The sequence below is a fragment of the Dipodomys spectabilis genome, unplaced genomic scaffold, assembly GCF_019054845.1.
Source record: "Dipodomys spectabilis isolate Male_0828 unplaced genomic scaffold, ASM1905484v1 ptg000030l, whole genome shotgun sequence".
NCBI lineage: Eukaryota > Metazoa > Chordata > Mammalia > Rodentia > Heteromyidae > Dipodomys > Dipodomys spectabilis.
Genome location: NW_024870707.1, coordinates 9,809,035 through 9,877,705, shown reverse-complemented (window position 1 = coordinate 9,877,705; position 68,671 = coordinate 9,809,035). Strand labels below are relative to the sequence as shown.

General features: G+C 54.1%; 2 protein-coding genes across 4 annotated transcripts; both read right to left on the bottom strand.

The window, feature by feature from the left end:
* Nucleotides 1–28,952: 28,952 nt before the first annotated feature.
* Rps6ka4 (ribosomal protein S6 kinase A4) lies at nt 28,953–40,986 on the bottom strand. Its single transcript, XM_042676158.1, has 17 exons — nt 40,855–40,986; nt 40,697–40,768; nt 39,403–39,621; nt 39,184–39,299; nt 38,027–38,134; nt 37,718–37,798; nt 37,530–37,633; nt 37,290–37,440; nt 35,076–35,240; nt 31,500–31,628; nt 31,194–31,327; nt 31,011–31,104; nt 30,542–30,715; nt 30,243–30,437; nt 29,907–30,066; nt 29,567–29,730; nt 28,953–29,285 (listed from the first exon to the last, which is right to left on the bottom strand). The coding sequence occupies exons 1-17, from the start codon at nt 40,907–40,909 to the stop codon at nt 29,088–29,090; spliced, it is 2,319 nt and encodes a 772-aa protein (XP_042532092.1). The 5' UTR covers nt 40,910–40,986; the 3' UTR covers nt 28,953–29,087.
* A 2,112-nt stretch (nt 40,987–43,098) lies between these two features.
* Nucleotides 43,099–61,014, bottom strand: Ccdc88b (coiled-coil domain containing 88B). 3 transcript variants are annotated; one of them, XM_042676523.1, is made up of 27 exons: nt 60,927–61,014; nt 60,559–60,707; nt 59,663–59,774; nt 59,512–59,581; nt 59,368–59,426; nt 59,191–59,274; nt 58,957–59,100; nt 58,619–58,767; nt 58,383–58,464; nt 58,133–58,291; nt 57,169–57,315; nt 56,906–57,014; nt 56,265–56,401; nt 55,038–56,183; nt 52,020–52,147; nt 51,835–51,952; nt 50,214–50,297; nt 49,995–50,135; nt 48,487–48,743; nt 48,040–48,183; nt 47,710–47,896; nt 47,469–47,614; nt 47,002–47,100; nt 46,767–46,791; nt 46,013–46,219; nt 45,813–45,881; nt 43,099–43,579 (listed from the first exon to the last, which is right to left on the bottom strand). In XM_042676523.1, exons 1-27 carry the CDS (start codon nt 60,984–60,986, stop codon nt 43,145–43,147), a joined length of 4,647 nt encoding a protein of 1,548 aa, XP_042532457.1. In that variant the 5' UTR covers nt 60,987–61,014; the 3' UTR covers nt 43,099–43,144. The 3 variants fall into 3 exon arrangements, with proteins under 3 accessions (XP_042532457.1, XP_042532458.1, XP_042532459.1); XM_042676524.1 differs by having other exon boundaries at nt 43,437–43,579; nt 46,625–46,791; XM_042676525.1 differs by lacking the exon at nt 46,767–46,791 and having other exon boundaries at nt 43,493–43,579.
* Nucleotides 61,015–68,671: the final 7,657 nt, after the last annotated feature.

The window sequence follows — 68,671 nt, the reverse complement described above, 5'->3', positions numbered from 1 at the left end:
AAAGTGGGGCTGTGGCTCAAGTAGTAGAGCGCTCACCTTGAGCTGCAGCGCTGAGGGACAGTGCCCAGGCCCAGCGTTTAAGCCCCACGACAAAAAAAAAAAAAAAATCCTCAGATCTCAGCCTCCTGAGTAGCTAGGGTTACAGGCATGAGCCACCCCCACCCAATGGTAAGTTACTTCTTAACCCTTCCTCAGGGCCAGCTGCCTTGAGCAACAGATTGCTAAGCAGGCAGCCAGAATGAGCTCATGCCAAGCCTGGCCCCTTGAGCCCAGAGCAGGACTCCAGATCCAGAAGGCTCTGTCCCAGCAACCAGCTTTAACTAGACTTTTGCCTCCACAATGACCACTACAGTGAGCACTTCTGACTAGACTAGAGGGGGAGCACTTCCTTCCTCTGGAGGCCCAGCAGAAAACCTGTTATTTGTGCCAGGCTACTCTGCTAAGATTGGTACAAACATAAGCCTTTATTTGCATGAGGTACTGTGCCAAGATTGTACAAAGATAGTTCTTTATTTGCATGAGGAATCGTGCCATGATTGGTGCAAACACAGTCCTTCGTTTGCATGAGGAACGCTGTCACAATTGGTGCGAACACAGTCCTTCATTTGTATGAGGGGTCTACCATGATTGGTACAACTATTGTTGTTCCTGCCCATTTCTAGCTACATAAGGAAACTTGTTCTCACCTCACTTTGTGAGCAGCCAGGAGACCTCTCCTTGCTGTTCCCCAGTGTTACAATAGCAAATCCAGTAAAGACTTCCCTCCAGTAGTCCTGCCTACCTTTGATTCTCATCATTAGTTGAGCTAGTGACATGGAGGGGAGGGGAGGGAAGGGGGAGGATTTTCAGCAAAGTGCCTGAGGTGGGGGAAGGGGTGGAGAACAGCAAGCAATCCCTATGGTAGTGGAAGCCAACAGAAAGTAGCATTTGGCCAACAGCAGGGCACCAGTGGCTCACACCTGTAATCCTAGCAAAAAGAAGTTCAAGGAGAGTTCCTAAGCCCCAGTTCAAGCTCCCAACCAAAAAAATAAAAAGAATAACAGTAAGTAAACCTAGCTCATTTAGGGATGGTACTAGCAACCAGGGGCAGAGGTAGGACTCACAAAGGTGAATGAAAGAGAATACAGTTAAGTCATTGATCTACATGTATGAAAATAAAACAGCTGGAGGGAAAAACTAGGAGAATGTGAGGGAAAGTGAAACACTGTCCAAAAAGAAATGGACTCTACCTGACTTATGTAACTAACCGCTTTGTATATCACCTTGATAATAACAGCTTTAAAAAATTAAGAAAATTCAACAATGGAACCTGTTGAAACTGGTTTAGAAGGGGAAGTGGTACAGGCCTGTCATCCTGGTTACTCCGGGGGGGCTGAGCTCTGAGGCTAGAAGCTGGAACCCATCCCGCCCAGACGGGAAATAATCTCCAGTTATTCACAGAAAAAGCTAATGTGGAAGAGTGCTAGCCTTGAGCAAAAGGAGCCCAGGCACAGCGCCCCAGCCCAGAGTTCAAGCCACAGGACTGGCAAAAAAAAAAAAGTTTAAGGCTAGTACCAATAGCTTATACCTGTAATCCAAGGTACTTAGACTGAGATCTAAGTATCCCAGTTCAAAGCCAGGCCATGTAGAAAAGTCCATGAAACTCTTATCCAATTAATCACCAAAAAGCCAGAAGTAGAACTGTGGCTCAAGAGGTAGAGTGCCAGCCTGGATCAAAAAAGCTAAGGACAGCCCTGAGCTCAAGCCCCAGGACACACACACACACACACACACACACACACACACACACACGCACGCACGCACGCACGCACACACACGCACACACACACACACACACACACACCCAGCAGGAGAGCTTGGCAGGGGCCCCAGAGTGGCCCCAGTTCTGCAGTCAACAGCAGGGGGCGCCATGGGTCTCAGGACTCCCTGCAGGCCGCGCTGTGAAGAGCAGATGCTGCGCCTGCTCACTCCCACTTCCATCTTTGAGGGGCTTTTGAGGTCAGGCCACAGCTCTGAGCACACAGTAAGCGCTCCTTGCGTGGTGGCTCTGCTGCCACAGGCGTTTCTTGTATCAGAGCTCTGAGTCATCATTGCCCTCTGGGTAAGACTGCTGGATTTCCTTCTGGGGAGTCAGGACTTGGAGCTGCAGACCCTCCACCCCAGGACCAGGCATGTCCTCAATCCTGATGTTCTCACAGAGGAAGGGCCAGGAAAGGAGCCCAGAGAAAAGAGGTTTGAGTCCATTTTCTGCAGCTTTAACACAATACCGCAGACTGGGTAAATTCTAAACAGAACTTACGGGAGCAATGTTCTGGAGGCTGGAAAGTCTGCAGTCAGGCCCCCCACATCCGGGAGGGGGCCTTCTGGCTATGAAGTCACATGGCCGAAGGGGAAGCCAGCACAGACAGGGAAAGGGAAACTGGCCCAGTAACTCACTCACTCCTGCAGGAGCTCTGACGATCAACCATGGCAGCAGAACCTTCCTGGCCTACATGCCTCCTCTTAATTCATTTACAGTTGTAATTAAAAAGCCAGGCATCTGTGGCTCACCCCAGTAACCCAAGCCACCCAAGAGGCTGAGATAAGAAGATCAACATTCAAAGCTAGCCCGGCAGAAAAGTCAGACACAAAGCTGAGAGGCTTATCGCTAATTAACCGGCAAAAGCTAGACATGAAGGGGTGGTCCGGTGGCTGAGAGCCAGCCATTGAACAAAAAAAGCTAAGAGACAGCGCCCACGCCCTGAGTTCAAGCCCCAGTCCTGGCACAAATAAAATAAAAATAAAAACCAAGTGCAATTAGATTTCGAGACAATGTTTAGGGGTGATATTCAAACCCTGCCAGATGTTCAATCCCTCAGAGCTCCTGGGAGGACAACTTTGAGAGCAGTCCAACCCCAAAACTTTATGTTCCTCATGGCCTGAAAACTTCAGGGAGAGGGGGGCTCTGTCTTGGAGAGGAAGACAGTCCCCAGGAAGGAAGAGGCACTCCCAACGGCTCTTCAAGCCCCTCAGGACTCATGGTGGGACCTGCCCAAGTGTCTGAGCTGGATGGCTTAAAAGGTGGCAGCATTTGGCTTTAGCAAGATAAAGAAAGGACTGTCCTCTGAGCCTCCTACCTTGTGGTTTCCTTGGAAACTGAATTCACTGTTCACCTTCCCAGCCAGTCCTCTCACCTGTCATCTCTCTCACTGGCCTTGACTTGGACCATGAGTCTAAGAGAGGCCAGGCCACTCCTCTGATGAAGGTGGGCTGTAATGCACAGGTGAGACTCCCACAACTTCTCTGTCTTTCTTTGGGGGATCCTATGCGGGCAACCCAGGAGCCCTAGTTGGTGAGAGGAAGAATTTCTGCTAATGAATGTGACAGGAGAGATGGAATTATTCAATCATTTTGTGGTTTCTAAGATATGTAATTGTGTCAGGCAATGCTTAAAATGTTTAAAGGGGCCGGGTGCCCGGCGGCTCATGCCTATAGTCCTAGCTAATCAGGAGGCTGAGGTCTGAGGATTGCGTTTCAAAACCAGCCCAGGCAGGAAAATCCGTGAGACTTTTATCTCCAATTAACCACCAGAAAACCGGAAGTGGTGCTGTGGCTCAAGTGGTAAAGTGCTTGCCCCAGAGTTCAGCCCCATAACTGACCAAAAAAAAAAAAAATTAAAAATTAAAAAAATAAAAACATTTAAAGGGGAAAGTCAGATGCTGGTCACTTACATCTATAATCCTTGCTACTCCGGAGAGTAAAATCTGAAGATTGTGACTAGAGGCCAGTAGAGGCAGGAAAATACAATTCACCAGCAAAAAGCCAGAAGTGAAAGTGTAACTTAAGTGGTAGAACACCAGCCTTGAATGAAAAATCCAAGCAAGAGCATGAGGCCCTGAGTTCAAGCCTCAGTACCAGCAAATACACACAAAAAGAACATCTAAAGGGAAAGTTGGTGAGTCCCAGTTAATGGCAGACCACACTTAAGTATGATGACTAAACAAGAATGTCATGCTATGGCCCAGGTTGAGAGCGGACCCGGATCAGCCAGGCAGATAGTGCCTGGAGGACTTCTACAAGCCAAGAGAAGTGGCTGCTGGGGCTGGAGTCATCCACACAGGCAGGATGTCCACAATGGAGGGTCGGATGCCTCCACTGAGAGAGGTGAACTGTGGGGATGGTGGCATGTATGTGCGTGTCTGTGTCTGTGTGTGATATCTCCACATGACAGGCTTGGGCTCCCTCACAACATGGCGGTCTCAAAATGGCCACATTATATAAGGCTCTGGCTTCCCCCACTGTGAGGGTCTGAAAACCTAAGGGGAGTCACAGGCTTGTGATGAGCTTAGCCCCTCATCTCCCAGGGTCATTCCCAATCCCATATTCACTGGCCAGAAGCAAGCAGAGAACTTCCTGGGAGAGGGGGACCCCACAGAGGGTGAATCCTGGCAGGTGAGGCTGCCATATTTGTAGACCAGCCACCAGGCAGGAACTCTACCATGTAGGGGCTAGGCTATCCCTATCCCAACCCACAGGACCACTTCACCATCAGTTCTTTTTGGGGGGGTTGGGGGGTCTGGTCATGGGGCCTGAACTCTGGGCCTGGGTGCTGTCCCTCAGCTCTTCAGCTCAAGGCTAGCGCTCTACCACTTGAGCCACAGCGCCCTTCCAGCTTTTTTCTTTTTGCTTATGTGGTGCTGAGGAAGCAACCCCAGGGCCTTATGCATGCAAGGCAAGCGCTCTACCACTGAGCCACCTTCCCAGTCCCTTCACCATCAGTTCTAGAGAGACAAGTGGATCATAAGTGATGCAAAAAGAAGCGCCCAGCCACAGCTGGGGAGTGTTCTTGGGGAAAGAAAAAATTGAACCTAACAACAGAATCTCCAGTTTGTAATCTTTCCTTTGCTATAATATATCCCTCAGTAATCAACGTAACAACAGACAAGGTTTCTTGGTGCGCACAGTATTAGAAGCTTCAGTCCACATTCTCAGTGCCTGAGCCTCTGGGCGGGAGCATATGGTAAAGCAAAACTGCTCAGCTCAGGTACAGTGGCAGGTTCCTGTCATGCCAGCTACAGGAAGTGTAGATAGGAGGATCACAGTTCATGCTCATCCAGGCAAGATGTAAGACCCTATCTTAAAAACTACCAGAGCAGGGCTGGGAAGGTGGCTCAGTGGTAGAGTGCTTGCCTTGCATGCATGAGGCCCTAGGTTCGATTCCTCAGTCCCACATAAACAGAAAAAGCTGGAAGTGGCACTGTGGCTCAAGTGGTAGAGCACTAGCCTTGAGCTGAAGAGCTCAGGGACAGCGCCCAGGCCTAGAGTTCAGGCCCCACAACTGACAAAAAAAAAAAAAAAAATTACCAGAGAATCCACAATACTGTAAAATTTGTGCAATTTATGTAATCACTTAATCTCATCAAAGAAAAAAATGGAAAAAAATTACCAGAGCAGACTGCGAATGTGGCTCAGTGGTAGAGTGCTTGCCTAGCATGCGTGAAACAGAAAAAGCCAGAAGTGGTGCCGTGGCTACAGTGTAGAACGCTAGGTTTGACCACAGAGAGGCTCAGGGATGGAGCTCAAGCTCTGAGTTCAAGCCCCAGGACTGGGAAAGAAAAAGGAAGGAAGGAAGGAAGGAATTACTGGAGTAAGCCAGGTGCTGGTCACTCACACCTGTAATCCTAGCTACTCAGGAGGCTGAGATCTGAGGATCACAGTTCAAAGCCATCCTTTGCAGGAAAGTCTATGAGATTTTTATCTCCCATTAACCATCAAAAAGCCAGAAATGAAGCTGTGGTTCAAAGTGGTAGAATACCAGCACAAAAGCTCAAGGACAGTAGCCAAGCACTGAGTTCAAGTCCCACAACTGACCAAAAAAAAAAAAGCCAGACAGAGGCTGTGGATGGAGGAGAGGTGAGAAAGTCTGTGGGGGGAGAGGGTGGGGGATGGGCCTCATTTTACTCTCTCCATTCCTGTAAGTAGGTTTGAAATCCTTCCATAAAAAAGGAAAATGGTTGCCAGGGACAGGAAAGTCTGAGCCACTCTTATCCCCAAATAACCACCAAAAACCTGGAAGTGGAATTGTGGCTCAAGCCTTGAGCATAAAAGCTCATGTCCTGAGTTCAAGCCCCAGGCCTGGGGGAGAGAATGGGAAAGGAAAGGAGAAGGAGTCTTTTATCCCCCACTGCTCCTGACAGCCCTGGCCCGATGTGGAGTCATTCGTCACAGTAAAGCTGAGCTGCCCAGGCAGCATCAGGAACAAACACAGCCTTTCAAAGTCACCTTCTAGAAAATCAGAGGCAGCATCTCTAGTCTCTAAGCTATAGGCTTTAGCAGCTCTGTTGCTGACAGGGGACCCTTGTGGGGCCACGTGACAGAGTTTAGCTCCTGGCGAATAGCAAGGCACCCACCTTGGACCACCCATCCCCAGGGTTCTATCCCTCCTAGGATGTTGACATCAGGAATCCATGGACCTCAGGGCCATAGACTCCTCAGGGAAGGTTAGAGGCAGGTAAGAAGGAGGTTCAAAGCCTGTGTGTGCAGCCAGCCCGCCACAAATGACAGAGACAGAGACAGAGTGGGTTTGTGTCTCTCATGTGCCACAGCCAGCCCTGCAATGGCTGCACCTTGTTTTTTCTTCTATAAAAGGCAGGACCAAGATCAGCAGTATCCCCAGATCAGAAGCTTGGAGCTGCTGCTTTGAAATTCCTGTTCATGAACACAGGGTACCGGTGGCTCACGCCTGGGATCCTAGCTATTCAGCAGGCTGAGATCGGAGGATCATGGTTCAAAGTCAGGGCAGGAAAATCCATGAGGCTCTTCTCTCCAATTAAGCACCAAAAAGCCAGAAGCAGAGGTGTGGCTCAAGTGGTAGAGCACCAGCCTTGAGTGAAAAAGCTAAGAGAGAGCTGGAGGCCCTGGGTTCAAACCCTCAGGTCCCTGAGCCCTGCTGGGAGCGTGGCCACTAATCTGGCCGTCTATAAACCAGGGGAAGACAGCAGGTCCTGAGCCAAGGCGGCCATCTGCTGCTTGGCGGCTGTCAGTGGTAGGGAGAATACTGAGCACTTCCTCCTCCTCCCCGCCCCCACCACGGCGAAGCCGCAGCGCCCCTGGTGGCCGGCTGGGGTATTTCCCCAGCAGCAATGCTCAGCCCAATGGCCAATGTTGCATTTCACCCCAGCAGGTGAGGGGCATCATCTGAGCCCTGCATCTGAGCACAGGAGAGATGGCGCGTGGCTTCAAAGTGTGACCAGCACTTGGCTGCGTTGAGGGGAGCAAAGACTCTGCACCCCCACAGTATCCTCCACAGCCAAGCACAAGATCAGAGGATATGCGAACCCAGGTGAACCCCAAAACACACCCATGCTTTATTCTCTCCCATGATCAACACGTTGACAGTCTCCCCATCAACCTTGTGAGTGAGAGAAGAACCAGGAATACACCGAAACACACAGCCAGGGGTGCGTGGAGAGACACGAAGCCACCCAGAAAATGACAGTCCTGGGGCTTGAACTCAGGACCTGACACTTGCCGTGTAAGCCTCTGCCACCGGAGCCCTGGCCTCAGTGCTTTTCTGTTTGCATTCTTCAGACAGTCTCACTAAATTTGTTTGAGCTGGCTTTGGACCCGGCTCCTCCTCCTCGCTCTAGCTGAGAGGTGAACAGCCATGCCAGGCTTATTGGTTGAGATGCGTTGCGGGGGGGGGGGGGGGGGGGGGGGGCGGGCGGGGGGGGGGGGGCTCCTCAAGAACTTTGTGCCTGGGCTGATCTTGAATGGCAATCCTTCCAATCTCAATTCCTGCGTAGCTGGGATTACACACAGGCACCACTACACCCAGCAAAAATGGCTTTACTAAAAGTCTTTTTGTTTGTTCGTTTTTGACTAGTCCTGGGGCTTGAACTCTGTCTGGGCCTTGGCGCTGTCCCTGAGCTTTTAGTCAAGACTAGCACTCGATTGCCTCGCATGCATGAGGCCCTGGGTTCGATTCCTCAGCACCACATAAGCAAAAAGAAAAAAAGCCAGAAGTGGCGCTGTGGCTCAAGTAGTAGAGCACTAGCCTTGAGCTGAAGAGCTGAGGGACAGCGCCCAGGCCCAGAGTTCAGGCCCCACGACCGACCAAAAAGAAAAGACTAGTACTCTACCAGTTGAGCCACAACACCACTTCTGGCTTTTTCTGTGTATGTGGTACTGAGGAATCCAACCCAGGGCTTCGTGCATGCTAGGCAAGCCCTCTGCTACTAAGCCACATTCCAAGCCCTAAAAGTCATTTTTACAAGTCCCATCTACAAAAACAATCAGATACCCCTCCCATTTCGCCTGATTTGACCACCCCCAGGGACACCTAGGAAGGGAGGGGGACAGGAAGGGATGCATATCCACAGGCTAGCCAAAGCCTGCTGGGACCTTTGGCAGTACTGAGCACATGCCACACAACCAAGCAGGTATCATAGCTGGGGAAAAACTTGGACCCAGAATATTCTTCCTAGAAGTAATCCTAGGTGAGTTTTAAATTCTCATTTTTGTTTTTGTTTGTTGGCTCACACTTATAATCCTAGCTGCTCAAAAGGCTGAGATGTGAAGATCATGGTTCAGAACCAGCCAGGGCAGGAAATCCCATGAGACCCTTACCTCCAATTAACTAAAAAGCTGGAAGTAGCCAGGCAATGGTGGCTCATGCCTGTAATCCTAGCTACTCAGGAGGCTGAGATCTGAGGATCTCAGTTGGAAGCCAGCCTGAGTGAAACTTTAATAAATTACGCAGAAAAAGTCAGAAGTGGCACGGTAGCTCAAGTGATAGAGTAGCTAGCCTTGAGTACAAAGAGGCTCAGGAATGGTGCCCAGGCTCTGAGTTCAAGCCCCAGGGCCAGCAACAAAATAACAAAAATGAAATGATTTGGGATAAATCTAGCAAATGAAGTGTCAAACTTATACTCTGAAAACTACAAATTTGAAAGTAACTAAACAAGTAAGTGCAAAGGTGTTTTCACTTGTGCATCCAAGACTGAATGCCCCCTAACCAAATTCAGGTTAGTACAGTTTCAGTCAAAATCCTAGCTCATGTCTTTGAAGAAATTGTCAAATTAATCACTAAAGCTGGGCACTGGTGGCTCACGCCTGTAATCCTAGCTACTCAGGAGGCTGAGATCTGAGGATCTCGGTTCAAAGCCCACTCAAGAAAGTCTGTGAGACTCTTTATCTCCAATGAACCATCAGAAAACTGGAAGTGGCGCTGTGGCTCAAGTAGTACAAGCGCTTGCCTTGAGCTGAGGGACAGCGCCCAGCCCAGAGTTCAAGCCCCATGACTGACAAAAAAAAAAAAAAGGAATCACTAAAATTCATGTGTAAACAAAGTATCCAAAGGAGCCCAAACCAACCTTTAAAAAAAATCCACATTTCCTATTTCAAAACTTCCTTCAAGTCACAGTAATTGAGATCATACGGTATTGACATAAAGACAGACATTGAGATGATTGATGGTTCCAGAATAGACCCTCCCATCAACGGTCAATTGATTTCCAAAAATGGCGCCAATATAGTACAGTGGGAGGAAAATATTCTGGAACAAATGGTGCTGCAGCAGCATAAAAAAAATTAAATTAGGGCTGGGGATGTTGAGTGGTAGAGTGTTTGCCTCTTATGCATGAAGCCCTGGGTTCAATTCCTCAGTACCACATAAACAGAAAAAGCCAGAAGTAGTGCTGTGGCTCAAGTGGTAGAGTAAAAGCCTTGAGCAAAAGAAGGTCAGGCACAGTGCCCATGCCTGAGTTCAAGGCCCAGGACTGGAAAAAAAATAAATAAAAATTAAGTTAGATCCTTATCTCACATCATATACATAAATGTGCTCAAAAAGTAGATTAAAAACCTAAACATGATATCTAAAACTACCAAGCTCTTAAAACATAGGCTGAAACCTTCATTATCTCAGATTCACCAGCAGTTTCCGCTACTTTGCAAAGGACAAGCAACAAAAGATCAATTAATTAGGATGATGTCATCAAAATGTAACACCCTGGTGTTTCAAATGACACTATTGAGATAGTAAAAATTAATCCATATAAAAGGATAATGTTTTCAGATCTTTTATATATTCTGCCAAGAATTTATAAAGAATTCTTGCCAGGTGCCGTCGGCTCATGCCTGTAATCCTACCTACTCAGGAGGCTGAGATCTGAGGATCTTGGTTTGAAGACAGCCCAGGTGGGAAAGTCTACAAGACTCCTATCTCCAGTTAATTATAGAAAAAGCCAGAAGTAGAGCTGTGGCTCAGTGGTAGAGGGCTAGCCTTGAGCAAAAGGAGCTCAGAGAGAACACCAAGGTCCTGAGTTCAAGTTGGGGGAGGGAAGGAGGGGGAATCTTATAATCTAATCATAGAAAAACACAAGCAATCCAATTGAAAAGTGGGCACAAGATCTAAGTATACATTTCCCCCCCAAAAAAAAAGATATATAAATTTCCAATAAACACATGAAAAGAAGCCAGGTACCAGTGGCTCACACCTGTAATCCTAGCTACTCAGGAGGCTGAGGTATGAGGATCAAAGTTCAAAGCCAGCCCAGACAGGAAAAATTCATGAGACTCTTATCTCCAATAAACCACCAGAAAACTGGAAGCGATGCTGTGGCTCAAGCGGTAGAGCGCTAGCCTTGAGCAGAAGAGTTCGGGGACAGCGCCCAGGTGCAGAGTTCAAGCCCTACATCTGACCCAAAAAAAAAAGAAAGAAAGAAAAAGGAAAGAAAAGGTACACAACATCTTAGCCATTGGGAAAATGCAGATTTAAAATGTAAGTCACAATGTGATACTGCTTTATACCCAGGAAGGTGATAGCAATCAAACACAAAAAGGCCAGAAGCTCAGATAGACCAATGGTGCCTGTTTTCTCTCATGTGCGGAAGCTAGATCTAAAATACAGCAGAACACAGTAAATGGTACAGAACTCTGGACATTCCTACTCAATGAGACCGAAGGAGGATATTCTTAGTGGAGGAGCGCAAAGGTGCAATGCCCATGTAACTCTGACCACGTAAAATAATATTTTTTCTTTTCTTTCTGTTATGTTTATTCACTTATCTGTCCTTGAAAGGGTAAGAGGGAACACAGAAATGGGGAGACAAAGGGTGAACAAATGCAGCCCTGGTACTCACTAGACACTATGTTGAAATGGACTATGCAACTTGTGAGTGGGGACTGGAAGGAAAACTTGGAGAGAGCAAAGGAAGGGGTCACATTGTCCAAAAAGAAATGCATTCATTACCCTCTGTACATTACCTTTATAATAACAAAAGAGGGAGAGAGAAAGAAAGACAGAAAGAGAAAGAAAGAAAGAAAGGAAGGAAGGAAGGAAAAGAAAGAAAGAAAGAGAGAGAGAGAGAGAGAGAGAAAGAAAGACAATCAGAAGGGCTTTGCATGGTGAGGCATGCCTGTAATCCTAACTACACAAGAGAAGATAATAGGAGGATCACAGTCCAAGACTGGGTTCTCTGCTTGGCAGAGAAGATGGCCCTGCCGCCACCGCTGCTGCCGCAGGCGCCACTACAGAAGCACAGTTACAGAAGCCCTAGCAAACCCCCAAACCAATGGGGAATGAGGCGCCACTGCCCCCTGGCCTCTGGGTGTGCCGGTGGGCAGGCCAAAGCAGCAGGCACATGGACTCAGGACTTCTCCATGGGGATCCTGCATCTGAGACACATGCAGACAGGGCTCAGAAGTGGGTACTTGGGCCGAGGTGATTCCTAGGCCAGCGTGGGACTGCAGAGTTTCTGCAGAGCTGCTGGCTCCCTGCATTATCTCACAGAGGAGGAGGAAACTTGGGGTGCAGAGCAGAAGGCCAGAGCTGCTGAGAATCTAGACAAAGCCACTGCTCAGAGCAGGGCTGCTAAGAGCTAGCAAATATGCTATCAAATATCACAGAACCTAGCTAGATGCCAGTGGCTTATGCCTGTAACCCTTGCTACTTAGGAGGCTGAGAGTGGAGGATCAGTTTGAAGACAGCAGGGACAGAAAAGTCCCTGTGAGACTTTTACCTCCAATTAATGACTCAAAAACGAAGTGGAGCTGTGGCTTCAAGTGGCAGAATGCTAGCCTTGAGCAAAAGAGCTCAGGGACAGTACCCAGACGCTGAGTTCAAGGCCCAGGACCAACACACACACACACACACACACACGCACGCACGCACGCACGCACGCGCGCGCACACACACATCATGGAACTTTAAGCTTAAAGTACCAGAAACAGGAAGTGACTTCATTCATTTTTTTTTTCCTGGAGGAGGGAAGGGTGACTGGAGTTTGAACTCAGGGCCTCAGGGCCTGCTGGGCAAGCACTCTCCTACTTAGACCATGTCCCCAAGCCCTTTTTGCTTTAGTTTATTTTTCAGATAGGGTCTCATGCTTTTTGCGCAGTCAGCCTCAGACACTAATCCTCCTACCTCCTGAGTAGCTGGGATTATAGGCACGAGCTACCATGCCCAACACTTCACTGCAAATTCCCACTCTCTATGGGAAGCCGAGGACAGTGCTTTGGCTCTCTTGGGCAATTTCCTCTAGGGGAGTATTATACATCATGGGTCATGGACTCTTTATCTCCTGGTGAAACTGAGGCACAGGTCACTGTCCCCTGTGTTTTCTGACTGTCCTTCTCCAGCTAATGCCTGACCTCCAGGTCATTTTGTGGGTGTGGGGTTGGTGCCAGCCTCATCTTCTGCATCCCCAAAACAGTGGCTTCGTGGGAAAGTGGGGCTGGTAATAAGAGGAGGAGCTGCCTCCGCTGCTGAGGCAGTCAGGTCCAGCTGGGGCTTCATCAGGCTTCTGGGCCCCATTGAGCATGGGGGGGGCAGGTAGGGGGGCATCTGTGGACTTCGATTATGAGCATCTTACTAAATTGGGAACTTTCCTCAGTGTGTGCTGGTCCTGGGGCTTGAACTCAGAGAATGGGTGCTATCCCTGAGCTTTTTCACTAAAGGCTAGAACTCTGTCACATGAGCCACAGCTCCACTTTCTGGCTCTTGTGGTGGTTATTTGGTGATAAGTCCCACAGTCTCCCTGCCCAGAGCTGGCTTTGAACTGTGATCCTCAGATCTCAGCCTCCTGAGCAGTTACGATTCCAGGTGTGAGCCATGAGTCCTGGCTAGGACTGTGTGTGTGTGTGTGTGCGTGTGTGCGCGAGTGCATGTGTGCGCGTGTGTATGCACGCGCACACACACACGCGTGTGCCAGTCCTGGGGTTTGAACAGGGCCTGGGTGCTGTTCCTGAGCTTTTGTGCTCAAGGTTAGCACTCTACCACTTGAGCCACTTGGTAGTTTATTAGAGATAAGAGTCTTGCAGACTTTCTTGCACGGGCTGGCTTTCACCCTCTATCTTCAGATATGAGCCTCCTGGAGGAGTTAGGATTAAGGCATGAGCCACCTGTGTCTAGCTCAAGTGACTTTTTTGTGTGTGCCAGTCCTGAGGCTTGAACTCAGGGCCTGGGCACTGTCCCTAAACATTTTTGCCCAAGGTTGGTGCCCTACTACTTGAGTCACAGCTTCATTTCTAGCTTTTTTTTGGTGGTTAATTGGAGCTAAGAGTCTCACAGACTTTCTTGCCAGGGTTGACTTCAAATTGTGATCCTCAGAGTTCAGCCTCCTGAGTAGCTAGGATTAGAGGTGTGAAAGACCTGTGAGAAAAACTTGTAAATATGGAACAGGAAAGCTGGGCACCGGTGGATCACTCCTGTAATACTAGCTACTCAAGAGGCTGAGATCTGAGCATCACGGTTCAAAGCCAACCTTGGCAGGAAAGTTCCTGAGACTCTTACCTCCAATAAACCATCAGAAAATGGAAGTGGTGTTATGGCTCAAGTGGTAGAGTGCTCGCCTTGAGCTGAAGAGCTGAGGGACAGCGCCCAGGCCCAGAGTTAAAAAATAACCAGCACAGGTCTGGGAAGGTGGCTCAGTGGTAGAGCGCTTGCCTTGCATGCATGAGGCCCTGGGTTCAATTCCTCAGCACCACATAAGCAAAAAGAAAAAAGCCGGAAGTGGCGCTGTGGTTCAAGTGGTAGAGCGCTAGCCTTGGGCTGAAGAGCTGAGGGACAGCGCCCAGACCCAGAGTTCAGGCCCCACGACCAGACCCAAAAAAAATAAATAAATAAATAACCAGCACAAAAGAGAGCTGGGGGCCTGGCTCAGCAGTACAGTACCTTCCTGACAAGCATGAGGTCCGGAGTTCAAACCACAGTACAACAAAAATAAAAACATAAAAAAAGAAGCTGGGCACCAAGTGGCTCACATCTGAGACCCTAGCTACTCAGGGGGCTGAGATCTGAGGATCATGGTTAAAAGACAGCCCAGGGGCTGGGAAGGTGGCTCAGTGGTAGAGTGCTTGCCTTGCATGCATAAGGCCCTGGGTTCAATTCTTCAGCACCACATAAGCAGAAAAAGCAGGAAGTGGCACTGTGGCTCAAGTGGTAGAGCGCTCGCCTTGAGCTGAAGAGCTGAGGGACAGCGCCCAGGCCCAGAGTTCAGGCCCCACGACCGACAAAAAGAAAAAGAAAAGAAAACCCAGGCAGGAAAGTCCACATGATGGACTCTTATCTCCAGTTATTCTCTCTCTCTCTCTCTCTCTCTCTCTCACATACACACACACACACACACACACACACACACACACACACACACACACACACACACAGAGCTAGAAGTAGAGCTGTGGCTCAAGTGGTAGAGCACTAGCCTTGAGCTGAAAAGCTCAGAGACAGTGCCCAGGCCATGAGATCAAGCCCTAGTCCTGGTACCAAAATAAACAATAATCATAATAATATAATTATCTAGCTCATGGTTCATAATTCTATGCCATTCTGACCAGTCCATGAGGAAAAGACATCCTAAATCCCTAACTTCCCAGCCAAACACCAAATACAAAGCTGAGGACAGCTATACAACCTTGTCCTTATGTCTTAGCAAGAGAAAAAAGGGGGAAAAAAATCATGAAAAACACCTGTCTTTATTTCCCGTTCTTCGGTCCTTATGACTTGCTCATTCTTGTGACCCCTGCCCCTGCCCCCCACTTCACTGCCAGGCCAGCTTGGATTTCTCCACTTCTCCTGTGGTCCACAAGTTATACAGGCCTCAGTTTCCCAACCAGCTGCTTGTCACAGCATTGGGACTGAGGCCTGGGCTCTCTAGAGCATGCTGCCCCCCCCCCCCCATACACACAGACACACAGACATACACCCCGAGGGCACCACTTGTGAGACCAGGCAAGGTGCCAGCGTGGCCCTGTTCCTCTGTACAGAAAGCCAAGAATGCCCCTCCTAAGAGAATCCGGGACTGAAGCTACAGGCAAGCAAAGAAAGAGAGAGGAAAGAAAAAGGCTGTTTGCACTCACTGCTTCAAGCTAAATCGACAAAGAAAGAGGGAAATGATTCCGTAGTCTCTGCTGTGTGCAGCGAAGGCCACGGGGTACCTAGGCCACGCTCTGATCTACTTTTGGAACCAACCAACAAAGAGACGGCAAAATCAAGCTGAGCACTGGCGGCTCACGCGAGTAATCCTAGCAACTCAGGAGGCTGAGATCTGAAGACGGCAGTTCAAAGCCAGCTCAGGCAGGAAAGCCTGGGAGACTCTTATCTCCAATAAGCCTGCTCCCTGGCCATGCTAGTGGTGGCTCAGGAAATGGGTGCTGTGGCCAACTCCTCACTATCTGTAAACAGTTCAATAAAACCTTGATCTTCAGAGACCTGTATTGGCTGCACTGGGTTTAAACTCAGGGCCTCGTGCTTGTAAAGATTAGAGATGGAACCTTTCAGGTTTTTGAGCTGGGCGCCAATGGCTCATATCTATAGCTTTAGCTACTCAGCAGGCTGAGGTCTGAGGACTGCAATTTGAAGCCAGTCCAGGCAGGAAAGTCTGTGACATTTCATCTCCCTAAACTACCAAAGAAGAAGCAGGGCGGGGGAGGAGGAGGAAGAGGAGGAGGAGGAAGAGGAGGAGAAGGAGGAGGAGGAGGAGGAGGAGGAAGAGGTAGAGGAGGAGGAGGAAGAGGAGGAGGAAGAGGAGGAGGAGGAGGTAGAGGAGGAGGAGGAGGTAGAAGAGGAAGAGGAAGAGGAAGAGGAGGAGGAGGAGGAGAAAGTAGTGCTGTGGCTCAAGTGGTAGAGCACTAGCCTTGAGCAAAAGAAGCTTAGGGACAGTGCTGAGGCCCTGAGTTCAAGCCCCAAGCACCATAAAAAAGTGGACTGGCTTTAAACTAGGATTCCCTAAGTTTCCCTCAGCCTGGAAGGAGGTGTTGTCTGTTTGCTTGCTTCGTGCCTGTACTGTGGTTTGAACTCAGAGCCTGGGTGCTGTCCCTGAGCTTTTTTGCTCAAAACTGCCACTCTACCACTTGAACCACACCTCTGCTTTTGGCATTTTTTTTTTTGCTGGTTAATTGGAGATAAGAGTCTCAGGGTCTCTCCTGCCCAGGCTGGCTTCAAACTTCTGATCCTCAGATCTCAACCTCTGGAGTTGTTAAGATTACAGGGAGCCCTGATAAGTGGATGCTAAATCCAAAATGTTAGGTGATACGACAAAACTAACAGGACTTAAGAAACAAAGAACTCCCGCTCATCTGGTTGAACCACTACTAAATATCCCCATGCTGCTGATCACAAATATGGTATATAACATGTGAACACTGTTATATATTACAGACTGTGGTAGACAATTTGCTCCAGGGAAGTTAGAATGAACTTGTGACTTTGAAATTATGTAATCACTTAATCACAATCAAAAACAAAAACAAGGGCTGGGAAGTTGGCTCAGTGGTAGAGCGTTTGCCTTGCATGCCTGAGGCCCTGGGTTCGATTCCTCAGCACCACATAAGCAAAAAGAAAAAAGCCAGAAGTGGCGCTGTGGCTCAAGTGGTAGGGCACTAGCCTTGAGCTGAAGAGCTGAGGGACAGTGCTCAGGCCCAGAGTTCAGGCCCCACAACCGGACCAAAAAAAAAAAAACAAAACAAAAAAAAAACAAAAAAAAAAGAACCTCAGGGAAGGGAGGGAGGGAGGGGATGGTAGGGGGAAAACAATGGAGGGGGTAACAATGTTCAAGAGGAAGTGTACTCATTACCTCACTCATGTAACTGTAACCCTCTGTATAGTATCTTTACAATAAAAAAAAAAAAAGATTACAGGGAGAACCACTGTATGGAGACATCCCACTGGTCTCAGCCACTTGTAAAATGTGCCTTGTGCCAAATAAAGCTAAAGTACTGGCTGCGCTCCTGGCTCTTGGGGATGGGGGAGGGGCTGGCTGAGGCTGCAGTGCAAAGGCCCTGGGGTCCCCAGCTCCTACTTGAAAAAGACAACAGTCACCTAATCCTTGGGGTCCTGGCTGTACCCCTTCCTCCTGTGAGACCCCCAAAGGCTCCTTCCAGGCTAAGACTGTGCCAGTCTGCAAGTCAGGGCCCACAGTGTCTACTCGGTTACTCCCACTGCCTGCTGGGGTTTCCAGGATGCCAAGCCAGCCCCTCCTCTCCTGCGCGGATCCCAATCATTCCTGAGTTCTAGCCACTTACCAACCAGGAGAGGCTGCCTTGGGCAAACTGCAGCCAATTAGACTGCCAGAGACAGCGGCTCTGCAGATGAATGGAGCGGCTCACCAGCTCATAAATCACCTCCTATCACCACTCTGGCCCCCGCCCAAGAGCAGCTCCAGTCTGGGAGCCGGCTGGAGAGGCGTTTCCCAAACTGTGTTCCGAGGAACCTTGGTCTCCACAGGTGTGAGGGCTTTACCCTGGGAACCCTGATTCCAACAGGTGCACCCGTGCAGGACTGCTCAGAGCCTTTACCCCATCTGCTGGGGACAGAGGCCAGGTGTCCTCACACAGGCCCAGCCCTGCAGCGCACTTGCCTCCCTTGCCTAGCATTCCAGGGCCCACTGAGCCAGGTCCAGACGGGGACTGCCAAGTGGCGGGGCCTTGGTCTCCTCCGAGGGACCCTCCCTTTGGTGCCCTCAGCTGCCTGGCCCCCTCCACCTTCTGCCATCTCACCCTGGTCCCTGCAGGCCACTGGAAGTCCCAGCACCTGCCCCTGCGCTGGCACTGAATATGAAGGGTGAAGGGACAGCACAAGCCCCGCCCCAGCTGCCACCCCTGTCCTGCGACACCCCTGTGTGGGGAAGGGGTGCTCTCTGCCCAGCCAGGGCTCATGTTCGCTTAGAGTTAGGCGTGACTGCCAGGTGCCAGTGGCTCACGCCTGTAATCCTAGCTACTCAGGAGGCTGAGATCTGAGGATCGCGGTTCAAAGCCAGCCCGGGCAGGAGAGACCGCGAGACTCCTATCTCCAATAAACCACCAGAAAACCGGAAGTGGCGCTGTAGCTCAAGTGGTAGAGCGCTCACCTTGAGCTGAAGAGCTGAGGGACAGCGCCCAGGCCCAGAGTTCAAGCCCCACGACTGACACAAAACAAAACAAAGTAGTGCTGTGTCTCAAAGTGGTAGACTGCTCGCCTTGGGTAAAAAAGCTCAGGGACATTGCCCAGACCCTGAGTGCGAGTCCCATGAGCAAGAAGAAAAAGAAGGAGGAGGAGGAGGAGGAGAAGGAGAGGAAGAAGAGAGGAGGAGGAGGGAGGAGGAGGTAGAGAGAAGAAGAGGAGGAGGGAGAAGGAGAAAGAGGAAGGGAAGGATGGAGGCAGCGGGAAGGGGAGATGGAGGAGAAGGTGGAGGAAGAGGAGGGAGAAGCTTGAGCAACTTTCGGTATAAACCAAGATCATGGGGGGGCTGGGAAGGTGGCTCAGTGGTAGAGTGCTTGCCTTGCATGCATGTAGCCCTGGGTTCGATTCCTCAACACCACATAAGCAGAAAAAGCCAGAAGTGGTACTGTGGCTCAAGTGGTAGAGCACTAGCCTTGAGCTGAAGAGCTGAGGGACAGCACCCAGGCCCAGAGTTCAAGCCCCACAACCAACAACAACAAAAAACAAGGTCATGGATCAAAGATGTCTGGCACAGAGCCAGGTTCTGAGTTAGATTCTAATAGCAGCTACACTTCCATTAAACAAATGCTGATGAGCCCAGAGCCAGGACATGACCAGCCTCTGGCTTCTGCAGGCAGCACCAGCCACAGCACCCCATGCCAGCCTTGCCATCCGGCCTTGCCATCCGGCCTTGGGCTTTGCTGTGAGCCAGGGAGGGACACTGCTGAATGACCGGCGGCTGTCCTGCCTCCAGCCCTCACTGAGAGTGTCAAGGCTTTATTGCAGCCATTTATTAACGGGAGAAGGGAGCCTTCAGGGAACTAAGTGTTCAGACAATGGTAGTCCCTCAGAGCAGCTTAAAGTGAGAGAGATCTTTAAGAAGAAAAGTAAAGCCAGGTGTTGATGGCTCATGCCTATAATCCTAGCTACTCAGGAGGGTGAGATGTGAGGATCGCAGTTCAAAGCCAGCCTGGGCAGGAAAGTCTGTGAGATTCTTATCTCCAATAAACCTCCCAAAAAACCAGAAGTGGTGCTCTACCACTTGACTGGTAGAGCGCTCACTTGGGCACTGAGGGACAGCGCCCAGGCCCAGAGTTCAACCCCTACAACTGACCCAGAGGAGGAGGAGGAGGAGGAGGAGGAAAGGGGGAAGAAGAAATGGAGAAGGATGAGAAGAAAAAAAGCCTAGTAGCATCTGTCTGTAATCCCAGCATGGAGGCTGAAGGGAGAATCCTGAGTTCAAGGGGTGAGCTCCTACAGTGTTGATGGAGCAGTTCTGAGCCTGGCTTTCCTGGAAGCAAATGAAGATCTGGGGAACTTTATTCAGCCCACCGGATGCCAAGCCTGAGCACCCCTATGTCTCACACAGCCACGGAGGGTACAAATGGAGTCTCCAGCCACACTGCGCAGCTTCTTGGTGTCTGGCTGACAACCACAGAGCCCCTGGGCACTAACACCCAGGGACCGCAGGACAGCTTTGGGAGGACTGCGCATGCTCCAGTATGACCTCCACCTCTCCACCTGGCCGCACCTGGCGGCCTCAGCCTCTGCCCCTGCCCAGCCAGCCTGCAGAAAAGCTGCCCACCCACCGTCTGAGCAACGCCCCACACAGGCTCACTACCCTCCCCACAGCCACAGTGTTTGTTTATTTAATTTTGTAGTAAAGAGTTTGCCCTCTGGACCTTGTGCTTGCTAGGCAAATGTTCTGATGCTTTAGCCAGGCCCCCAACTCTTCTTGCTCTGTTTTTTTTGTTTTGTTTTATTTTGTTTTTAATTGTTGGTCATGGGGCTTAAACTCTGGGCCTGGACACTGTCCCTGAGCTCTTCAACTCAAGGCTAGTGCTCTACCACTTGAGTCACAGCACCATTTCCTGTTTTCTGGTGGCTAATTGGAAGTAAGAATCTCATGGACTATCCTGCCCTGGCTGGCTTTGAACCACGATCCTCAGAGGTCAGCCTCCTGAGCAGCTAGGATTATAGGCGTGAGCCATCAGTGCTAGGCCAGGCTCTCACTTTTTACCCAGGACAGCCTAGACCCACGTTCTCCCCATCTTTTCCTCCTTTGTGGCTGGGATGACAGACATATGCCAACAGCACCCAGCCATGTGGTCTCACGAACTTTTTGCCCAGGCAACCTTCGAATTGCAGTCCTCTCAATCTCCACCTCCTGTATAGCTAGGATGACAGGTATGAACCACTGGTACCCAGCTCTGGGTTCAGAAGAGATCATGAATACTTTTCTGCCTCCAATCTTGATCCTCCAGATCTTAGCCTGTATTGTTTAGGATGACAGACAGGCACGAGTCACCAGTACCTGTCTCTTTTTTTGTCCTTTGAGATAGGTAATCTTAAGTACCAGCTGATCACCGCTCAGCTGGGGGTGGATTGCTAGAAGCTCAGGATCTTCTCACTTTTCAGTGTGTTCCTCCTCACCCTTCACGTGTGTTGTTTGAGAGACTGTATGCAGGCATCATTTCTGGAAGAGCCTTCATACTGTGGTCCCAAGTTGTAGATAAGAATGGAAACTGGGGGCTGGGAAGGTGGCTCAGTGGTAGAGCACTTGCCTTGCATGCTTGAGGCCCTGGGTTCGATTCCCCAGCCCCACATAAGCAAAAAGAAAAAAGCCGGAAGTGGCGCTGTGGCTCAGTGGTAGAGCGCTAGCCTTGAGCTGAAGAGCTGAGGGACAGTGCCCAGGCCCAGAGTTCAGGCCCACTACCGGACCCAAAAAAAAAAAAAAAAAGAATGGAAACTGGGTTAAGGTGAGGGTCACTGCTGTGTTGTGTGATGGCTGATGAAATTTATTTCAAAAAGGCAGCAGGTCGAGATGGCATGCCTGCCTCCAGCGAAGAGCCTGGAGCTGTACACACTTCCTTTGGACTTGGCGCTCTCTGGACTGGGGAGCTGCAGGGGACACACAAGTGAGGGATGCCCTAGCAGAGAACAGGTAGATTGCTGCGAGCTATAGTGTGGAATCTGTGCCTCCCTGCTCAGGGCCGGCCCGCCTGCTCTCCCAGCAATGTTCCCCTCCTTTCTGCCTGGGGGCAGGTCTGCAGGATGGCTGGTCATGAGTTCTGGTCGGCACCTGTGGTTCCCACTGGGCAGAGCAGGACATGTAGAGGCTCTGGCACTGAATGAGGGGCCAACAAACCAACTATAAAAGCAGGCCCATCTGTAAAAGACAGCTTTCTAGTGAAACAGGCTGTGACCCAAGATGCTGGCAGAGGTGCTGGCTTCTGAGCATCTAGCACAAAGCTGAGCCTGTGTCCCTGTGGAAAATTCCATCGCAGCCAGTGGAACTGATGAGGAGGATTGCCAGCCCCGTGTGGGCCTCAAGTGGGCCTCTGTCCCCTGCAACCTGGTTTCCAAGGGCTCCAAAAGGCAGAGTGATTTCCCTACCCCTAGAAATGCTGACAGTCCAAGGGACAAAGTGGGGGTATCCAGTAACCCCAAGTGCCTCTCTCCAAGAACCAACTTCACTGGTGGCACTGTGGTTTAGGTTGCCTCAGAGCATCATGGGGTGGCCCAGAGAGAGCCACAGAAGGAGGTCCAAGAGAAGCAAGTGGGAGCGGCCCAGGTGCCTGGCCATCCCAGGCAACTTGGCATCTTCAGATAGGCCACCAGATAGGGATGCTGTAACTCAGGCAGGCCCAGAGGGTGGGCGTTCCCTATGGAAAGCCTCCTCCTCACTGCCCAATCAGGAGCAGGCAGCCCTGGTGGGCGTTCCGTATGGAAATCAGCCTCCTCACTGCCCAATCAGGAGCAGGCAGCCCTGATGGGCGTTCCGTATGGAAATCAGCCTCCTCACTGCCCAATCAGGAGCAGGCAGCAATGATGGGCGTTCCCTATGGAAATCCTAGTGAGAAGCAGGCAGCCCTGGTGGACGTTCCCTATGGAAATCAGCCTCCTCACTGCCCAATAAGGAGCCCTGACCTGGGAGGTTTTCACAATGTGGGAGGCGTGGCTTCTTTCCTGGAGGCTGCAGTTACCTCCAGGCCTCACTCACCTAAGATCTCCTTGGGCTTCTGTGCCTGCCCAGCCCCATCTCTGCCCTGTTACCAGCTGGCAGAGAACCCCTGGACAGAATTCCAAGGGTTTCATTTTATCCTTACCCCCTGGAGGCAACCAGCATATAATTGCTTGGATTTCAGATTTCACAAATACAGTGAAACACAGAGAGGTTCAGTCATTTGCCCAAGGTCACCTAGCTAGCAATTGGTGGAACCAGGCCCTGCACTCAAGTACAAAACTACCCAGTCTGAAATAAAAATGGCAAAGAAACATATGAGGAAATGTTCACCATCCCTGGTTGTGAAGGAAATGCAAATAAAGACAACCCTGAGATACCACCTTAACCCAGTCAGAATGTCCCACATCCACAAGTCAGCCAATGACAAATGCTGGAGGGGATGCAGAAAAAGAGGAACCCTATTACACTGCTGGTGGGAATGTACACTTACACAACCACTTTGGAAAGCAGTCTGGAGGGTCCTCAGAAAGCTAAAGATTGACCTCCCTTATGACCCAGTCATACAACTTCTAGGCATCTACCCTGAACAACAGGAACCAATATACAAGGACACCTGCACCTCCATGTTTATTGCAGCACTGTTCACAATAGCTAGGATATGGAAACAACCCAGATGCCCCACCACAGATGAATGGATCCAAAAATTGTGGTATCTATACACAATGGAATATTATGCAGCCATTAAAAATGACAAAATAATGGCATTTGCAGGGAAATGGATGGAACTAGAAGGAATCATGTTGAGCGAGGTAAGCCAAGAGCAAGGAGACAAACGGTACATTGTCTCCCTGATAAGTGGATGTTAAATCCAAAATGTTAGGTGATACGACAAAATTAACAGGTCTTAAGAAACAACTTCCACTCATCTGGTCGAACCACTACTAAATAACCCCATGCTGCTGATCACATGTATGGTGTATATGTGTACACCGTTACTGTTATAGACCGTGATAGACAATTTGCTCCAGGAAAGTTAGAATGAGCTTGTGACTTTAAATGAGCATCATTATCCCACAACACTGTTAAGTTTGGGAAATTATGTAATCACTTAATCACAATAAAAAAATAAAAAATAAATGAAAAAAAAAAAAACTATCCAGTCTGAGCTTGGAGACTTTCCAATCATCTTCTGTCGCAGAGGTCTTTTTCAAATGGAATCTGTGTTCAATACCAGGACAAGAAATAGATCTAGCTGGGCGTGATGGCACACACCTGTAATCCTAGCACACATGAGGCTAAAGCAAGAAGATCATGAGTTCCAGTCAGCAAGGGGGGGAGGGGGCAGAGAGGGAGAAAGAGATAGATAGCTATCAAGGCAGAGCCACTCGGACTGAAGCCAGGGACTCTCTGGGGTCTTGCCTCTGTCTCCTTTTCCCCCTTGCCCAGAAAGAACTCCTCAGAGCACAGGTCTTCCAAGAACTGAATGTGACAGTCAATGATTTCCTCCCAGCCGGAGTTACAGCTGAAGAAGCAAAGGCTCAGAGAGGGGATGTGTTTTGCTCCAGGTCACACAGCATACAGGCGGCAGAGCTATGTACGGGTTGTTAGCCCCAGCCACACACAGGACCTGCTTGCTGGTCGAGGCCCTGCTCACCTGGCTGGCACATCCCGAAGACAGCAGTCATCTCAGTCTAGGGGCTTCACTGGTGTTTTTAGGAATTTGCAAGTAATGGCTGCATCCACAGGTGTTCTCACTTGTGATCAATTAGCAAAAGCACCTACCTTGGGCCGGGAAGAGTGGAGAGAGTAGGGGGACAGCCTCGCCCCTTCCTGGGGCTCTCAGCAAGGCTGCTGGAGGTGGAGATAGTGACCCTGCGGCGCTGGCACCTCCCAGGGCGCTCCAGGGCAAACACAGCCTCAGTCCGGCCCGGAGAAGCACCCGCGTGCCCAGCCCAGGCAAGCGCGTGGAAAACGAGGCCAGGGCGGTGGGCGTGGCCGCGCTGCCGGCTAGGGGGCGTGGCCTCGTCCTGGGGTCGGTCAAAGGAGAGGCCTACTTTTGGCTCCTGGTTTTAATTCCCTGGGTCCTTGAGGAGGAGGGGTGGGCGACTGCTAGCAGGGGATTGTGGGATCCAAGGAAGAGACCAATAGCCACCTGGACGCCCTGAGGACTACATAGCAGAGCAGTCCTGGCGGAGGCCCCTTGGGCTGTAACTGGGGGTTCACGGAACTCTCCACCTGCAGCTGCTGGCCCAAGGCCCCTCGCCCCTACCAGCCCCACAAGGGCCCCTCCTCCCCCGCCCCCCTCCACGATGCTTTGCTTTGCTTTGTGCAGGTACTAGGGCTGAAGCTCAGAGCTTGGGCCCTGTCACTTAGCTAGCTTTTTTCACTCAAGGCTGATGCTCTACCAAGAGAGCCACAAGAGAGCTGAGAGTCTCTCAGACTTTCCTGCCCAGCAAGCTTCGAACTGGGATCCTCAGATCTCAGCCTCCTGAGTAGCTACGATTACAGGAGGGAGCCATGGACACTCAGCATTCCAAATTTCTTTGTATTCTGGTTGTTGTTGTTTTTTTTTATCTTGTCCTTCGTGGGACTTGAACTCTGGGCCTGAGCACTGTCCCTCAGCTCTTCAGCTCAAGGTGAGTGCTCTACCACTTAAGCCACAGCACCACTTCTGGTTTTCTGGTAGTTAATTGGAGATAAGAGTCTCACAGACTTTCCTACCCAGGCTGGCTTTGAACTGTGATCCTCAGATCTCAGCCTCCTGAGTAGCTGGGATTACAGGCATGAGCCACCGGCACTCAGCTTCAAACTTCTTATAGCAGAAGAAATATGGGGAGGGGAGAGCAGGGTTGGAGTGACTTAGGACCACTCCACATTAGCAAGGCTCATGCATCAGGTCAACCCAGATGATTCTTGGCACTATTGATCTGGGGTTTCTCCAATCCCTAGGTATGACCCACCCCCGATTCAAGCAGGGAGCCCCAGCCTTGGGCAGGAGGTGAATCAGACCTAAACACTGTGGGCTTTCTTGACCTTTGTCTCCAAAATCCTTCATGTGAGGAGAGACAGAGAACGATGGAAAGCCATGCGAGTTCTGAGTGCGGAGGACCCTGCGCTGGATCACAGAAGCCAGGGAGTCACCTGGCCTTGATGGGTCTGTTATTCTCCAGCCTAGTCCTGGAACAGGAAGAAAACCTGGAAGAATATAACATTTGCTAGTGGAGCTGTGACTCAAGTGGTAGAGCACTAGCCTTGAGTAAAAGAGCTCAGGGACAGTGCCCAGGCCCTGAGTTCAAGACCCACTACCAACCAAAAAAAAAAAGACAAATAAATAAAACATACTGCAGCAAGGCCCGTGTGGCTCACGCCTGTCATCCAAGCTACCCAGGAGGCTGAGATCGGAGGATCCTGCTTCAACACTGGCCCAGGAAGGAAAGCCCATGAGACTCTTCAGTTAACTACCAAAAAAGCCAGAAGTGGAGCTGTGGCTCAAATGGTAGAGCACTAGCATTGAACAAAAAAGCTCAGGGACAGTGCCCCGACCCTGAATTCAAACCCCAGATTGATACACACACACACACACACACACACAATTTGCTGCAAAAGCCTACCGATGAGCCCTCATGCTCACATACATAATCGCGCACATGTTCCCCGCTGCCCATGCACAAGGGTACGCATGCGCACTCGTGTGCTTGTACAATCTTCCCGCAGCCTGGTGCTCATGCCAGACATCTTCCAATCCACACCCGTTCCTGCACTCACATGCCCTGGGTGTGCCCGCCCTGCCTTCTCCAGGTGCTGCCAGAACCTGCTGTCACCTGCCAGGTAAGGATGGGCGAGGCAGAGCGCAGCAAGGAAGGCTGGGGACCACCACCAGCCCGCCCTAGAGGGGTCCAAGAGCGGAGCGAGAACAGGGTCTCCCCACACTCTTGCAAGAAGCCCAGTGTGCCGCACACCTTCAGCACCTTCAGGTGGGAATGGGTCTATCCTCCGTCCTCCTACCATTTCCAGCTTGTGGACCATGCACCTCACCACCGCTAAGGATCCAGCCATGCCCTAGACAGGTAGGGAAGGTTGGGCTCCTGCAGCATCTGGGAGCCCTGCCAAGCCAGCCTGCAGCCAGAGATGTGCCATCTCCTTTTAAAGGAGACAATATTTCTTGGATCTCACCCACGTGGCTACAGGCCATGGAAAAAGACTGGAACTTTCTGAAAGGCAATTTGGGAGTACATATCCACAGCATGGATGCCTGTGGCTCCCATCTATATTCCTAGCTACTCAGGAGCATAAGACATGAAGATTGTGGTTCAAAGCAAGCCCAGGCAAATAGTCCAAAAACCTCTATCACCAGTTAACCAGCAAAATGCCAGACAAGAGGTATGGCTCAAGTGGTAAAGCACCAGCTGTAAGCAAAAGAAGTTGAATGAGAATCAAAGCCCTGAGTTCAAATCTCAGTACTGGCACCAACCACTCCCCCCCCCCAAAAAAAAAAATTAGGATGGGCATGACTTCGGCCCAGCAGTCCCACTTTGAAGAAATGTATCCTAAGGAAATACATAAATATATGCACAAGTAAGCAAAAAATGTAAGTAGGTACATGGTATTCACTGTGACCCCATTCAAAATAGCAAGGGATTGGAATTGTCCAAGTGGCCAAAAATAGAAACAATCTAAGCATGACATACCTACACAATGGGATATTGTGTAGTTATACATAAAACAATTATAAAATATAGGCATTGACCTAGGACATATTCACACATTTGATGTCTGTGTTTTAGACTGGCTATAAGAATCTGAAAATTAGGGGCTGAGAAGGTGGCTCAGTGGTAGAGTGCTTGCCTTGCATGTATGAGGCCCTGGGTTCGATTCCTCAGCACCACATAAGCAGAAAAAGCTGGAAGTGGGACTGAGGCTCAAGTGGTAGAGTGCTAGTCTACAGCTGAAGAGCTGAAGGACAGTGCCCAGACCCAGAGTTCAGGCCCCACGACTGACAAAAAAAAAAAAAATCTGAAAATTAGCCAGGTGCTGATAGCTAATGCCTGTAATCCTAGCTACTCAGAAGACTGAGACTGAGGATCACAGTTTAAAGCCATCACAGGCAGAAAAGTCACTGTGACTCTAATCTCCAATTAACACCCCCCAAAAAAATCTATATTGATATACCATATTAAAGTCTGTATAAACAAAGAAATCTGAAAACATACGCATCGAAGTGTTAAGACACCTGTAAATCCAGGGGTGGAGGTAGGCGGATCTCAGTCCTAGCCAGCTGGACAAAAACTTAAAACTCTATCCAAAAAGTAAATAGGAAGCTAGGCATCAGTGGCTCACACCTGTAATCCTAGCTACCCAGGAGGCTGAGATCTGAGAATCATGGTTCAAAGCCAGCCTGGGCAGGAAAGTTCATGAGACTCTTATCTCCAATAAGCCAACAGAAAACCAGAAATGGTACTGTGGCTCAAATGATAGAAAGCTAGCCTTGAGCAAAAGAAGCTTAGGGACAGAGGCCAGGCCCTGAGTTCTGAGTTCAAGCCCCAGGACTGGCAAAAAAAAAAAAAAAAGGAAAGAAAAGAAACAAACAAAAAAATTAAACAAAAAGTTGCCAGACACCAGTGGCTCACACCTATAATCTTAGCTACTCAGGAGGCTGAGATCTGAGCATCATAATTTGAAGCCATCCTAAGCAGATAAATTGGAGAAAATCTTCTGTCCAATTAACTAGAAAAACAAAACCCAAAACAATAGGAGTAGAGGTGTGACTTAAGTGGTAGAGCACTATCCTGGAGAGGAAAAACCAAAACAAAACAGAACATTAAGGAACAGTAGTATCCAGGCTGAGTTCAAGAACCAGCATTAGCACACACAAACACACACACACACACACACACACACACACCTCAAATGGTTAACTGCCCAGCAAGCTGAGGCCCTAAGTTCAAGAATAAAGGGTACCTTCTTTTCCCAGAAGGCTCTGCCTGTTGCTTCCTCTGAGATCCCAGACCCCCATTGGCTGGTGGCAGCCCACCTGCCCTTCAGCTCCAGACCCAACACAGGCACACAGATGCCACACACAACACTGGGTAGACTTTTATTTTGAAGTCAAAGGCACAGCCTGGAGGAGCTGAGGCAGTAACCATGGATGCCCAGTCCAGACCCACAGGACCCCACCCTCGGCCAGGAGTAGCTGTGCCAAAGGGGAGCAGGTGGGCGAGAAGAGAGCCTCCCGTTTGGGAGGGCCTCCTCCTTGCTTAGCCCTCAGAGGGGAGGATCAGGTGACTTAGTGAGACAAAAATTGCTTCAGGGGACCCCCCAGGGTCTCACTCTATCCCCCCAACACAGGTCTTTGGTGGACATAATTGCACAGACAGTCCATAAAGTGACATCTTGAGGGTGTCCCTTCCTAGGAACAAGGCTTCGGGAGAGAACAGTGCGTAGAAAGGGGAGAGGAGCCCTTCCCAGGTGGGGCAGGCCGTACAGCAGGGCCTTTTGCCCAGACGAGGTGGTGTCTTGGAAGAGCACCCCCCCCCCCCCCCGCCATGCTCCCTCCTTCCCTGCATCGCTAACTCTACCTGGTAAGACATAAAAAATTCTCTGCTTATAAAAATACTTCTGCTCTGTCAGGAACCGGGGAGAGAAGGGCAATTCCTGGGGATCAGGGCGGAGCTTCCCAGGTCACAGCTGCGGCGCTCAAGGAAGGGGTGATCACAGTGGTAGGGGCTAGGAGGGAGGCAGGGGGCCGTTGGCTCGGCGGGGGGCCCCCTTGGCAGTGGCAGGGGCCCGGCCCGGGGCGGCAGGCGCTGGGGAGCCTCGCCGGGAGGCGGCGGCACTCCGCAGCTTCTGCTTGCGCCGCTTGGCCAGCGGTGCGTTCTCCACGCTCTTCAGGAAGAAGCCCTCGCGCTTGCCCCGATTGAAGGCCTGGTGGAAAGGAAGGATGAGTTCCCCGCCCCGGCCGCGCCCCGGCTTCCAGATCCGTCCTTTGGCTCCCACCCCACCAGGTCAGGCAGGACCTATCAGGGCCTCCAGCCAAGGTGAGGTCAACACCCTCGGCCACCACAATCACTAGGCCTTAAGTTTCCAGGCTCTGACCCCACCGCCTTCCAGGCCACGCCCACCGCACGACCCCGCCCATTCCGCGCCCGCCTTGTAACCACGCCCACGTTCGACCACACCCACTTCCCCGAGGCCCCGCCCCTTACCATGAAAGTGGCGTTGAGCCCGGAGCGCACCGCGGGTCCCGAGGACTCCAGTACGTCCGGCGTCCGCAGCGGGGGCGAGGAGCGCGCGCTGCCATCCTGCAGCCACGAGCTGCCCCGAAGCCCCTCAAGCTTCAGCCGCTTGGCGGGGTCCACAGTCAGCAGCCCTGGAGGCGGGACGGAGAAGTGTTGGGGAGCGGCCTAGGCGGAGCCCCAGGGAGATCTCGATCTCGACAGCCCCAGGCTCCACCTCCGCGCTCCCCCCAACCACGACGCCGGCTCCGTGACCAGGCCGAGCCCCGCCTTTCCCTGGCTCCGTGACCTCCCACTCTCACGCTCTCACCTCGGACCAGTTCCTTGGCTTCCTCCGACACGCCCTGCCAGGCTTCCCCGTCCAAGGAGAAGCGGCCCTCCCGGATCTTGCACATGATCTCAGCGGCCTGGCTCTGCCCGCCCTGGCCCGAGGCCCCCTGGAAGGGGACCTGCCCCGACAGCATCATGTACTAGGAGGAGGTGGGGAGACTGAGGCCGGGCCGGGATGCGGGGGCCCGGGCTGAGCCCTCAGCCCACCCTCAGCGCCACTCATTCCCCCTCCCCACCCCCCACGGAGCGACCTGCTCCCCTCGCCAGGCCCGGCAGCCCCGAACCTTCCCCGGGACGAGAGAGGGCGGCCCCGTACCAGAATGACGCCCAGGCTCCAGAGATCGCAGGACTCGTCGTAGCCCTGCTGCGCCAGCAGCTCAGGGGCCGCGTACTGCAGCGTGAAGCAGGGGGTCTGCATGGGCCCCGCCGGGCTCTGCGGCCGCAGCCGTGCGAACCCGAAGTCGATGATCTTCACGGGGGCCCCGGGCGTGTCATCCGCGTACAGGATGTTCTGTGGGGACGGCGGATGCGCGCGGGGCAGCGGTCAGAGCCCCGGGCCCCGCACCGCACAGGCGCGCAAGCCCGGCCCCGCGCCCGCCCAGACCCCGCGCCCACCTCGGGCTTGAGGTCGCGGTGCACCACGCCCGCCTCCTCGTGCATGAAGCTCACGGCCGACACCAGGCTGCGGAGGATCTGGCTGGCCTCCGACTCGCTGAAGTGCCGCTTCTTCCGGATGTGCTCCAGCAGCTCCCCGCCGCGCAGCAGCTCCAGGACCAGGTAGGTGTGCAGCTGCGGGCCAGGATGGCCAGGTCACCACCCGCGGCCCTCCAGGACCCCATCCTCAGGCCACCTTCGGTCCTACCCCCCCCCCCCCCACACGCTGGTCTTCCTCCAGTTCCCCTTCGCTGGCCACCCTCAGCCCCGCCTCCAGGGCTCAGGCCTTCCCGCCTCTGATCCCATCTCTCCCCCACCCCAGCCGTCCCGCCCCCCCAGCTAGGCCCCGCCCACGGCGGCCCCAGGCCCCGCCTCCTGACCCCACCTGGGAGCGGGGAGGTCATCGCCCGCTGGTCCCGGGAGGCCTCACCTGGTCGTGGTGCACTTCGTGCAAGTTGACCACGTTGGGGTGCGTCTGGCACAGCCGCAGGGCGGCCACCTCGCGCTGCGTGTTCGCCTCCAGCCTGGGGGTCGGGAAGCGGGGCTCGGTGCGGCCCTGCCCCGCGGGTGCCCCGCGCCCCGGCCCCCTCCTCGCTCCCCGCCTCCCCCCCACCTGCGGCTGAGGATCTTCACCGCGAACTCCTGGCCGCTCTGGCGCTGGCGACAGCGACGACACACGGAGAAGCTGCCCTGGCCCAGCGCGGGCTCCCGCAGGTCCAGCTCGTACTGCTGGAAGAAGGGCGAGTCCTGGGGGCGCAAGGGGGCGCGGCCGTCAGCGGTTCCCCTCGCCGGGCCGCGCGGCTGCACCCCAAGCCACTCCGCGGGAGCCCCGTGGTCTAGGCCAGATTCCCTGGGCCTAGACTCCCACCCATGGCGCGCACAAGCTCAAGGTCCGGCTCCCAAACCCGGCCCGGCCCACCTGCATCATGGCGCTCCTGGCTACGGCGGCCGGGCCCGGCCGGTCTCCAGCGCCCGGCGCCTCGAGCGCGTCGGTCATCACGGCGTTGCTGTGGTCGAATAGGATGGAGGGCGCCACGAAGGAGTAACCCTGCAGGGGTGAGAACGGAGGGGGGTGCATGTAACACGGAGGCTGGGGTGCAAGGCCCGGATCTGCGGGCAGGGCCGGCAGGGGGAAGACCCCGTAGAGAGCAAAGGGCAGTGTTTCCCCCGGACCTCCCACGTGTGGGCACCTCGTGTTATAACCACTCGGACGCGTGTTTGTCCCCCAGTAGTCTATGACCTCTCCTTTCTCAAGTGAGTGACTTCCCAAGGGCCTGTCACAGAGACTTGGCGATTGGTGGGAAGTGAATGAAAGGCCTAGAACTGTGTCTGACACACCTAGTCCAGGAGAACTCAATCGGATCTGCCCAGGAGGGGAAAAGCTATGCCCCCCCCCCTTCCCGCAAGGCAAAGCAGCAAGGCCCAGGTGCAGGGAAATGCAAAATAACACCAGGGCCCAGTGATACAGCATTAGAGGCCTGGGGTTCTGTCCCCAGCACCAGGAACTTACATTTCAAATACTCTCAAAGTGTCATTTTTACTACAGGGATTTTGTGTGTTTGTGCTGGTTCTGGAGTTTGGACACAGTCTGGTGCTGTCCCTTAGCTTTTTCACTAAGGCTAGCACTTTACCACTTGAGCAACAGCTCCACTGTTGCTTTTTAAGGTGATAAACTGGAGATAAGAGTCTCAGCTGGATGTTGGTGGCTCACACCTATAATCCTAGCTACTCAGGAGGCTGAGATCTGAGGATCACAGTTCAAAGCCAGCCGGGGCAGGAAAGTCCATGAGACTCCCATTTCTGATAAACCGCTCAGAAAAACGGAAGTGGTGCTGTGGCTCAAATGGAAGAGCACTAGCCTTGAGCTGAAGAGCTCAGGGACAGCGCCCAGGCCCAGAGTTCAAGCCCCACAACTGACAAAAAAAAAAAGTCTCATGGACTTTCCTACCTGGTATGGTTCTGAACCTTGATCCTCAGATCTCAGCCTCTGAGAGTAGCTGGGATTACAGGTCTGAGCCACCAGTGCCTGGCCTATATGAGTTTTTTTATTCCCTATTGGAAATGTAGTCCCACTGCATACAATAAATGAATACAAGTTATACGTGGGCAGGGTTTTTGCCTGTTGGGCTCATTGATATGTGTGACTTCAATGCCAGTACTTAGTACATGTTTTGGAAGTTTTTTTGTTGTTCGCTTTGTTTTTGCCAGGACCTGGGCTTGAACTCAGGGCCACGTATTCAAGCTCAGCTGTTTTTAATCATGGATGGTGCTTTGCCGCTTGAGCCACTCCACCAGTCAAGCATTTTTATTAGTTAATTGAAAACAGAATCTTGAGGAATTTTCTGTCTAGGGTGGCTTTAAATCTTGAGCCATGGGCTAGGAATGTGGCTTAGTGGTAGAGTGCTTGCCTAGCATGGGTTCAATTCCTCAGCACCACATAAACAGAAAAAGCCCAAAACAGTGCTGTGGCTCAAGTGGTAAAGTGCTAGCTTTGAGCCAGAAAGAAGCTCAGGGACATGCCTGGGCCCTGAGTTCAAGCCCCAGGACTGACAAAGAAAAAAAGTCTTGAGCCATGCCACCAAATAACTCAAAGTATTTAAGTGGTTAATTGAAGACAGAGTTTTGAGGAATTTTCTGCCCAGAGGATCAAACTTTGATCCTCTAGGTCTCAGCCTCCTGAGTTGCTAGGATTACAATGTGAGTCATCTATCTGTGTATGGCTCAATACACATTTTTTTAAACATTACATGAATGAGTGAACACAATGACTCACAAAATACTGAGAAAATGCAACAAGGGCCATTTCAGCACAAAGTTGTCATTTTTGTTGTTGCTTGTGGGGGCCTGGGCGCTGTCCCTCAGCTCTTCAGCTCAAGGCTAGCGTTCTACCACTTGAGCCACGGTGCCACTTCAGCTTTTTCTGCTTATGTGGTGCTGAGGAATTGAATCCAGGGCCTTGTGCATGCGAGGCAAGCACTCCACCCTGAGCCACCTTCCCAGCCCCAAGTTGTCAAAATTTTATGGAGAGTTTGTTTTGTTTTTGTTTTGCTGTTGTTGTTGTTGTTGCAGTACTGGGGTGTGAATTCAAACTTAGGACCTAGCACTTGAGCCATACCCTCAGCCCCAATACTGATGGGTTCTTATTTAAAAAGCATGGGCTAGATGATCATTCTTCTCTTCCTTTGGGGAGAGTAAGAGGGAGAGAATGCAGTCTGAGTGGCAAAAAATAAAAATATATGAGCCATGTCTTATGGGTTAAATCTCTTCCCTAGGCCTAGGAACTAAGCACACAGTCCCTGCCTTGGGCTTTCAGACCAGTCAGGATAGCAGGTAACCAATTGCTCAGCAGAGGGTATTTTCTACAGTGGGCTATGCACATGAGAGAGTGGCCCAGATGAATGAGCAATGCCAGGTTACTATTGTGGGAGGGCACTGCGTGCGGAGGAAGCGGCATGTGCCAAGGCATGGGTTCTGGCCTGACACCTCTGGGAAGTGGGTGGCACCAGCAGAGCGTAGGATGGGAGTGAGCACACACTCAGGGAGCTGAGCAGGGACCACCAGGGACTCAAAGGTATTTGGCTTATCTGCGCAGCCTGCGCGTCTAGCCTTATGTTGTTTGTGTACTGATACTGAACTCAGGACCTTGCATTTTCACTTTTTTGCTCAAGGCTGGCACTCTCCACTTGTACCACAGCTCCACTTCTGGCTTTTTGCTCATCAATTGGAGGTAAGAGTCTCACAGACTTTTTTTTGCCTAGGCTGAGTTTGAACAATCCTCAGATCTCAGCCTCCTGAGCAGCTAGGATTACAGATGTGGCCACCAGCTCTCAGCAGCCTGAGCTTCTAAACAGCAGCGTGCTGTGTGCTATGCCAGTGTGCATAGCACACTGTGCAGCTGTATGAGCAATACGAAGCACAGCATCTCGCCCTGTGTGCCCACTTCATAATTCTAAAACTATTCATAAACAATAATGTGCTGGGCAATATAAACCCACATTTTTTTTTATTTATTTATTTTTTTTTTTGTCGGTTGTGGGCCTTGAACTCTGGGCCTTAGCCTGTCCCTCAGCTCTTCAGCTCAAGGCTAGCACCCTACCACTTGAGCTACAGCACCACTTCCGGTTTTCTGGTGGTTTATTGGTTTCATGGAGTTTCCTGCCTGGGCTGGCTTTGAACCGCAATCCTCAGATCTCAGCCTCCTGAGTAGCTATGATTACAGGTGTGAGCCACCGGTGCCCGGCTTAAACCCATTTTTATATACCAAGGAGGTGGTGGCACAGGGGGGAAATGAACATGAAGTTTGAAGATGATCCATGAGTCACCTGACCTGAGCCAGCAGGGGCTCACCAAGGGGCAGAGTTCACCATGTAGTCTATACTCCTGAAGACCCTAAGTGTGGGGGTGTACAGTGTCCTGGCTGAGGCACCCCAGTAGGGCAGAGCCAGGCAGCAGAGCCTGCCCTTCTGCCCCTGGGGACCCATGGGTTCCCACTCACCTGAAAGATTCGAGGGTCCCCAGGCAGAGGGCTGCCAGAGGGGGAGTAGACAGGCTCCAGCCGAGTAAACTCTTCAGCAAAGTTGCCCACATCCAGCTCCGAGCGGATCTGGGGCTGGAATGGGGCTGGGATCTTCCTGGCAGCCAGGGCAGCCCAATCTAGCCCCTGGGAAGAAGGGGTGAGGGGTCAAAGGATGGGCAAGACCTGGAGCCCTGGAGACCCCTCGCCCCTCAGGCCTCCTCACTCCATAGCCCTCCCATGAGGCACGGGGGTGGCAGCTATTCTAGCCTTCCTGGCAACAGTGGAGTACCCCAACCCTGCCACACACCATCAGCTCTGGAATCTGTAATAGGATGGCCAGGAAAAATAAACCTCTGTCTCCTTCCAGATAATTTGTTGTTTGTTTGTTTGCTTGTATGTCTGTTGCCAGTCCTGGGGCTTGAACTGTGAGCCTGGGCACTGTTCCAGAGCTTCTTTTGCTCAAGGCTTTTACTCTACCACTTAAGCCACAGCTCCACTTCTGGCTTTTTCTGTGTATGAAGGTACTGAGGAATAGAACTCAGGGCTTCATGCATGCTAGGCAATCACTCTACCACTAAGCCACATTCCTAGCCCCCCAGATAAATGTGTATCTGGAAGGATATGGGTTTGGAACTAAGGTCTCATGATAAAGCCCCAGGCAGAGCAGTAGAACCAAAACACGAGAGTATGAGCACCTGGACGCAGCTTTGGCTAGTGTCGGGAACCTTTCCTTAGACTTTATACTAATGGCAATGAAAACAGATCTTTTTTTGTTTAGTATGGCAGAACTTTTTACTTGCCTGCCCATTATCCATTCTCCCTGTCTTTCTTAGCACTAGAGTCCCAATTTTATTCTCCAAACCTCTCCCAGCACCCAGCATGGCACCCAGCATGGGCTCAGAGTAGACTCAGAATTCACCAAAGAAAATTAACACTCCTTGGCCCTAAGCTTCTCCCCTTCCCTGTCCCTCCACTAAGGAAGCTCTTCTAAGCCAAGGCTTGTCAGAAAGGCTCAGGGATGGCACTCAGCATGGGTGGCAGTGTTTCTGGCCACAGTTCTGCCATGGCAGACAAATGGCATATCCGATGCTCACATGCAAACAGAAGGTGGCCACTAAGTCACTAGCCCTGAGTTCGAATTAGAGCTCCATCACTGCCTGGTTGGGTGATGTTGGGCAAATGACCTTCAGCTTCTGTATGCATAAAGATGGGGTCAAATGGTTCAGAGGATTACGTGAAACTATGTAAGCTAAGGGCTGACACACAGTAGGTCTTTACAGGTACAGTGTCTTATCAGATGAGGCTGGCTACACCCACAGAACCCAAGCCAGCAGGGGCTCCCAAAGGGGCAGACTTCACCACGTACCACACTCTAAACCATGCCAGTTCTCAACAAGGGAGCAAAACCCCACGTGGGCTGATCAACAGTTCACCTGAGTTATAGGTGCAAAGACTGCAGGGCCAAGCAGGAAACATCTGTAGTGCTCATTTGGGCCATTTACCCAGCTAGATCGTCCCCAGAGCTGGGACCTGTTACCACTCTGTATCACTTACCCGTGTCAGTGTGTGTGTGTGTGTGTGTGTGTGTGTGTGTGTGTGTATGTGTGTGTACGCGTGCACGTGCACTGTGATTTGAACTCAAGGCCTCTTGTTTGCTAGGACAATGCACTACTACTTGAGCCATGCCTCCATCCCTCCAATGCCACCCTGGGCAGGTCACCAGCCTTTCCTGGGGTCTACCCAGACAAAAGGACAGGTGATTCCACCCTCCAGTGTGTGCCAACTTTGTTTTCATGCCAGAACCAGGGTTTGAACTCAGGGCCTTGGCATTGGTTGGCTTGGCTGGCTTGGCCGGTGTTCTACCATTTGAGTCATGCTCCGATCTGGTTTTTTGGCTGGTTATTTTGGAGATGGAGTCTCTCAGACTTTTCTGTCCAGATTGCTTCCTGTGATTCTCCAGCTCTCAACCTCCTGAGTAGCTAGGATTAAAGCCATGAGCCCCCTGTTTATAGGCGAGCTTTGATACGGATGGAGGAGAAAGTGTCCCCCACTTCCACATTTGCTTTCTCTATCTGGGGTTCTCTAGGGAATGTGAATCGGCCAGACTCAGACCCTCCCCCTGGTACCACCCAGAGCAGCAGCCCTGTCTGGGTAGGTGCAGGAAGTGCAGGGGTCTCAGGGTTGAGGCCTCACCTGGAAGAAGGGGTGGCTCTTGACTTCCTGTGCCCCCTGGGGACCCGCGCCCAACCTCTTCTGAGGATCCTTACACAGCAGCCTCTTCAGCAGGTCCTGCGCCACGGGCCCAATCCGATGGGGGAAGGGAGGGGAGCACTTCAGGATCCGTCTGGGAGGATGGGTGGGGTGTCAGGAGTAGCAAGCCCACCACCCAGCCCAGACAGGCCTTCGCCACCCTCCACGACCAGCACCCCTCACCGGGACACCTCGGCCTGCGTGTTCCTCTCCCCCTCCAGCGTGAAGGGCGAGGCGCCCGTCAGCAGCTCGAAGAGCAGGATGCCCAGGCTCCACCAGTCCACAGCCTGCGGGATGGGGCAGGGGTGAGGGCCTGGGGCCCCCCCACTTTCCACCCTGCCACCACCACCCCTGCCTCCTCGCCAACCCACCTTGCCATGCCCAGCCTTGCTGCGGATGATTTCGGGGGCCATATACTCAATGGTGCCACAGAAGGAGAAAGTCCGTTCTTTCTAGGAGGACAAGAAGAGGATAGCTGGGGCTCTCCCCGACATCATCAGCCCCCCAAAGTTGACCGCAGACTGAATGACATGGAGGACCCAGCAGTGGAGACTTTTAGATCTCGTCTTTGAACCCCCCCCCCCCCCACACACACACACACAATGCAGGCAAAGAAGCAGGGAAGAGACATAAGGAGGCCTGAACGGGAACACCACCGGTACAGCCTGCGGGCTGCTCACCTCCTCCGTCAGAAATTCCTTGCTCAGTCCAAAGTCTGTGAGCACAATGTGACCCTCAGCATCCAGAAGCACATTCTCCAGCTTCAGGTCTCGGTAGATGATGCCCAGCTGGCAGGAGCAAGAGAGACGCTGGGCTTCCTACGTTCAAACCCTCCCCGTCCCCACAGCTCACACTCTTGCACCAGGTCCTGGTTCAGGACAAGGAGACCTCTATGGCAAAGCTTTGCACCCACAGAGAGGACCCTAGGATGCATGAGTGGGCGCTAAAGAGCTAGGCCCATATACAAGGAAAGCCACAGAAGATACACAGCAAGAAGAAGGCCCCAGGGAACAGACCAAAAGGTCTTGGAGAGAGGAGAGTCTATTTAAAGGGGGCCCCCCCATATCAGCCAGGTACAGGTGGCTCAGGGCTGTAATCCTAGCTACTCAGGAGGTTGAGATCTGAGGAAAGTCCATGAGATTTGGGGTTTTTTTTTGGGTCAGTTGTGGGCTTGAATTCAGGGCCTGAGCGCTATGATCTTTTTTTATAACTCGAGGCTAGCGTTCTACCACTTTGAGCCAAAGCACCTCTTCCAGTTTTCTAGTGGTTAACTGGAGATAAAAGTCTCCTTCCTCCAGCTGACTTCAAACCTTGATCATCAGATCTCAGCTCCCAGAGTAGCTAGGATTACGGGCATGAGCCACAGGTACTTGGCCCATGAGACTCATCTCCACTTCACCACCAAAAAGTCAGAGGTAGAGCTGTAGCTCAAGTAGTAGAGTTGTCAGCCCTGAGCAAAAAAGCTACAGGACAACACCCAGGCCTCAAGTTCAAAGCTTTGAGGCACATACACACACACACACACACACACACACACAATAGTCTCATTTCAAGGAGGCCTTGCAGCCAAAGCCTGAGGTCTCTGTTTGAGGAAGTTCTGGGTAGGTATCCCCAAGTTCCTGCAAGAGGAAAGCCCCTTGTAGGAGGTGCCAGAGGAGGAGACCCTTCCAGGCAGTACCAAGGCTTCCTGCCAGGAAGCCTGCACAAGCAACTCATCTTCACCAAGGCTACCACACGCCCCAGGAAGCCCAGAAGGAGACCCACAGCTGCCATGTTTGTAGATCCCTCATTAGCCCCAGATCTCCCAGCAGCCACCAGGAGCCATGTCCTCACCCACCTTGTGCAGGTGCTCCAGGGCCAGGATGATCTCACCCCCATACACTCGCACCTCGGCCTCCTTGAAGTACTGGCGCTGGTAGAGGTGGGTGAACATCTCACCGCCACTCACGTAATCTGGAGGGTGAATGGCAGTTGGCTTCTCCCCCATCGAGTGGCCTCACCGGTCCCTGTTTGTTTGCCTCCCCCCCACCGAGGTTGGGATGTGGCCTCTCCTCACCCAGGATGAGGTGCAGCTTGGCATCTGTCTGGAAGGCGTAGTGTAAGGTCACCAGGAAGGGCGCCTGGCGCACCAGCTCCAGCACCGAGCGCTCGGTGCGCGTGTGCTCCTGCGTCTTGGCGCGCTGTACCAGGGCTGCCTTACGCAGCACCTTCATGGCATACAGCTTCCCTGCGTCGTGCCCACCCGCTTTCCGCACCAGGAACACCTTCCCGTAGGCTGTGGGAGCATGGGGGGGAGGGGAGAGGGAGGAAGGAGAGGAAGAGGCTGTGAGTGGGAGGGCGGTGCAGACTGCTGGGGGCGGGGTATGCAAATTGAGAGTAAGAGGCAGGTGTGCAAAATGTTGGCAGAGCCTTCTGGAAAAGGTGTGCCCACCCCCGGAGGGTGCGCAGTGAAAACCAGGGAAGTGATGGGCACAGCAGCTCAGGGAGTCTGCAATTCCTGGGAGGCGTGGGGGGGGGAGGGGGAGGAACATGTGCAAACCTGCCAGAGATCAGAGGGATGGGAAAGGCTGCAAATGCAAGGAAGAGAGGCTAGGTGCGGCTACAGGCAGGGGAGGACTGTGCAAACTAGGGCCTGGGAGTTTGTAAAACGTAGTGGGGCACCCGAACACGGGGATTGGGGATGGGGAGGAGCTATGCAAATCACAGGGGGCTTGGGGGACAGGGAGGGGCTATGCAAACTGCAGGGGGCTGGGGGATAGGGAGGGGCTATGCAAATCGCAGGGTGGTTGGGAATGGGGAGGTGCTATGCAAATCTTAGGGGGCTTGAGGGATGGGAGGAGCTATGCAAATTGAAGGGGACTTGGGGGGATGGGGAGGAGTTTTGCAAATCCCAGGGGGGGGTGGGGATGGTGAGGAGCTATGCAAATCGCAGGAGGCTTGGGGGGGCAGGGAGGGGTTATGCAAATCACAGGGGGCCTGGGGTCTAGGAGGGGCTATGCAAACTGCAGGGGGCTTGGGGATGGGGAGGAGCTATGCAAATTGAAGGGGCTTGGGTGGGGAGGGGCTATGCAAATCGCAGGGGGCTTGGGGACGGGGAGGGACCATGCAAATCACGCAGGAAGCCGGCTAATTGAGGCTAGGGGCCAGCACATACAGGACCTGGCAGGGAGAAATGATGTCCAGGCAGAGCGTCCTGGAAGTGGGCATGGAACCCTGGCACTGTAGGGCGGGGGTGCCGGGAAAGATGGGGGGAGGCCTCCTCAGTGGCCCTGGCCCAGGCCCAGACAAGAAGAGAGAGGCCCAGAGCACCACGCCGTGGGGACACCTGCCCGGCGATCGGGGATCCTCACCTCCCGTGCCCAGCACCTTGAGCAGCTCGAAGTTCTCCACGCTCACCTTCTCCTCGTGCCCGGTCAGATTGGCTGTGGGCACAGGGGGTGAATGAGCCCAGCTGGCCCCGACCCCCTCCCCGGCTCCTGGGGCGGCCATCGCCAGACCCCGCACCGACCGTCAGTGATCCGCAGCTCCACGGCGCGGCCCTCGTCCTCATCCTCGTCCCCCATGGCAGGCGGGAAGCCGGGGGGCCGCGCGCGGCTGGGCTCCGGGCGGCGCCGGTTACATGGCGGCTCCGGCCGGGGCGGGTGCTTCCTGGTGCCGCCTCTGGGGCCGAGCGGGCGCCGGCGCCGCCTCCCGGCACCCCGCCCCGCGGCCTGAGTCAGGCGGCAGGAACGTGACCGCGCCAGGGCTGCGGGTGGGCGGCCGCGGGGGCAGCCCCGGCTCCCGAGTCCCGGGCAGGCCTCAGGGCTGCAAGCTGGGGGACCCCCTCCCACCCTCCTGGGGAGCTGGAAACGCTGGCGGAAGCAATGAGGGGGCCCTGAATAACCCACGGCTGCTCTTGGGTACGCCCTCGAGGGGTACGCCCCCGAACTTGGTCGGCCGGGGGGGGGGGGGGGGGAGAGGGGGAGGGGGCTCCAGCTGGGGGAAGGGTGCCCACGGGTCACAGAGCTCTCCCTCCCACCCTGCAGACACGCTTCTTGGCTCTTACTACAAATCACAGTCCTCCCCCTCCTTTCTCATCTCTATGTCTCCCCCCCCCAATACCTCAGGCCAGCTGCTACCCACACAACCTCGGTCCAGCACTTCTAACTTATCTGGGTCTGGCTTTTGGTACTGGACCACTGGGAGGAGACCTGAAAAAGAAGGAGAGTCCATGGCTCTGGGCAGTAGCTCACCCCTGTAATCTCAGCCCCTCTGGAGGTGGAGACGAGGGGGATTTCATTTCAAGGCCAGCACAGGTAAAAAGCTGTCAATATTCCCCACCTCAATACACTAACACAGTGCAAGAAGGATCAAGTCTGAGGCTGGGCAAAAAACACAAGACCCTGTTCAAAAACATAACTAACCTGATAAGGCCAGGCGCCATGGCTCAAATGGTAGAGCACCTGCCTAGCCAGGCCCTGAGCTCAAACTATAGAATGATTTTTTTCTTTTTTAATCTTGTGTGTGTGTGCAAGTACTAGGGCTTGAACTCAGGGCCTGGGTGCTGTCCCTTAGCATTTTCACTCAGGGCTAGCAGTCTACAACTTGAGCTACTGCTCCCTCCGGACTTTTTCAGTAGTTAACTGGAGATAAGAGTCACAGAAGCCCAGCACCAGTGGCTCACGCTTGTCATCCTAGCTACTCAGGAGGCTGAGAGGATCATGTGGTTCAAAGCCAGCCTGGGCAGGAAAGTCCATGAGACTCTTATCTCCAATTAACCACCAGAAAACTGGAAGTGGCACTGTGGCTCAAGTAGTACTCACCTTGAGCTGAAGAACTCAGGAACAATGCCTAGGCCCCGAGTTCTAAGCCCCACGACTGACAAAAAAAAAAAAAATCATCTCACAGACTTTCCTGCCCTGTCTGGTTTTGAATAGATCTGAGCCTCCTGGGTAACTAAGATTATAGCCTTGAGCCACTGAAGCCTGGCATGATTCAATTTTTAAAAATAGAGGTTTCTGGGGAGGTCTCATCAGGCCCAGAGATCCTGAATGGCTTATCCCAGGGGCCACCAAAGAGGGTTGGCAGCCATTAGGTCCCCTGACACTGAGGCCCATAGAAAGGTCCCTCAGCTTGTCTGCTGACTGGAGGCTGAGGGGCCACCCAACTCCATTATCCTATGAGGGTCTTGCTGAGAAAAAGGGAGCCAGGCTGCAGAAGGTCGCCCTGGGAGGGCAGGTTACACTGGGAAGGCGGGTCACACTGGGGAGGCAGCACTACTTACCTCCAGACTTAGCTGCCTCATCCAAGCCCCAGGCGGCTCCACCCTCCCCTGCGCAGCCTCAGGTACCCTGACTCACATCCTGCCGCCAAGCCCAATTGTCCTCCTTCCCAGACATCACCCTAGAGGGTCAGATCAGAAATCTGGGGTGCCTCCTGGGCTGGCTGGACTCCAAAGAGCCAAGGGAAAGAAGATGCAGAGGCAGGAAAATGTGAACAGAGGGAAGGTGCCTTGGGTGAGGGCGGAGCCTGTCATGGCCCCGCCCACTGCTAGCTACCCAGCCAGGCACCCTCTTCCCCATCCCACTGGCACATCCAGGTTATGGCAAGGCCAACTGGCCACACCCCATCATCCTTTGCTGCCTAGCCTAGGCAGGGGACGGGCCTTTGGCACAGACCCCTAACAAACAGGAAGTGTCCCTCTCTCCTCCTACTGCCAGGCCACCCTCCCCTTCCTCCAAGAAGCCAGCTGACACAAAGCAGATTCCAGGGGGGTTGCATCCCAGCTTTATTCTCCTGTCTCACATCCCAGCTAAGGCTCAGGCATCAGCCCAGGCCACAGTCCCCAGGGAGTGGGCCCTGGTGCGTCTGCACCGTGGAGGGGGCTCTCTTGCCCATTCTTGCCAGCCTCCTGAAACTGGGGTATCCCCCAGAGACCGTCGTCTCAGTGATGGCCGTATGGCAGGCCCTGAGGCCCGGCCAGGGGCCACACATGGGGACCAGCCATCCCCCCTGTCCACAGGCTTGTCCCAGCTCCATTCCAGAGCCCCCGTGTGGGTGGTGGAGGACCTGAAGGTCCAGTCCTCTTTGTCCAAGCTCTCCCTTTGGGCACCAGGGCTCCCCAAGCACTTGAGCTGCCTGCGGCTGTAATAGGTGCTCCGCTGGCAAGAGGGTTGGACTCCCAAGGGTCTTGTCCCCATAGTGTCACTGGCTGAGGGAAGGGGTGAGGGGACGTTTCTCCAGGTCTTCATGGCCTAGAGGGAAAAAACTCAGCTCAGGCTCAGCTCCCCACGACTCCCAGCATCCAAGGCGGCTCCCAGGGCCGGGCACCACTACCCACCCTCTGCTCCTCAGGCCTACCTCTCACTACTGCATCTACCAGTCCTTGAACACACCAAGCTCTCCCCTAAACTCTCACTCCAAGCCTCTGTTCCAATTTGACCTCTTCTATGAGATCTACCTACCCCAGCACCCTCATGAAACTCCAACCTGCTTACTGGGCTCTAAAGGCTCATCCTAGCTACTTGGGAGACGGAGACTAGAAGGATTGCGGTTCAAAGCCAGCCTGAGCAAACATGTTCATAGACATCCTTCTCAACTAATAGCTGGGTATGGTGCTGCATGCCTGTCATCCTAGCTATATGGGAACTGAAATCAGGAGAAGAGAGGTTCCAGGCCCAGGCATTCAAGTCTGAAAGACTTATCTCCATGGAAGATGCTGGACATGGTAGTGCATGTCTGTCATGCCAGCTACAATAGAGAGCTTCGAAGGTGGATCAATCCAGGTGTGCATGTGGGCAGGAAGTAAGACCCTATCTCAAAAATAGCCAGTGCAAAGCCAGGTGCTGGTAGCTCACCCTATAATCCTAGCTACTCAGGAGGCTGAGATCTGAGGATCTTGGTTCAAGTCTGCCTGGGCAGGAACGCCTGTAAGACTTTTTTTTTTTTTGGCAGTAATGGGGCCTGAACTTTGGACCTGAGTGCTGTCCCTCAGCTCTTCAGCTCAAGACTAGTGCTCTACCACTTGAGCCACAGCACCACTTCCAGTTTTTTCTGCTTATGTGGTGCTGAGGAATGGAACCCAGGGCCTCATGCATGCAAGGCAAGCACTCTACAACTGAGCCACCTTCCCAGCCCCTCTGTGAGACTCTTATCTCCAATTAACCACCAGAAAACCAGAAATGGCGCTGTGGCTCAAGGGTAGAGCACTTGCCTTGAGCTGACAAGCTCAGGGACAATGCCCAGGCCCAGAATTCAAGACCTACAACTGACAGCAAAAAAAAAAAAAAAAGCCAGTGCAGCTGGCTCAGTGGTAGAGTGCTTGCCTAGAATGCATGAAGCCCTGGGTTCAATTCCCCAGTACCACATAAACAGAAAAAGCTGGAAGTGGTGCTGTGGTTCAAGTGGTAGAGCATTAGCCTTGAGCAAAAGAAGCTCAGTGACAGCGTCCAAGCCCTGAGTTCAAGCCCCAGGACTGGCAAAAATAAATAAATATGCCCAGTGCAAAAAAAAAGTCTAGAGGGACTCAAAGGTAGAATGCTTGCCTAGCAAGTGAGAAACTCTGAATTCAAACCCCAGCACCATCAAAATACGAAAGGGTCCAACTTGCTCACCAGTACTCCTGACCCTCCCCCTGCTCTGCTTTCTTTCCTGGGCATCCACACCCCCAGCAGGAGTGGCTGAGCTGCAAAGGCACCAGCAGCCGCTCCACACCCGACCCAAACTGTGTTTGCCTGGGAAATGCCAGAGGGACTTAAAAAGTCAAGCGCCAGTACCCACTGATTATGTAAAACGGCACTTGTTTAGGCAAACTGAGTTAAATATGTTATTCATTCATGTTATTCATATCGTTTTACTTTTTTTTTTTTTTGGTTCTGGGGCTTGAACTCTGGGCCTGGGCATTGTCCCTGAACTCTTCAGCTCAAGGTGAATGCTCTACCACTTGAGTCACAGCACCACTTCTAGTTTTCTGGTGGTTTATTGAAGATAAGAGTCTCATGGCCTTTCCTGCCTGGGCTGACTTTGAACAGTGATCCTCAGATCTCAGCCTCCTGAGTAGCCAGGTGCAAGCTACCAGCACCCAGCTAGACAATTATTTTTTTCTTTTTCTTTTATTTTTTTGGTTGGTTGTGGGGCCTGAACTCTGTGCCTGGGCGCTGTCCCTCAGCTCTTCAGCTCAAAGCTAGCACTCTACTATTTAAGCCACAGTGCTACTTCCTGCTTTTTCTGTTTATGTGGTGCTGAGGAATCGAACCCAGGGCCTCATGCCTGAGAAGCATGCACTCTACCACTGAGCCACCTTCCCAGCCCTACACAATTATTTTTATGCATAGTATTTTCTGTCTGCCCCTCCCATACTAGAATGCTCCCTGCTAGTTCCCCAATAGCGCATCCACTGGCATTTGGTTAAGAAAGTGGTCAGGTAAGAGGATGGAGCCCTGGGTAGGGTGGATGGCTCACTCCTTCCTTCCCCACACCTCTACTCACCTTCTCGGTTTCCATCTGCTTCTTGTTCCGGGAGGGTCTCAATGGAGCCGTCCCATTCCACACCAGAGCCTGGGGAGCACAAAGTGGCTGCTGGGCTGGGAACCAGAATAGGGGTGGATGGGGCTCGCAGGGCCATGAATCACAGAATGCCTCTCCCCCAAGGCTGGGGGACAGACAGGAGCAAGAGCCTCATCCCTCACCTTTGCCATGGGCACTGGGCGCCCCCAGGGGGCCTGGCCTTCTCTGTCGGAACCGCTGGCGCGGGGTGTCCCCTGGGCTGAATGACTCTGAGTTTCTCCCCACAGGGAAGCGGGAGCTGAGTTTCCTCCGCTGCCTGCCTGCCAGCGTCTCCTCTCGCAGGCAAAGGGAGCTCTGGGCCCGGCGCATGGGGGCTGGAGACGGGGACCCTAAGGGAGGCAACGCAGGGAGGGGTGAGCTGAGCAGAGAGGCCTGTGGGTGAAGCTGCCTAGAGCAGGAAGAGAGGCACAGAGCGGAGCAGGGGAAGGGCCAGGGCCGTCTCGGGAAGCTGGACCTGGGCTGGTTCACTGTGGGATCTTGAGCCTTCCCACCCCTCCCTGGGCCTCAGTTTCCTCCTCTGCCATCTAGGAGCCATGTAGGATAAATGGCTTCTCCCTAAAGTACTCTGTCCCTCGGAGGTGGACTATGGGACCCTGCAGGGCAAAGAGCCACGGAAGTGGGGACACAGGGAGAAGGGACGGACAGGCCAAGCAGAGCAGTAGGCATGGGGGGAAGGGAGGAGGGCTGAACACACTGGGTGGGGGCCTCCTGAATACCTGAACCCCCAGACCCACCTGTCCCATCTGCCTCCCTGCCCAGGGGGAGCTCCGTCTCCAGGGGTCCCCCCAGGCTCTCAGTGCTGCCAGCCCCATCAGCCCCCAGCCGTGGCCCCCCGGGGAGGACTCCCTCCCTCCGGGCCCGCATCAGCCTCTTCACCTTGTCTGCCAGCCAGCTGCCCTTCCTGGGAGCAAGAGGGCACAAGAAGGGTAAGGTGGGAGGAAGGAGGGGGAGGGGAGGAAGGTAATGTTAGGGACAGCAAGGACCAGGCCAACCCTCACTGGGGCCTGCACCCAATCTGGGCCAGGGGTTGGAGGGCTGGGCAGGGCAGGGCTGGGCAGGGCAGGGCGGGTATTAGCAGGATCCTGGCTCGGGGGAGGGAGGGAATCCTCACTTGGTGCGGGGCAGAGGCCCAGGCTCCAGTACACGATATTGGTCCATGATCTTTTCTACCAACTTCTGTTTCTCCCGGCGAAGGGCATTAAGCTGATCCCTGCGGGGGAGGGGGTGGGCGGGCATGAGGCCTTGGGGAGATACAAGTGGAAGGAGATATACCCCAATGCCACCTGGAGCTTTGTCCATTTGGGGGAGAGGGGTTGTTTGTTTGTTTTTTGCCAGCCCTGGGGCTTGAACTCTGTCAGGGCCTGAGCACTGTCCTGAGCTTCTTTTGCTCAAGGCTAGTGCTCTGCCACTTGAGCCACACGCCACTTCCAGCTTTTTCTGTGTATGTGGTCCTGAGGACTCGAGCCCAGGGCTTCATGCACGTGAGGCAAGCACTCTACCACTAAGCCACATCCCCAGCCCTCACTGCTTTTTCTAGCACCTCCCAGAGGCTCTCCAGGGCCCTGCCCAGCGGCTCACAGGTACTGGCGCTGCTCACGGTGGAGGTTGTCCCTGCTCTCCAGGCTGCGCTCCAACAGCTCCCTGTTCTCCCGGCTCAGGGCCTGCACCTCAGCCAGCAGCTGCCGATTCTCCTCTTCCTGTGCGCTCCGCAGCTGGGTCAGCAGCTGGGGATGTTCGTCAGGACAGGGTGAGACTAGCTTGGGGGCATCCTGGCCTGCTTCAGTTGTCACACACACACACACACACACACACTCCATACCTCGCACTGTGTGGTCAGGCGGCAGGCGCTCAGGTCCAGCTGCTGGTTGGAATCACGCAGCTTCTGGCTCTGCATCTCCAGCTGGGACCGCTCCAGCTCCAGCCGGGCCAGGCGGCCCCGCAGCTCCCCACGTTCTCCCTGCAGCTCCCCTCGCTCTCGAGACAACTCTGCCAGCAGCATCTGAGCTCTTTGGAAGCAAGGCGGGCTGCTCGGGAGGCCCAGAAGCAAAGCAGGACCCACAGGGACAAACAACCCACTTTCCGGAAGGATGGGTGGGATCAGCGTGAAGGCCCGGGCGAGACGGCGCGTGCGCACACACCGGCTGCTCACCTGTCGTGTTCGCTCTGCAGCCTCCGCAGCTCCTCCTCCAGGCCCCGCTGCCGATGCCCATCCTGCATCAGCCGTTCCCGCTCTGCCAGTAGAGCCATCTCCTGTGCCTCCACGTTGGCCCGCTGGGCTTGCAGCTGCTCGTGTCTAAGTGGACAAGATCCTGAGACCCTGCCGGAGCCTGGGGCCAAGGCGATTAGGTGCAGGACTGTGGGGACCCAAGTATAAGCCCCACCCCCCTTCTCGGGCAAAACCACTGGGCACAATGGCATGTCAGATGCCACCACTCCCAACAGGTGAACCTAACCTAGAAGCTGGGGAGACTAGATCTCCCCCCCCCCCGCCCCCACACACACCAGGGCACAACAGCAGCAGGGTGACATGGAGCAGAGGTGGAGATCCCAAGGCACCCACAGGCTTCCAGGAGAGGAGCCCGCTGAGGAAACTCACCGGCCCTGCAGCTCCCGGTGAGCCAGCTCCAGGGCACGCATATTGGCCTTGAGGTCTCGGTGCCGCACCAGCAACCCCTCCAGCTCGGTCTCTTGCCGCCGCTGCAGCTGGACCAGGGCCTCGTGGTCCCGCAGCAGAGACTGCTGCTGCCCTCGGGTTTCCTCGTGGGCTTGCCGTGCAGCCCGCACCTCCTCCTCCAGCACCCCCAGCTTCCGGTGCAGCTCCTGGCCCTGTATCTCCATCATCGACTTCTCAGCCTAGGGCAAAGGAGGGAGCATGAATGCAGAGAGAGAGGACTAACACCGGACTACTGCAGTGAGACTCCAGACGGAGTCTCAGATCCAGGGAAATAAGGGACCTGGGTTGAAGGCTGAGGTCAAAAAGATAGCTAGGGCTGGGAAGGTGGCTCAGTGGTAGAGTGCTTGCCTTGCATGCTCGAGGCCCTGGGTTCGATTCCTCAGCACCACATAAGCAGAAAAAGAAAGCCAGAAGTGGTGCTGTGGCTCAAGTGGTAGAGTGCTAGCCTTGAGCTGAGAGTCAGCACCTAGGCCCAGAAAGCTGCAGCCAGGTGTCAGTGGCTCACGCTTGTAATCCTAGCTACTCAAGAGGCTGAGATCTGAGGATCGTGATTCAAAGCCAGGCTGAGCAAGACAGTCCGTGAGACTCTTTTTTTTTTTTTTTTAATAAGTTTTTATTGTGAGAATACTGTTACATGAGCAAGGTAATGAGTACTATGAAACTCTGATCTCTAATAAGCCACCAGAAAACTGTAAGTGGCACTGTGGCTCAAGTGGTAGAGCACTAGCCTTGAGCTGAAGAGCTCAGGGACAGTGCCCAGGTCCAGAGTTCAAGCCCCATGACTGACAAAAAAAAAAAAGCTGCAGGTAGGTGTGAGTGGCTCACGCCAGTAATCCTAGCTATTCCAGAGGTTGAAATCTGAGGATCTCAGTTTAAAGACAGCCCAGGCAGGAAAGTCCATGAGACTCTTATACCCAATTAACCAGCAAAAAGATGAATGTGGAGGTATGGCTCAAGTGGTAAAGTGACAGCCTTGAACAAAATAGCTTAGGAACAGCGTGCAGATCCTGAGTCCACGCCCCAGTACTGCCACAGAAAGAGACAGACAGACAGACAGACGGAGAGTATAGCATGGAGGCAGAGGGGCTAGCACAGGGCAGGTAAAGGGCAGGCTGAGGAAGAGGTTAAGGACAAAGAGACAAAGGCAAGAGAGAGGCCTTATGGGAGCTCTGTGGCACCAGACCATGCAGGGGCCCAGCACAGGGATGGACTAAAGGAGGCTGGAGTTGAGAGCACAGGAGAGGTGAAGACTACAGGAGGGCTGGGACGGCCAGGCCGGGGAGGCGCAGATGCGGCAGCTGGAGCAGGGCGGGATGGCGGGGCTTCGAGGGCAAGGACAAGGGAACTGGGAACGAGAGAGGGGCAGCTGGCAGGGGAGGCAGGGGAGAGGCAGCGGAGAGGGAGGAGGGCAGAGGGAGGACAGCACCTACCTGCAGGCGGTTGCTGAACTCGTGGGCCCGCTGACTCTGGAGCAGCAGCTCCTGCGCCCGGCCCTGAAGGCTCCCCAGCTGCCCCTCCAGGAGCTGCAGCTGCCCCTGCAGAGCGGCCTTCTCGGCCACCAGGGTCGCGTTCTGCCGGAAAGCAGGGTTAGCAGTGGCCATGTGGCTGCCCCCCAGCCCCGGCCCCGTGTCCCGCACAGTGTCACTCACACTGCGCTCCACCTCCACCAGCCGCACAGAAGTCTTCTTCTCGAGGTGCTCCTCAGGCCCCCGTCCTGCAGGGCCCTGACGAAGCTGCAAAAACAGGTGCAGAGGGTCATGCAGGGCGGCGGCAGGGCTTGAGGAGGGTACAGGAGCCCCCTCCTTCAGCAGGGCATCCGAAACAGTGAGTGACAATGGCGCTGATGGCTGTGTTGCTGGAAGTTGGGGAGCACCAGCCACAGAGGCAGAGCAGTCACCCCAAGAACAAGGTTTCCTTTCTTTCTTTTTTTTTTTTGTGCCAGTCCTGGGGCTTGAACTCAGGGCCTAGGCACTGTCATTGAGTTTCTTTTGAGCAAGGCTGGCTCTTCACCACTTGAGTCACAGCACAACTTCCAGCTTTTTCTGAATAGTTTATTGTAGATAAGAGTTTCACAGCCTTTCCTGCCTAGGCTGGTTCAAATTGTGATCCTCAGATCTCAGCCTCCTGAGTAGCTAGTATTACAGGCATGAGCCACCTAAGCTAGAGAACCAGCATCAAAAAAGAAAGAAAGGCCGAGCACCGGTGGCTCACGCCTGTAATCCTAGATAGGAAGCTGAGATCTGAGGTCACGGTTCAAAGCCAGCCTGGGCAGAAAAGTCCATGAGGCTCTTATCTCCAATAAACCACCAGCAAGCCGGAAGTGATGCTGTGGCTCAAGAGGTAGAGCACTAGCCTTGAGCTGAAGAGCTGAGGGACAGCGTTCAGATCCAGAGTTCAAGCCCAACCATCAACCAACAAAAAAAAAGGGAAGGAAAAAAGGAAGGAAAAGAAGGAGAGGAAGGAAGGGAGGAAGGGAGGAAGGAAGGGAGGAAGGAAAGAAAAAGAAGAAAGAAAGGAAGGAAGGAAGGAAAGAAGGGAAGGAAGGAAGAAAGGAAAAAAGAAAGAAAGAAAGCTGGGCATTGGTGGCTCACGCCTATAATCCTAGCTACTCAGGTGGCTGAAATCTAAGAATTGTGGTTCAAAGCCAGCCTGGGCAAGAAAACCATGAGACTCGTATCTCTGGTAAACCACCAAAAAGCCAAAAGTGGCGCCGTGGCTGAAGTGGTAGAGCACTAGCCTTGAATAAAACAAACAAAAAAGCTCAGAGACAGCATCCAGACCCTGAGGTCAATCCTCAGGATTGGCACAAAAAGAATGAGAGAAAAAGCCGGGCGCCAGTAGCTCACACCTGTACAATCCTAGCTACTCAGTAGGCTGAGATTTGAGGATTGCTGTTCAAAGCCAGCCCAGGCAAGAAAGTCCATGAAACTCTTTTTTTTTTTTTTTTTTTAATTATTTTTTTGATGGCATATCGCCTAGTTACCAGAACGTGGGATGGCCGGAGGATTAAGTAGGAACCACCTCCATGAAACTCTTATCTCCAATTAACCACCAGAAAACCAGAAGTGGTGCTGTGGCTCAAGTGGTAGAGCACTCACCTTGAGCTGAAGAGCTGAGGGGACAGCACCCAGGCCCAGAGTTCAAGCCCCATGACCAACAAATAAATAAATAAATAAGACAGACACAGAGACAGAGCACAGGCAGTACTGGAGGCCCACTCAGGAGGCTAGTAAGAGGTAGGTTCCACATCAGACTCAGGAGCAGCCTTACCTGGTGCAGCTCTTCTTCCAGCTGCAGGGCCCGGGCCTTCAGGTCCATCAGTGCTTCCTCCTTGCTGGTTGCTGCGGCATGCAGCTCGGCTTCCAGCTGCCGCTCCAGGCCTCTGTATCTGTCAGGAAAAGCCTTGGTACCCAGCCCACCTCCCGGCCCCGGTCTGTTCCTGGGCGTCCCCTCACCTCTGGTTCTGGCACTCCTGTTCTCGAAGAAACTCCTGGCGCTCCAAGGCTGCCTGTTCCAGCTCCCGCTGCAGATGCTCCAGCCGGGCCCCCAGCTCCTGGCCCCGCACCACGGCCTTCTCCAGTTCCTGAGGACAAGCAGGGCAGGCTCAGACCATGGATGATCCATCACCCTCCTTTAGACTGAGGCTGGCATGGATCCTCTGGCTTCCTGTCCTGGAGCCACCATCCTTGACAAATACATCTAACCCTTTGAGTCTCCACTCCATCTACACCATGAGAGCAAAGCCTGGCTGTCTTGCAGGGTCCGTGTGGGGTTGTTTGGCAGGAGACCTGCTCTGGGCACGTGGCATCACCTCTTTGAGCCCATAGTTCCGCAGGTGCTCCGAGGAGATGGGGAGCCGAGCCCTTCGGGGTGCCACTCTGGCCATGTAGGGATAGTGGAGGCACTGGGCCCAGAGAGCACCCCTCCCACAGGGGCAGGTAGAACAGGAACTTGGGGATCACATCACAGGGCTAACCACAGGGAGGCAGGGGAGTTCAGGCAAGGACTTTTGGCTTTTGGCGGTTGGGCCACACCATTTCAGGAGAGAAGCAGGAGGCCCATTCTGGCTTATAGGCCCCAGAAACAGCCAGGCTAAACCATTTTGATACACCATGGGGGGGGGGAAATGGGATGAAGCCACAGGAAGGATGGTCCTGACCAGCCAACTGCCATATCCTGCCTCTGAAAATGAAGCCCCAAGCTGCTGTGGCTGCTGAGCAATCCTCCTTCAGCCCAACAACCCACCTGGCCTTACCCTGGGCCCTGTACTTCCCAACACCTGTGGTCATGGTCTCTGGTTGGAAAAACTACAAGTCCCACAAGGCATTGCAATTGGACTGGCCACTAGGGCCTTGGCTCTGCTGTGGGTAGAAAAAGGGGTACCACACAGGAAGGTGGGTGCCCGGACCCCACTCGGACCCCGCTCTGCCCTCCGCGGTCCCTGGTTATGCATGCCTTGTCAGGGCCGCTCCACCCAGTCAGGAAAGCCTCTGTACCTACATAGGATGACCCTAGAGTCCCTGGTTTTCTGCCCTGCCTGGCCAACCTGCTCCTCCTGAGCCATACCCAGCAAGTACCAAGATCTCCTCCAGCCAGGAAATCTCACAAAATTCCCTTTGTCCTCACCTTCTCCAGCCTCTTCCGGCAGCCAGCCCCACCCTCACCCTCACCTCCCACCTACGGGCTTTCCCTGTCTCACTAAGTGCATACCAAGGCCAGGTGCTGCCCCAATCCCTGACTGATCCAATAAGATCCAGCACCCATGGCTCATACCCATAATTCCAGCTATTCAGGAAGCTGAGATCTGAGGATCATTGTTAGAAGCCAGCCCAGGCAAGAAAGTCCCTGAGACTTTTATCTCCAACAAACTACTCAGCAAAAGCCTCAAGTGGCACTGTGGCTCAAGTGGTAAAGTACTAGCCTTGAGCAAAAAGCAGCTCTGGGATCAGCAACCAGGCCCAGTGTTCAAGCCTCAGGACCCGCAAAGTGAGTAAGTAAATAAATAAATAAATCTGTGAGACTCATCGTTAATTAACCACCAAAAGCCAGAAGTAGAGGCCTGGCTCAAGTGGTAGAGCCATAGCCTTGAGCAAATAAGCAAAGGGAAAACACCCAGGTGCTGAGTTTCAAATCCCCACACAAAACCAACAAACAAAATAAATCAATCTCTGTGTGCTATCTGAAAACTGAGACACAACTGGACACTGCCCAAGCCTGAATATCCAACACCCTCATGTGCAGACCACGCACAGGGCACTGGCCCCACTCCCTTCCATTACCCCTGCCATCCGCCTCTTCCCCCCTCAGTGGGGACTGATTACTGGGGAACCACATGAATAAAGCTCTTACTCTCCTCTTAGCTTGGAAGGGTTTAGGCCCTGACCAGCAGGAGCCTTGTTTCATTCATTCTCATCCTTATCTCATACACCTTTAACTCCTGTCTGGGCCGAACCTTCTCCTGCTTCCTCTAGGAAGCCTTCCCTGGTGTGTCCCACTGGAATCGTGAATGCTGTTTGTACTCCTTGGCTCCCTACACCACCCTGTCTCTACCTGGCCCAGGAGAACAATGGGCTGTCTGCCTAGTCACAGGTGTGTCCACAGGACCTGGCACCATAGACATGCCCATAAACCCATAAAATGTGGAATGAATGAATACAAGTGTTGCCAGGTATTCTGTTCATCCCTGACCTCATCCCAGCAGCCCCAGCACAGCCACTGTCCCCGGACAGCCCACCTGGAGTGGCTTTCTCTGCCTGGGGATGGAGTACCAGCCTTCTACAAGCTGGCCCCTCCTCTACCCCTCCTGGGCCCTGGGCATCTCTAATGCCTTAAAGTGTTTGTCATTCATCCCCTAGCAAAATCTTGTTCATTTCTTCTTTTCCTTCTCCTCTTCCTCTTCCTCCTCCACTTCCTCCTCCTCCTCCTCTTCTTCCTTCTCCTCCTTCTTTGCCTGTCCTAGGGCTTGAACTTAGGGCCTGGGCACTGTCCCTGAGCCTCTCTGTGCTCAGGGCTAGCACTCTACCACTTGAGCTACACAAGCCAACTTCTGGCTTTTTCTGTCTAGGTGGTACTGAGGAATTGAACCAGGGTTTCATGGGTGCTAGGCAAGCACTCTACCACTAAGCCACATGCCGGGCCCCATAACCATTTTTTTAAAATCACTAACATGCCTTTGAAGCTCTTTCCGCCCCACCCCCCCAGTCTCCTGAAAGGCCATGAAAGCCTAGAGGAAAAGCATCTCTACTTCCTCAGAGGGGGGACCACCACAGCCAGAGAGTCATGATTACACTGGACAGTCCAAGCCCCTCCTAGAACCAACCCCAGCCAGCAGCATGGGCTATGTCCAAGAAAGGCAGGGAAAGACTTGCCTTTCTATCATCTCGACCAGCTCAGGCTAGGTACTCCGTAGATAGTGATAAAATGCACAACCCCATACCCCAGTTTCCCAGCCCTGGATGTGAGCCCCAACATACCTCTTTAAGGGCCTGCTTCTCCTGACGCTCCCTTTCAGCCTCCTCCAGGTGGCCTTGGCACTCCATCTCCAACGCCTGCATCCTCTGCTCCGAGGCCTCTACTTGGGCCCGCAGCCTGGACCCCTCCCGCTCCCACTGCCTCCGCTCTCGGCCTGCTGCTGCCAGGGCCTCTGCCAGGGCCTCACGCTCACGAGACACAGCCTCCAGCTCCCGGCCAGCTGCCTCCACTGCCTCCCGAAGCCGGGCCTGCTCCTGGGCCTGGGCCTCTGCCTCCTGGTGGGCCTCGGCTTCCGCCCTCTGTGCTTGAGCCAGCTCCTCAGAGAGACGCTCAGCCTCCATGCCTCGGGCCTCCAGCCTTCGGGCTTGGGCTTCCAATTCAGCTCCAAGGACTGAAACTTGTCTCCTCAGCTTCATCACCTCCTCCCTGAGGGCCTCCAGCTCGGGGACACCATCAGCCAGGGTCTCCCCCGGGGGCGGCCCCTCCCAGGCCTGGGCATCCAGGGCCCCTTCCAACTTCAGCTGTGGCTTTTGAGGTGCTGTTTCCCCAGCCATCCCCTCCAACCTCTGTTCGAGGCCTCTGGCCGCTGCCTGGCACTTGGATGGGTCCAGTGTCTGCTCCTCCAGCAATACCTGAAGGCTGAGCTCTGACGATCCAGGCTTGTGTTCAGGGCCCTCTTGTCTCAGGACCTGGGTATTGGGCACCGATTCCCCCTGGGGGGCCTCTCTGTCCCCAGTCTCTCCTAGCACCTGCTGCACCTCAATTATGATCGCTGTACCTCGAGGTGAGGCCACAAAAGTGGGGCTCTGGGGTGAGGCTCTGACATCCGCCTTCTCCAAGGACTCCTGTGTCTCCCCAGTAGATTCTGACTTTTGGGGAGTGACATCTGAGGTCTGGACAGCCAGGGGGATCTCTTGGACGGGCCTCTCTGTCACCTCCTGGTCTGCATCAAATGCCTGGGGACACTCAGATGACCCCTTAAGAGCTGAATCTGATGTGGAGTGAGCCATGTCCAGGACCTGGGTGCCTTCACTGCCAGCCTGGCAAACCAAGCCCTTTGTGCCAGGGCCCAAGGCCTGGGGAAGCCTGGGAGCCATTTGGAGCACAGGAAGCACTGAGTCTTCACTCTGCTCCTCCAGCAGGGGGCACTGCAGACATATGAAAGGGACAGTCAGGCCCAGAGAGTGCATCTAGAGTCAAGGCAGGTGGAGGTGCGGAGGATGACTCACCTGGCTCTGGGGCTGCCTCTTCAGCACCTGCAGCAGGCTTCGAAGCTCCTGGTTCTCCCTTTCCACCATCCGCAGCCGCCCAGCCTCTGCTTCCCTCACCTCATCCTGCAGGGAGGGTCCAACTCCAGGCAGGGGTGCTGGTGGCAGGGTGAGCCTAGGTTAGAATGCTACTCACATAACCTGGCTCCTCTTTGTGCGTGTATAAGCCAGTACTGGGACTTGAACTTAGGGCCTGAATGTTATCCCTGAGCTTTGTGCTCAAGGCTAGTGCTCAAGCACTTGAGCCACAGCTCTACTTCTTCTGGCTTCTTGGTTGTTTATTGGAGCTAAGTCTCATGGACTTTCCTGCCCAGGCTGGCTTTGAATCCTGATCCTCAGATCTCAGCCTCCTGAGTAGCTAGGATTACAGGTGTGAGCCACCAGTGCCCAGCAACTCTTGGCTTTTTGGTGGTTAACTGAAGTCTTACCCAGGCTGTCTTTGAACTGTGATCCTCAGATCTCAGCTAGAGTTACAGGGGTGAGACACCAGCACTCTCCTCTAGATCATGCTGGAGAGATTGGGAAAGGGGTGAAGACTAAAGCCCTCCTCCAGTCTGGGGCTGTTCCCATCTGGGACACTCCCATCCCAGGGTTCCATTTACCCTCCACAGGGGAGCCAGGAGGTGGCTCCAGGCTCCTCCGAAGCTCCAGCTCCAGTTCCACGTTCTCCTCCACCAGCTGGTCCACCTGATGCCTGAGAGAGCCCAGCTCCTGGGGGGAGGGGGAAGAGCAGCAGGGTCAGCCCTCCCCACCATTGTAGGGCCAAGTCAGAGTGCAGGCCCAGCATCTCTGGAGGGCACCAATAGGAGAGGTCACTTGAGATTTGGGGGGTGAGGGAAGGACAGGATCTTTCAGGCGGCCTCACCGCGTGGGCCTCGCCCAGCCGGGTGCGCAGCAGCAGGTTCTCGCGCTGGGTCTCGTGGAGCCGCGCGGAGCGCTCCCGGGCGGCCTCCAGCTGCTCCTCCAGAAGCGCTTTGGAGGCCTCCAAGGCCCCTGAGAGCGCCCGCTCCTCCTGGCGGGACAGCAGGGGGAATGGGTGGCGTGATGCGACCTTCATGTGCGTCAGGGCCTTGGGGGATCCCAAACCTTTGCTCCAGACCCGACCATTGCCTTCCCTCCATCTCTCCCCTCCACCGGCCCAACTTCCTAAAGCAGGGTGCCTCCAAGTACCCCGCCCGGTAACCTGCCTCCGCCCTCCAGCACAGCCCCCTCCCCTTCCCTCGGGACCGCCTTTCTAGGCTCCCGGGGTCTGGTCCGACCCACCTCCTTACCACTTGGCCCCGCCCTTCTCTCGGGACCTCCCTCACTTCGCCCCCATCTGTCACTTCCATCGGTCCATCCTTCAAAGCGCCTGCCCCACCACCACCTCCCTACGTGGATTCCCATATATTTCTCCTTCGGTGATTGCTCCCGTTACAAAGCCTGATCCTTGACCCTTTCTAGGCCGAGAACGCTCCCGCACGGCTCGCCCCCAGACCATACCCACTGCGTGGCCTGCCCCCAGACCGCGCCCATAGTGCCCCGCCCCCAGAGAGCCCGCCCCGACCACGCCCCCATAGAGAGCACCGCCCCGACCACGCCCATATTGCGGCTCGTCCAGACCACGCCCACCGAGAGTCCCGCTCCGGAATACCTCACCCTCCTACAGACCCTCAGAGACCACGCCCACATAGAGGCCCGCCCCCAGAATGCCCCTCCCGACCACGCCCACAGAGGGGGGCTCGCCCCAGGACACGCCCCATGTTCCCCCCACCTGGTCCCCCAGAGCACCCTGCCCCTCCCCACGCTCCTGCCACGCCCCCGATCGCCCCGCCCCGCCTCGCGCCCACCTCCAGCCGGCCCCGGCAGGCCTCGGCCTCCTGCAGCCGCTCGCGACAGCGCCGCAGCTCCTCCTGCAGGCGGGGCAGGCGTCCCGCCCGCTCCCGCAGCGCCTCTGCCTCCTCGCGGTACAGCTCGGCACGCTTGGCCGGTCCCGACAGCGCCTGGGCCTGGGCCAGACGCGGACCCAAGGGATTAGAGACTGGAAGGAGCACCGGGCCTGGGGCGAGGGGAGGCCGCGGCGGGAGCCCCTGAGCGCACCTCCTGGCGGAGCTTTCGAATTTCCGCCTCCAAGCCCTGCACCTCCGCCTGCGAGTCCAGCAGCAGCTCCGCCTTCTCTTCCCTGGACCGACAGAGCGAAGGAGGCTTCTGCGAGCTGCAACCCCCAGGCTTGAAGGGCCTGACCTCTCTTACCCCCAACCAGGGCTGGGGTCCACATCCTACCCTCATCTTCTCCTTTCCCACCCATGTTTCCTTCCCATCCCACGAGCACTCACAGCTCCTGCCGCAGGCGCCGCACCTGGGCCTTGGCATTGGCCAGCTGCAGCGCCAGGTGGTGCGAGGCACCGTCCCCCCCGGGAGCCCTCACGGGGGCCTCGGCCGGCAAGGGGGGCTGCTCCTGCTCCAGCAGCAGTTCCGCCAGCCGCTGTGGGACACAAAGGGTCAAGGGTCGGCGGTCACCATCCCATGCCTCTCTGCATAGCCCCCCTACCACCCCCACAAGAGGAATTTGGGTTGTGATAGCATGACAGTCAAGGCTCCAGACCCCAGCCACACCTTCCTCCCTTCCTCTCCCCCACACATCCGGGTCCGTGATGTCTCCACTGTCCCCTACCTGGGCCCCCAGGTCACGCTCCCGGACCAGCCTGGACAGTGTCCCCGTGAGGCTCCGGAACATCGTCTCCAGCTCTGAGGCCTCCAGCTCCCCAGGGTCGGGTCCAGCCAGTGACAGAACCACACCTGCCCCGGGCTGGGTCACCTGAGGCCAAGGGGAACAGTTCAGCTGAAGGGTGGCCAGGATGTCCCCTGTGGCAGTGCCAGTCCCCGGGATGTTCACATGCCCCGGTACCTCCTGGATGGTGGAAGCCAGCTCGCTCTGCACCTCGAGGCTGAGACCCTGGATGTGACGGATGAAGAGTTCCCGGTGCTCACACTGTGGGGGACAGGAGTTGGGAGGCCGGCACAGGGACCCTCCTGCTCACCAAAGCCCCGCCCTCCCTTGCCCTCCCCTCCCCTCCCTCCTCACCTGCACCGATGCCCCCAACAGCAGCCGAAGAATGCCTTCCAGCTCTTCCATGGCCTCCTCTGCAGAACACAAGGCACAGAAGGGTCAAGGGGCGGTCGGAGGGGGTGCAGGCGTAGAAGCCAGAGAGCTGCTGGGGGACAGCACCTGAGAGGGGATCAAACCCCAACGTCTGGAAATCGGGGGGTGACGACAGGATCAACAGCTGCAGCTCCTCCTGGAGTAGGGGACAGGGAGGTGGAAGCCGACGTCCCGCAGGGGGTTCCCCCTCCCCCCACATACCCTCCGAGCTTCTTACCTGGTAGAAGTCTCTCAGCCGGCCCCACAGGTGCTTCAGGTTACAGACCCGCCAGGCTACTGGGCCATCATGGCCCCTGACTATCCGAGGTCCCCCTCGGGAACCGGGGACGCTGCAGGCACAGGCGGCCATGGGTGAGAGGTGGGCTTGAGGAACCATTTTCTCCCACCACTCCCAGGCTCCGCCCATCACCCACAGGCTCCTCCCATCAATCTGAGGCTCCGCCCATCACTCCCAGATCCTCCCATCACCCCAGGCTCCGCCTGTTACCCACAGGCTCCTCCCATCACTCCCAGGCTCCGCCCATCACTCCCAGATCCTCCCATCACTCCCAGGCTCCTCCCATCATCCACAGGCTCCTCCCATCACTCCCAGGCTCCACCCACCACTCCCAGATCCTCCCATCACTCCCAGGCTCCGCCCATTACTCCCAGATCCTCCCACCACTCCCAGGCTCCACCCATCACTCCCAGATCCTCCCATCACTCCCAGGCTCCACCCATTACTCCCAGATCCTCCCACCACTCCCAGGCTCCGCCCATCACCCACAGGCTCCTCCCATAATCTGAGGCTCCGCCCATCACTCCCAGATCCTCCCATCACCCCAGGCTCCGCCTGTTACCCACAGGCTCCTCCCATCACTCCCAGGCTCCGCCCATCACTCCCAGATCCTCCCATCACTCCCAGGCTCCGCCCACCACCCCCAGGCTCTGCCCATCACTCCCAGACTGCACATCACTCCCAGGTCCCGCCCATCATTCCCAGGCTCCTCCCATCACCCACAGGCTCTTCTCATCACCCCAGGCTCCTCCCATCACCCACAGGCTCCTCCCATCACCATCGGGCCTCTCCCTTCCCATCCTAGGGCGGCAGCCATGGCCGGTGATGCCTCTTACACGAGGTCCAGCACCCGAAGGAGCAGGGCCCCATCGCTGAGCCGCAGGAACCTCTTCTCCTCGGACAGGGGTCTCTCTTCTTCCTCCTCCTCTTCCCTGCTCCCTGTTGGCTCCTCCACCTCCCCCACCAATCCAGCCAGTCCCAGCGCCTGCGGGGGACAGACAGGAGTCTGCTAGACCCGCTGAGTGCGCGCCCTGCATCCTCCTCATCTGGGGGTGAGGCAGATCCACAGCTGCAGCTCCTCCTCACCAGGCCCCCTCCCACAAAGTCCTGGGCCGCCTTCCACTCCGCCGGCCCGCCGGACTCCTCCACCCACAGATCGCCCACCCCAGTCCTGCCCCTCCCTGCCCCCCACCCCGCCCCTCACCCAGGTGGCCAGGCTCCGGCTCAGGAAGTCTCTGAGTCTGGGCCCCTGGCCCCCCTCCATGGCAGGGGCCGGGTGTAGTCTCGCTGTGGCAGCTACACCTGCCAGGAGAGGAAGAGGAAGTCCCCGGCGGGGGCATCCCGGCCCAGCCACAGACACCCTATGTAGCTTCCGCCTTCCGGGTTCCTCAGGGCCAGGCGCCCCCAGAGTCCTGCCTTGGCCCCTCCAGACACCCACATCTTCCCAGGGGCTCAGGCAGGGCTGTCCGGGAGGCAGGGGCCCAGCTCATCCTGCTCCTAGCTCAGTGGACAATGATGGGGGGGAGGGTTCTGGCAAAGGGGCTCTGGCTAGCTGTGGAGTATAGATGCCCACAGGTGCATCTTCTGATTTGGGAAGTTTCTTTCACTAGCTCCTCCCCCCTCCCCCCTTTTATTAGTAGTGGTACTGGGATTTGAACTCAGGTTCTTGTGTTTGCGAGTCAGGGAAAGCTACCACTAGAGCCATAACCCTCACCCCCTGGTAGTTCCTGGTTTTATCTAAACACCCCCACGTTCAGCCCGATGCAGACTCTGCCTCCCTAGCTCCACACCAGAACCTCAAGGGCTGGAAGCATGCATGGCTCCTCATTGAGGGCTTAGCTAGCAAGCTCAAGGCCCTGAGTTCAAATCCAAGTACCACTATACTAGGTGCTTTGAAGGGGAGTGGATGTAACCTTGGCAGGATGGCCAGGATTAGGCATCCCAGAGGATGGCAAGAGATCCGGGGTGACTCAGTTCAGTACCCTATAGAGGAAGGCAATAGGGAAGGCTTTTCCAGGCAGGGAGAACAGAGTGTCCAATGGCTCTGAGACAACCAGGACCATTTTATTCTAGGCCGCCTTGTTTACTGTAATGACCATCTCTAAAGTCAGGGTACCAGGTACAGTGCCCACTGGGCCAGCACATGGCCACACCTCACAAGCTCCCGCATCAGATCCTGAAGAGAGTTTTGCCCACTGCTTGGAACATTTTTTTGGGGGGAGAGAGGGTCGGTTGTGGGGCCTGAATGCTGTCCCTCACCTCTTCAGCTCAAGGCTAGTGTTCTACCACTTGAGCCACAGTGCCACTTTCAGACTTTTCTGCTTATGTGGTGCTAAGGAATCGAACCCAGAGCCTCATGCATGCAAGGGAGCCACCTTCCCAGCCTGGAACATTCTAAATCAAGACTCAAATGATGGCAGCTGCTAGGGAGGCGGGCCAGGCTTGTCAGCCACGCTTGCCGCAGCTCTACACACGCACCAGGCTGGCTGAGAGGCTGTTTCATGGAACAGCTGAAGGATGCTGCACTTTCAGACATTCTCCTTGTCAGACACCATGACTCTCAGACCCAGACTCAACAGCAGAAGCTGGCCTCTCAAAGGGAGATTTTGTGAACAGGGTAACCAATTGATGTTGCTTCTCTTCCCCTTTTTTACATGGGAATCGCAATTATGTATGATGGGAACTACATCTAAATCAAACGGAGCTCTTCTGGGAAATCAAAAAGCAAAACTGTGGCAAGGGAAGAGCCTTGGGGGCGCAGTTAACTGGAGAAATTGGTGGTTGTTGTTGTTTCCTTAGTGGCATCTTTTACGATTGATGATATCTTAAGAGTTGATGAAATATGGGGTGATAATAGCTTCCCAGGAGCCAGACGTGGTTCTAAAGACTTTATACTTATTAACTTATTTGTTTGGTAAGATTAAAAATGATGGATTACTCCTCAAGTTACAGAGGAAGAAACTGGAGGCACAGAGAGGTTAAGAAACTTGCCGAAAGCCACATAGCTAACAAGTGGTAGAAAGAAGGCAGCCGGGAAATGGGTGAAAAGAGCAAGGTTAGTCCAGAAGCATATCCAGGTGTTGACTCCCAGAAGACAGCTGGAAATGGAATGCGGTCTCATGAGAGATCAGCCAGGTGTGACCCACCACGAAGCCCTGTCTGCCTCACATCCTCCAGAGGCTGCGGCCTGGGAATTCCTCTTGCCCCCCCTTCCCTCTTGCTGGCCCTGCAGCCAGGCGTGATGACTGCGGTTCACCTCTCTCAGGGCCCAGGGAGGCCCCGGCCTTGCTCAATATCTGAGTCACACCCTTCCTCAGGCCTCAAGGCAGGGGCCCGTGTCCGGATTGCTCTCACATCCGTCAGTTGGACAAGCCTGGCTGCACCTCCATCTGTCCTCAGCGGGCCAGGGGGGCGGGGCTGCTCAGCTGACTCTGTGAATTGGACTTTAAATGTTTGCTTTAATACTGACACCAGAGCTTGAACTCAGAGCCACTCACTCTCACTTGACTTCCATGCCCCACTTGAGTCACACAGACCTCTAGTCTGGTATTTTTGCTGGTTCCTTGTAGATAAGTGCCCTAAGGGCTTTTACCCCACAGGCTAGCCTTGAACCTGGGTCTTCTGAGCCACTAAAATAATAGCTGTGAGACACTAGCACCCAGCTTTAAACGCTCTGTGTGTGTGTGTGTGTGTGTGTGTGTGTGTGTGTGTGTGTGTGTGTGTGTACTGGGACTTAAACTCAGGGCAAAGCCTGGACACCTCCTTTAGCTCTTCTGCTCAAGACTGGTACTCTACTACTTGAGCCATAGCTCCACTTCCAAGTTTTGCTCGTTAATTGAAGGTAAGAAGCTCTTTCCTGCCTGGGCTAACTTTGAATGAAGATTCTCAGATCTCAGCCACCTGAGTGGCTAGGATTACAGATGTGAGCCAACAGCGCCTGGCTTTCAACATTTTCTGAGCACTGGTGGCTCATACCTATTATCATAGCTACTTTGGAAGCTGAGATCTGAGGATCACAGTTCGAAGCCAGTCTGAGCAGGAAAGTCTATGAGACCTTTATCTTCAATTAATTAACAAAAAGCTACACGTAGAGCTGTGTTTCAAGTAGTAGAGTGCCAGCCTTGAGCAAAAAAGCTCAGGGACAATGCCTAGGCCTTGAGTTCAAGCTCCAGGACCCGAGTTAAAAGAAGGAGGGAAAGAAAGGATAGGCTAGGAAAAGAAAGGGTCCATAAACGTGCAGAGAGTAACTGCTATGTCCCACCCTCTCTCTTGGCCTCTGAGGCCACCACTGGTCCAGTTCTTTTTTTTTTTTTTTGTGGGGGGGGGGTCCGGTCGTGGGGCCTGAACTCTGGGCCTGGGCACTGTCCCTCAGCTCTTCAGCTCAAGGCTAGCGCTCTACCACTTGAGCCACAGCGCCACTTCCAGCTTTTTTTCTTTTTACTTATGTGGTGCTGAGGAATCGGACCCAGGGCCTCAGGCATGCAAGGCAAGCGCTCTACCACTGAGCCACCTTCCCAGCCCCCACTGGTCCATTTCTTGTGTCCTTTCCTGAGGTCCTGATGAGCCTGTAGCAAGCCAGCACAGCCACGCATGCTCTGTACCTTCCTTGTTTCACTGGGTATTTTGCAATCTTTTTTTTTTTCAGTACTAGTGCTAGAAGCCAAGTCCCTCCTTATGTTCAGCACATACCTCAATCCTCAGACCTTAGCCTCCTCAGTAACTAGGATTACAGAGATTACAGACGTGAGCAACTGGTGCCTGGCCATCTCTGGCACTTTTAAGAGGGCTTAGTGACCTCTGCTGTCCAGCAGGGGGACCCAGGAGATGGCTGGAAAGCAGGGATGACATACAAATGGACAGCATGGTCAGTGAGCCGCCTCCTCCCTCAGCCCCGCTTCATCTGTCTAGGAAAGGCGGGGTGGGACCCCATCTCCCAGTTCTCTTTGAGTTTTAAGTTTCTAGATAGCTCAAGTCCCACCCCACCCCCCAAGACCAGAAGCAGGGGGGCCTAGGCGCTGAAGGCAGGTGGGGTCCAGTGACAATTCTGAGCGAACCACAGCTGAGTCACAGAGATGCCCAGCGCAGCTCCAAAGCCCACCCAGCAGCCCAGCAGCCTGGCCGGGACACAGTTCTTATGTCACCATCACCCTGGATCTCATCTTCCCTCCCTCCCCCTTCGCTACCCACTCCAGCTTGGCCCTCTGCCCTGGGCCTTCGCGTATGCTGCTCCCCATCCTGAGATACCTCCCGCCCCTCCATATTCTGTTTCTTGGTTTCTGTGTGTGTGTGTGTGTGTGTGTGTGTGTGTGTGTATCTCCCCCTTTCCTTTCTGTCTCCCTCTCCTTCTCCTTCTCCCTCTCTCTCTATGCCTGGATAACACCATGAGCCTTAATCTCAAATTTCCTACATTGGGAGCTGGAAATTTTCCTCTCTTGTTCTATTTTTCCCATTTTAATACTATTATACCAAAAAAAGATCCTTGCTAAAACATTACACACACACACACACACTAAAGGCAGGCCCAGGTAAACTCACACCTGTAATCCTAGCTCCTTGGGAGGCTGAGATCTGAGGATCATAGTTCAAAGCCAGCCTGGATAGAAAAGTCCCTGAGAAGGGCTGGGAAGGTGGCTCAGTGGTAGAGCGCTTGCCTTGCATGCCTGAGGCCCTGGGTTCGATTGCTCAGCACCACAAAAGCAAAAAGAAAAAAGCCGGAGGTGGCGCTGTGGCTCAAGTGGTAGAGTGCTAGCCTTGAGCTGAAGAGCTGAGGGACAGCGCTCAGGCCCAGAGTTCAGGCCCCATGACTGGAAAAATAAAAAAAGAAAAAAAAAATCTCTGAGAGCGGGGCGCTGGTGGCTCACGCCTGTAATCCTAGCTACTCAGGAGGCTGAGATCTGAGGATCGCGGTTCAAAGCCAGCCCGGGCAGGAGAGACCGTGAGACTCCTATCTCCAATAAACCACCAGAAAACCGGAAGTGGCGCTGTAGCTCAAGTGGTAGAGCACTTGCCTTGAACTGAAGAGCTGAGGGACAGTGCCCAGGCCCAGAGTTCAAGCCCCAGACTGACAAAAAAAAAAAAAAAGGAAGAAAAGTTCCTGAGACTTTTTCTTTCCATTGTAGGGCCTGACCTCTGGGCACTGTCCCTCAGTTCTTCAGCTCAAGGCTAACACTCTACCACTTGAGTCACAGTGCCACTTCTGGCTTTTTCTGCTTATATGTGCTGAGGAATTGAACCCAGAGCTTCATGTATGTAAGGCAAGCACTCTACCACTAAGCCACCTTCCCAGTCCCATCCCTGAGACTTTTATTTTTTTGGGGGGGGATTGTCATGGGGTTTGAACTCTGGGCTTGGGCGCTGTCCCTCAGCTCTTCAGCTCAAGAGCACCAACCTTGAGTGGAAAGGCTAAGAAACTCCGGCCAGGCCATAAATTCAATCCCCAGGATCAGCATAGTTAGGTAAATAGTCAGGTGGGTGGATAGCTAGCTAGCTAGCTAGCTAGATAGATAGACAGACAGACAGACGTCAGCCTTAGCCCTGCCCCACCCTGGCCTGCCGGTTCCTTTTGGTGACAGCTCTGCATCTTGGGCCCATTGGTGCCACCTTCTCACTAGGGAGGGAGCCATGACTAGTCCCTGCAAGGTGCAGAGCTGAATCCACAGCCACCACCACAGCGCCTGAGTTCGCCGACACTCGCCTGTGTTAGGCTCTATTTAAGCTCTGCACCTGTATTACTCCCTTCACCTCCCCCTGAAGCTGGAAAACAGATGTCATCTCCTGTGTATAGTGAAGAAACTGATGCACAGAGAGGGCAAGTCGCTTGGTTAAAGGTCACACAGCCAAGAAACCGTAAAGCTAAGATACCAAAGAGAATCCTTTTTTTTGTTGTTGTTATTGTTTTGCTTATTCATTGTATTTACTTATTTAGAAACAGGATCTTAGGACATAGCCCGTCTGGACTCACCCTTGCTGTGTAACACAAGCTAGCCTTGCATTCATGATCCTCTTGCTTCAATCTTCCAAGAACGGGGATTACAGGCCTTCATCGACACGCCTGGTTTACAGGAATGTTTTCAAAAGAAAATGAAGCTCAGTACTGGTCTAGTAGTACACACCTGGAGTCCCAGCTACTCACAAGGCTAAGGCAAGAGGGCGTGAGCCCAGGAGTTCATTCAAGAGTAGCTTGGCAACATAGCAGAATAGCAGAACCAGAGTGGGGAGGGGGTGGGTGCGGGGAGGTGGGGGGGGAGGGGGCACAGGTAAAAAGCTCAAGGGAGAAAGATGGGGGGAGGGGGCAGCTGAGGTAAACCTGATCTCCAGCTCCTGAGCTGCAATCTCAGATCCCCTCGGCCCCCTCGGCCCCCTCGGCCCCCATGTCTCCTTGCTGTCTGTGAGGAGAGTGAAACTGGATGCCAGCCTCACCCAGCCAGGGCCCAGGGGCCAGCTGCCAGCCACCTCATAATTAAAGACGCACACATTAAAGATGGTGCCAAGGTGCCATTAAAGACCCATTAAGCAGAAGGGGCGAGAGGTGGACGCGCCGTGGGAAGAGAACCCAAACTCACCGCAGTGGCGGAACTTCCAGACAGCCGTACAAACAGCCGTGCCCTTGGGCCCAGCACTGGACCTGGCAAACCTGCCCTGAGTGCCACATCACAGAGGAAACTTCCAGAAGCTGCCCCTCACCAGGTGCTGCCCACACTGCGTGTCCACTGAGGGAACTCAGCGGGGCCTGGCCTGTGGACCACTGTGCCCTGCCCACTCCCCATCTTCCTCTCCTTTCCCCCTTCCCATTGGCTGTTCCCAACCTCTGCACACGCTTCCACCTGGCTGCCTGTGGGTGCACTGTGTAGCAGACAGCCGCCCGGAGCAGAGGCCTAGGAGGCCTCGGCCATCCGTCCCTGTTGGCCTGGGCGGAGGGGGAGGGGTGCACAGGGGTGAGCCCCAAGCATCGTGTGTCTTCTGCAACCACCAACACCACGACAGATGCTCGCAGCTTTGCGCGGGGCTCTGTGTTGGAAGAAGTTACTGACCCAGAATCCATCTTTTTGTTTTGGTGGTGGAATCGGGATTTGAACTCAAGGCCTCATTCTTGCTCCACTTGCTTGTCTGGCTAACATCAGGAGCCATGCCTCCAGTCTACCTTTTTTCTTTCTTTCTTTCTTTCTTTGTTTGACTGGGGCTTGAACTCAGGGCCTGGGCACTGTCCCTGAGCTTCTTTAGCTCAAAGCTAGCACTCTACCACTTGAACCACAGCTCCACTTCTAACTTTTTCTGTGTATGTGGTACTGAGGAATGGGACCCAGGGCTTCATGCACACTAGGCAAGCAGAAAGCCACCTTCCCAGCCCTAGCTTTTTTTTTTTTTTTTTTTGGTCAGTCATAGGGCCTGAACTCTGGGCCTGGGCGCTGTCCCTCAACTCTTCAGCTAAAGGCTAGCGCTCTACCACTTGAGCCTCAGACCCCCCACTTCCGGCTTTTTCTGCTCATGTGCTGCTGAGGGCCTCATGCTTGCAAGGCAAGCACTCTACCACTGAGCCACCTTCCCAGACCCCAAGCCCTAGCTTTTTTAAAAATAATTTTCTACTGTTGTTACAAAGGTGCTGTACAAAGGGGTCATAGTTATATAAGTCAAGTAAAGAGTACATTTCTTTCTTTTGGGGGGATGGGGATGGTTGTAGGGCTTAATTAAACTCAGGGCCTGGGCATTGTCCCCTGAGTTTTTCTGCTCAAGGTTAATGCTCTACCACTTTGAGCCACAGCGCCACTTGCGGTTTTCTGTTGGTTAAATGGGGACTTTCCAGCCCAGGCTGGCTTGGAACAGTGATCCTCAGACTTCAGCTTTCTGAGTAGCTAGTATTACAGGCATGAGCCCCAGCACCCAGCTAAGAATACCCAGATTTTTGGACAACGTCACTCCTTCCCAGTTTGCTCTCTCCCAGTTTTTCCTCCA

Coding starts and splice junctions, on each gene's coding strand:
- Ccdc88b (XM_042676523.1), bottom strand. CDS start 60,986: ATGGAGGGGGGCCAGGGGCCCAGACTCAGAGACTTCCTGAGCCGGAGC. Junction 56,184..56,264: donor AGAGGCAGCCCCAGAGCCAG/GTGAGTCATCCT, acceptor ATATGTCTGCAG/TGCCCCCTGCTGGAGGAGCA. Junction 43,580..45,812: donor AGCAGATGGAAACCGAGAAG/GTGAGTAGAGGT, acceptor TTTTCCCTCTAG/GCCATGAAGACCTGGAGAAA.
- Rps6ka4 (XM_042676158.1), bottom strand. CDS start 40,909: ATGGGGGACGAGGATGAGGACGAGGGCCGCGCCGTGGAGCTGCGGATC. Junction 37,634..37,717: donor GCAAGGCTGGGCATGGCAAG/GTGGGTTGGCGA, acceptor CCCATCCCGCAG/GCTGTGGACTGGTGGAGCCT. Junction 37,441..37,529: donor ACGCAGGCCGAGGTGTCCCG/GTGAGGGGTGCT, acceptor CCATCCTCCCAG/ACGGATCCTGAAGTGCTCCC.